At 39.6% G+C, this 72,089-nt stretch overlaps 1 protein-coding gene across 11 annotated transcripts; it reads left to right on the top strand.

Moving 5' to 3' along the window:
• The first annotated feature begins 14,462 nt into the window (after positions 1–14,462).
• LOC148351264 (uncharacterized) lies at positions 14,463–67,653 on the top strand. Of its 11 annotated transcripts, XR_015852903.1 has the most exons (6): positions 14,463–14,560; positions 21,875–22,145; positions 42,384–42,722; positions 58,928–59,276; positions 66,229–66,394; positions 66,505–66,644. XR_015852903.1 is itself a non-coding variant. In XM_088354791.1 (4 exons), exons 2-4 carry the CDS (start codon positions 22,022–22,024, stop codon positions 66,758–66,760), a joined length of 558 nt encoding a protein of 185 aa, XP_088210917.1. In that variant the 5' UTR covers positions 14,463–14,560; positions 21,875–22,021; the 3' UTR covers positions 66,761–67,653. The 11 variants fall into 11 exon arrangements, 7 of the variants coding, with proteins under 7 accessions (XP_088210917.1, XP_088210916.1, XP_088210919.1 ...); XR_015852902.1 differs by lacking the exon at positions 58,928–59,276; XR_015852905.1 differs by lacking the exons at positions 42,384–42,722; positions 58,928–59,276; positions 66,229–66,394; positions 66,505–66,644 and adding exons at positions 23,774–23,873; positions 23,985–24,220.
• The last annotated feature ends 4,436 nt before the right edge of the window (positions 67,654–72,089 follow it).

The raw sequence follows: 72,089 nt of genomic DNA, 5'->3' as shown, positions 1-72,089 counted from the left end.
CAAGCTTGTGATTGACATATTTTTCGGCCAATTTCAGGCATTGTTTTATGGTCCACCACCTGCATTAGCCTGGATTACTAAAAAGGACCCGCATTCTTTACCTTTGAATAACTTAAGCCCAGAGTGACCGATTCAAATGATGGTTGACACATTGGTGATTCAATAAAATTCTGAAAAAATCAATATGAATATGTCCCTATTGTATTTAAATTAGGCCCGGGAATAAGTGTGCATAAGGCCACTAGTGATTCACTTTTACGCACCATCACGTACAAGTGTGCACAATCATTTATTGAAAGAGAATCCTATCGTTTAAAACTCTGTCCAAATTTCTAAAAAAACAAGTTCCAAAGTAAAATACACATTTGCAAAGATCTTATTGTTGAACACTTGTCATCTCCCTATGGCTACTTTTGGAAACACCTTAACCTACCCTTGGAAAAATGTGTAAAATACAATGTTTAGTTTTTCAGATTTGACAAGGTACCAGGTAAGTTTTTAAACTATTGTCTCTCCAGTTTTCCAGCTAAGATGCCCCTGCTACACACATCTGCTGGCATATAATTGCAACAAAAAAAATCGGAATTAAAAACCTTCTATTTCTGTGTGTTCCAACTCATATTATCTAATATTAGAATGTTAAGGGGTTAAGTATGTGTTAACAATGCCCAACTGAGTTCAAAGAGCCCTTATAAAATTGTTTCCACCGCACCTATCTGCTTTTATCCTATTTTGCGCAATGCTGTTCCAAGACACTCAACACATTAGATCAAAGGAGAGTGGGTTGGGGAAGTTGGAGAGTGTCTTTATGCTTGTCATCACTTTTTTTTGTTAGTGTAACCTGAAAATGATAAAATAATAAGCCTGTTTTAAAATCAGTCCAAACGCTAACTCAAACCCCCCAAAAAAGATCAAATTATAGGAAAGTGTTCGGGCACATTTAAGAAACGCACGTACTTGATGGATGAGCTGACTGAGGCTGCTATCACGACTTTAAGCCAGGAGTTGGCATAGGGCAACAAAGTTTCAAATTCCGGACAGCAGCTTTGACACCAGAAGTAACACAGCCAAGCCATCTGGCTTTCCTACATAGAATGCCCAAAGGACAGCCCACTGACTGGATGTGTTTTACCCTTGAAGACCCTGAGTTTTGGTAAGTTTATATGTATTTGAAAATTTACTGCGATTCATTGCAGAGCACTCACTGCTTTTCTGAGAGGCAGGTAACGCTTGATCAGCGTCTTATTTAAATTAAAGTTAACGTCTGAATGCCATTCAGCTGGCTAGCATTAGCTAGCATACTTGCTAAGCCCATTCTAAACAGCAGTAAATAGTTGTTTGTCCTGTAGCTAAATGGGTTAATGTTAGTATCAGACATAAAGTTTCTTGTTAGCTATCTAACCTATGATAATCAGCATAGCTCTGTTTCATCCATCCCCTTCCTCACCTATACTTTCAGGAAGTAGTCAGCTCTGCTCAATCCCAAGTTCTCCACCACAAGCGGAGAGTGCATATATATAGCACATTTGTACCTGCATGGTATGAGGTGGAAAAGAACAACATTGTCGCAGAGCTGAAAGAGGCCGCCATCGCAGCCGATGATTGGACTTCTTTCATTCAGGATCATTATATTACAGTTACCCTACACATAAAAATGGCCATTGTTGAGAGAAAGTGCTCAAAACACAGGCTGTGTATGAGTCACAAACAGGGATAAATGTGGCAAGGAAAATAGCAAACATTCTGCAGGAGTTTGATGTGAGAGGGACGGTAGTCGCAGCGACAGTAGCCATCAAAGAGCTTGCCATCATCAAACTGCCACGTTTTGCACACACTCTGAATCTCGGAGCCCAGAAGCTCATCTAACTGGGCAGCAAGAATCTGGGAAGTGGTTGTGTGGATGAGAAAGCATCACCCGGGGGAGGTCGTCCTCAAGGAGAAGCCAAAACTCCTGAGTAAGAGCACATTTATCATGCATTGTTTAACCCAGTTAGTCACCCCATAATACATTGCTTTAGTTAATGTAAATTAATGTTTAAGGATGGGTACCTTTTTAATATGTATATAGCTAGTTATATGAAGGATGTCTTTTTTTGCCTTTCAGAGCTGCCACAACACATGCTCCTTCTAGATTGTAGGACAAGATGGAACTCTCTTTTCCTAATGATGGAGAGATTCTGTGAGCAGTTTCCTGCCATTCAAGCTGCTGTGATTGATCCACGAATCAGAAGGGCCTTGGAGAGGGACAGGTAAGTATATACACACACACACACACAAACAAACCGAAATATCTAACTAAGAAACAATCTTGTTTTTTCTTGGTTTTAATTTAATTTAATTTAAATATTATATTTGCTTATTTCAATCACAGGCTGGCAATAATGGGAAATGACTACCTACGCGGAGGAGGTGACTTTGTGCATCTGATGCGGAAGCACTACGCATCAACCTTTGCTGTCTCCATTGAGAAGAGTCCATCTTGTGGCCAAAACCTGTCTTCCCCACCATCTTCAACCGGTCCCTGTCACAGGCGACCGTCCCACCTTGCCTCAAAACCTCCACCATCATTCCCATCCCCAAAAAGTCAGCAGTGGAAAGCCTCAACGACTACAGGCCTGTTGCTCTTACGCCTGTGGTCATGAAGTGCTTCGAGAGGTTAGTGTCCCAGCACATCAAAAACTCCCTGCCACTCACACTGGACCCCCACCAGTTTGCCTTCAGGGCAAACCGCTCCACTGACGACGCCATAAACACAGCACTTCACACTGTGCTGAAACACCTGGACCACTGGGGGAGCTACGTCAGAATGCTCTTTCTAGACTTCAGCTCAGCCTTCAACACCATTATCCCGGAGATCCTGGTGGAGAAACTTGCACACCTAGGACTCTCTCCCTCCATCTGCCACTGGATAATGGACTTCCTCTCCAACCGCCCACAGTCCGTGAAACTCGGTACCCACGTCTCTCCCACCCTAACACTGAACACTGGCTCCCCCCAAGGTTGTGCACTGAGCCCCCTGCTTTTCACCCTTTACAGCTCCGACTGCTCACCGACCCACCCCACAAACACTATAATTAAGTTCGCTGACGACACCACCTTGATCGGCCTCATCTCTGAAGGGGACGGGGTGGCATACAGGGATGAGGTGGAGTCACTTTCAACGTGGTGTTCGGAAAACCACCTCATACTGAACACCACAAAAACAAAAGAACTGATTCTGGATTTCAGAAGGAAAGGCAGGAATCCAGAACCACTCATCATAAAAGGATACTGTGTAGAGAGAGTCCACTCCTTCAAATTTCTGGTTGTGCGCATCTCCGACGACCTTTCCTGGTCTGCAAACACCAGAGCGGTGGTAGGGAAGGCCCAGCAGCGACTGCACTTCCTGAGAGTGCTCAGGAAAAATAATCTAAAACAGCAGCTGCAGGTGTCATTTTACAAAGCCACAGTGGAGAGCATTCTAACATACTGCATTACGGTGTGGTATGCTGGGTGCACAGCAGCAGACAGGAAAAAGTTCCAGAGGGTCATCAAAACAGCCCAGAAAATCGTCAGTTGCTCTCTGCCAAGTCTGGAGGACATTGCCTGCTCTCGCTACCTCAGCAGGGCAGAAAACATCATCAAGGACTTTTCTCACCTCGGCCACCACCTCTTCGACCTGCTGCCTTCCGGCAAGCGCTACAGGTCACACAAAGCAAAAACAAACAGACTCAAAGACAGTTTCTTCCCCACAGCCATTACCACCCTAAACAGACACCGCACAAAAAACTGAAAACTCTTGCAAAAAAACCTACCTCACACGAATGTAAAATGGTACTCACGCCTATGTTCTTACGCATGCTGACTGCACTATGTTTGTTTACTGCTCAAAACAGACACTGCACAAAAAAAACTGAAAACTCTTGCCAACACTACCTCATATGTATATAATGGTACTCATGTCTATGTTCTTGCACATGTCGACTGCACTACGTTTACTGCTCACCTTGCACAATGTCTGACCATTTCTTTTTTCTGCACTATGATGACTATGTTTGCACCAATGCATATGCTGACTATTTTTTTGCACTATGATGACTTTTGCACCAAATGCAATATTGCACAACCCTTTTGATACCAACGGTATCACGATAACAACATGCCGACATTTCTTGTGTAAATACCATGTAAATTATAACTATAGCCTTATCCCCCTTGTTTTATAACCTTATCTTCTCTGTTCCTTTATCTTCTGGCTCATACCTCACTGTGAATGTGTAAAACTGGAGTGTCATACAATTTCGTTGTCACAATATGTTAACCCATTTTGCAACAATGACAATAAAGGTATATTCTATTCTATTTAGTCGGTTGCACAATACAGTAATGTATTCAATCACACTTGTTATAATGGCAGAAGAATGTTGGTAAAAAGATTGACAAGAGCACCAAATAGACACCACAAAAAACGTGTCATTTTCCTGCTTTTTATTTTTACTCATTTTTAATTTTCCTTCGTTTTTTCTTTTCTAGCTTTTTACCTTTTTTCTTGCCTTACATATTTTTTTTTTACCTTTTCTTTTTTTATGCCTTTAACCCTTAAACTCTTAATATTTTTTGTTTTTCTCTTTTTCATTTTTGACTAGTTTCTCTTTTTCTGCTTTGTTTTTTCACTTTTCAAGTCATTTTTGGCATAATTATATGCACAATTTGTACTATTTGAATTAAAACAGCCCTGCGACTGGCTGGCAACCAGTCGCAGGGTGTCCCGTGCCCACTGCCCGAAGACAGCTGAGATAGGCTCCAGCGCCCCCGCGACCCTACTGAGGATATGCGGTGCAGATGATGGATGGATGGAATTAAAGCAACAAAAACTATCCTACGAGCCGTTTGAGTGCTCTGTCATAATGTAGAAGTGATCAAAAATAATACTATGTGTTTTTTTTAAGCAAACTACTCTGCCAAAATAAATCAGGCGAGAAAAAAAAACGACTATAACTGTGTGTTCTAACTAGAGTAAACAACGCCCTCTTCTGGAGAGTTTTTAGGGTTTCCGTCTATATATACTTGAAAAAACTGCAGTGACGTACGATTACACAATCGCCATACGATTAGATTTCGGTCTATCGCGTAACCCTACATCAGAGGAAACTTGTTGTTTTTGGATGCATGCACTGTAATTCAGGGCACATTTTCTGGTAAATTAATTCTGCCTTTTCAAGCCCTGATTTTTAAGTGCAGGAAAACTTGTGTGCTGAGAAAATCTGGGCAGTGCGCAATTGTGCACCCTCACAGTTTAGAGGTAACATTGGTGCCATGTCTAATCTCCTTTCTTTGCTGTTGTAAATGACAATTACAATTCTTATTTTATTGTCCCCGTTAAATCCGGTTAATTGTTTTCAGCTGTATGGATTTAATATTGTCATAAATGAAAAACCCAAATCAATCTTTGTGTCATTAAACAACCTCGGGCAGACTTCTTGTTGGTCTGTGTGGAGCTAACAAATGAGCTAAATCAACAAAATACGGAAGTGGAGAAAATTACAGCTATTTTACCGCACGGCGGCCACAGACAGTACACTCTTTGAAGGATTGAGGCTAAAGTATTGCTTTCATTCATCTGTGAACAGCTTATTCTCACCCAACCCATTGCTGCTGACATCAGAGTGGGACACCCGGCACTGATTGCCAATCACAGGGCACAAATAGACTTACAAACATAAACATGCATTCATACCTAGGGACAAGTTGGAGACAGCAATCAATCATTTATGTTTTTAGAGTGCCCATAGGAAACCCATGCAAGACCAGGTAGAACACGCAAACTCCACACAGGGAGGCCAGTAGCTGGAATTCAACCCTGACCTCTGGAACAGGAAGATGGACATGCTGAACATTTTATCTTTAATAGCCCCAGTTGTGGGTAATTTCCATCGTTGTCAGTAGTGTCAGTTCATTCTTCTCTATTTCCTTGCGCTAATAGGGTCTGGTCTCATTAACCACGAAAATCAAGGGATTACAGTAATGCATTTTCTGGGTGCTTACTCTCAGCATTAAACATTAAAGTCAAAACAGTCTGATTTACCAAAAATGTCTGTTCTGTTTCTCGCAGATGTCGGTGAAAGTTGTCTTTCTGGGCAGCAAGAACCAGAGTTGCCTTGGTTTAAAAGGGAGGAGGAGGAGGATTTGAAGCCTTACCACGTTAAAAACGATGAAAAGGAGCCTATTAAAGAGGAAGATGTGAAGCCTATTCAATTTAAAGAGGAGGAACATTTCACAGATTTTGCTGTGACTGGGGCCAGTATACCCACTGAAGATCAATGTCAACATGAAGGGAACATTGAAAATATTTCTCCAGGCAGCTCCCGTCAACACGTGAAAACAGATGATGATGACACATCCGACTCTGCGCACCCTAAAGGCAATGAACAGTTGAAAGGTGATAATACCTGTTCTAAATGTGGGGAAATATTTCAGCTTAAGAGTGATTTGAAATTCCACATGATAGTCCATACTGGCGAAAAACCTTTTGCCTGCTCATTTTGTGGTCAAAGATTCAGCAGGAATGATGCCTTAAAATCGCACGTAAGAACACACACTGGTGAGAAACCTTTTGTGTGCCTTGTTTGCGGCCAAAGATTCAGCAGGAAAGATGCCTTAAAATTACACACAAGAACCCACACCGGTGAAAAGCCTTATGAGTGCTCATTTTGCGGTCAAAGATTCAGCTTGAAAAAAGTTTTAAATATACACACAAGAATCCACACTGGTGAAAAACCTTTTGTGTGCCCGATTTGCAATGAAAGATTCAGCAGGAGGGATGCCTTGAAATTACACACAAGAACCCACACTGGTGAGAAACCTTTTGCGTGCTCAGTTTGTGGTAAAAAATTTAGCCTGAATAAAAACTTAAAAATCCACACAAGAACCCACAATAGTGAGAAACCTTTTGTTTGCACGGTTTGCGGTCAAAGCTTCTGCACGATGAATGTCCTAAAATCACACACAAGAACCCACACTGGTGAGAAACCTTTTGCCTGTTCCATTTGTGGTAAAAAATTCACCAATCGTAACGGCTTAAATTATCACTCAAGAACCCACACAGGTGAGGAACCTTTTGCCTGCTCCATTTGTGGTAAAAAATTCACCCATCGAAATGGCTTAAATTATCACTCAAGAACCCACAGTGGTGAGAAACCTTTTACCTGCTCCATTTGTGGTAAAAAATTCACCCACCGTAATGGCCTTACCTATCACACAAGAACCCACACTGGTGAGAAACCTTTTGTGTGCTCAATTTGTGGTCAAAGATTCAGCTGGAAGAATGCCTTAAAAGAGCACACAAGGATCCACACTGGTGAGAAACCTTTTATGTGCTCATTCTGTGGTAAACAATTCACCCACCGTAATGGCTTAAATTATCACACAAGAACCCACACTGGTGAGAAACCTTATGTGTGCTCAGTTTGCGGTCAAAGATTCATCCAACGTAGTGACTTAAATTCTCACACAAGAACTCACACTAGCTAAATATTTTTGTTTCTATTATTTTTGGTCTTTGTTATAGATTTGTTGTTTGTTACTTCTAGCCATTGCAGTTTTAGTAGGTTCTGATTTTAATACTGTAAAGAGCAGGACATGGTAATTAGTTAACACTGATGTACCACTCTCACTAATGCCTAAGTTATACTTGAACGAACGTGTTTGGGGAAGAGGACGTGCCGGCTGTAAAAGCTAGATGAATAAATACACTTTGTTTTTTAATAACATGCCAAGTTTAAGAGGGTATTGCATGGAATGTGAATAAATAAGTCTAAATTGAACAATTGCCTAATGCAACTATTTTCAATTTGTGCTTTCAGTGGTTCAGTGATGGCGTTATAGCCTGTATATGAGAGAGCTTGGTTTGATCACTGGCCAATGCAGCTAGAACTATTGTATGCCCATTTATCCATCCATCTATTATCTGCACCGCTTAACCTCAGTAGGGTCGCGGTGGTGCTGGAGCCCATCCAAGCTATCTTCGGGCAGTGGGCAGGGGACACCCTGTGAACTGGTTGCCAGCCAATCGCAAGGCACACAGGGACAGACAATTCGCTCACTCATTCACACCTAGGGACCCAGGGACAATTTGGATCGGCCAATTAACCTGCCATGCATGTTTTTTGAATGTGGGGGGAAACCTGAGTGCCCGGAGGAAACCCACGCAAGCACGGGGAGAACATGCAAACTCCACATAGGGGGTTCGATCTCATCACCTCAGAACTGTGCCGTACACGCGCTAACCACTGTCCACCGTGCCACCCCTATGCCCATTTAATCAAATATATTTTCTCTTAAGCTTTTATCCCTTGTTTATCCTGGGTTGTTACATCTTCTTTCCTTTTTTTTTTAAATTGTTCACTTTGTTTTATGAACAACGATGTGGGAAATTCTAATTCTTATCCATTCAATGATTTTTTTATTTAATTTTATTCAAATGATCATTTATAAAGAACAAACTTCTCTCTTTTTGATAAGGGGACAGATGACTGGGAAAAGAACCTAAATTGAATATACCAGTATTCCCCTTTGATACCAACTTTGGAAGTTTTCAGGTCACTTTTTAGAAATAATACACAGATCACTGAGACGGTGTGAGTTGACAAGGCTCAATATTTTGTTGTTCAATGTACCAGAACAATTTTCCTCTACACCCATCCTCTGTACCTTTTAACCCCTTACCAATTTTCATGACTGAGTCACTATCTTATGAATTATTATTTTAAACCCTTCTATTTATTTTTGCAATTTATATTTTTATTTTGCACCTCATAATTATTTATATAAAGTTATTTAAGAGTAAATATGTACTACTGTATTTAATTACCTCTTTATATGTCCTTTTATTCTGTCGTATTTCTGTCTCTACATTGTGTTTTTATCTACAATTAGGAGAAATCATTATATTTGATCAGTACTTGCACGAACCGGTCTAAGTTTTATGATTCTATCGTGTATGGTTGAAAAGTTATTGTCATTATTAGATTATTGCTTTTTTGGCCTCTTCAGGTTGCTTAAATGCGCCCTTTTAGACTACCAGTCACACTTTTCTTAAACCTCTAAAGCTGTGTATTTTTCCTTAGCCCACCATCGTGGTATTAAAGTGTATGTCAGATATTTTGTCTGTGCATTTGTGAAACCATATAGCCTTTTTATGTACTAACATGCCCGGAGTATTCAGTTTAAAACTTCAATAAAAACCACAATCAAACTGCTTAACTCCAGTGTTTTTAACCCATTTCACAACCTGCATTTTAAATAAACAACCCCAGAAAGAAATGTAATTCATTTTCACTACCCTTGAATGAACAGATTTGTGTGATCTTAACGCTATGCAAATGTAAGTATATTATTCGTTTGATCATGCCAAATTGTAAAATTGTCGCTGTCATGTGAAAAAGCTTTTCATAATTTATTTACTTCAAAGGATGAAATTTCACTATTGTTACTCCAAAAAATAATTTGGAGATTTTTGGGGTCTGTGTTTATTTGTACATATGCATTTATTTGTTCTTTAAAAGATTTATTTTAATTGTGATTCAATGCGATTTGGCAATGTATGCACATAGATTTAACTTGTTTTCAAAGCATCATAAATTTGTATGTGGATTTCATTTAAATATATTTTATCACATAATTGTATTGTGAGTTTGTGACTGGACCGTCTTTGAATTGATATTTCCATAATCAATTTATTTTAAACTATATATATATATATATATATATATATATATATATATATATATATATGGCGGCGCCCTCTGTTGGCTGCGGCTGCATCGGCTCGCTACAACGGGTCAGGTGTATCGACATTTCGTTCTGTGTACATTGTTACAAAGAATGACAATACAAAGGAAATTATTATTATTATATATATATATATATATATATATATATATATATATATATATATATATATATATATATATACTGGACTGTCTCAGAAAATTAGAATATTGTGATAAAGTTCTTTATTTTCTGTAATGCAATTAAAAAAACAAAAATGTCATACATTCTGGATTCATTACACATCAACTGAACTATTTCAAGCCTTTTATGATTTGAATATTGCTGATTTTGGCTTACAGCTGAAAAAAACTCAAAAATCCTATCTCAAAATATTAGAATACTTCCTCAGACCAAGTAAAAAAAATAATTTTATAACAGCAAAACTAAATCAAACATTTGAAAATGTCCATTGATGCACTCAGTACTTGGTTGGGAATCCTTTTGCACGGATTACTGCATCAATCCGGCGTGGCATGGAGGCAATCAGCCTGTGGCATTGCTGAGGTGTTATTGATGCCCAGAATGCTTCGATAGCGGCCTTCAGCTCATTTGCATTTGTAGGTCTGGTGTCTTTCATCTTCTTCTTAACTAAACCCCACAAATTCTCGATAGGGTTCAGGTCAGGGGAATTAGCAGGCCAATCAAGGACAGTGACGCCATGGTCAGTGCACCAGTTACTGGTGGTTTTGGCACTGTGGGCAGGTGCCAGATCATGCTGGAAAATGAAATCCTCATCTCCATAGAGCTTTTCAGCAGATGGAAGCATGTAGTGCTCTAAAATCTCTTGGTACACAGTTGCATTTACTCTGGACTTGATGAAACACAGTGGACCAACACCAGCAGCTGACATGGCTCCCCAAACCATTGCTGACTGTGGGAACTTCCCACTGGATTTCAAGCAACTTGGATTTTGCTCCTCTCCAGCCTTTCTCCAGACTCTGGCGCCTTGACTTCCAAATTAAATGCAAAACTTGCTTTCGTCTGAAAAGAGGACTTTGGACCACTCTGCAACTGTCCAGTGCTTCTTCTCCATAGCCCAAGTCAGACGCTTCTTCCGTTGTCTTGAGTTCAGAAGTGGCTTGACCATGGGAATACGGCTATTGTAGCCCATTTCCCGGACATGTCTGTGAACTGTGGCTTTTGATACCTGGACTCCAGCTTCAGCCCACTGTCTTTGAAGCTCCCCCAAATTCTGGAAGCGGCTCTTCTTCACAATTTTGTTAAGGCTGCGGTCATCTCTCTTGGTTGTGCAGCGTTTCCGGCCACATTTTTCCCTTCCAACAGACTTTTTGTGGATATGCTTTAAAACTGCACTCTGTGAACAGCCTGCTCTTTGAGAAATGTCTTTTTGTGTCTTACCCTCCTGATGGAGGGTATCAATGATGGTCCTCTGGACAGCAGTCAGATCAGCAGTGATTTAGTTTACTGAACCAAGCTGAGTGTTTTTAAGGCTCAGGAAATCCTCGCAAGGTGTTTCGAGTTACTTAGATGATTCAGGTGATTAGTTGAATAGCCTACTTGTATACTTTTTCATGATATTCTAATATTTTGAGATAGGATTTTTGAGTTTTCTTAAGCTGTAAGCCAAATTCAGCAATATCAAAATAATAAAAGGCTTGAAATAGTTCAGTTGATGTGTAATGAATCCAGAATGTATGACATTTTTGTTTTTTTAATTGCATTACAGAAAATAAAGAACTTTATCACAATATTCTAATTTTCTGAGACAGTCCAGTATATATATATATATATATATATATATATATATTTATATATATATATATGTATAGATGTAACCGCGGTATACCTGTCTCACCAAAGATCCACTTTCACGCTGGACTGGATGATGAGGTTTTTATTACAGTTGCTGCAAATGAATGAGTCACAACACAACACGTGGTAAGCTTCTCTGCTGGCTTTGATCTTGTGGCAGCTCGTTGTAGACTGCCCAAAACATATCAAAGAGCTTTCTTTTCAGTTTACATAAAATACATTTTAGAATATCAACCATCACAATACATTTCTACATCCATTTTAACAAGATACTTTTAACAAGAGATCGTATAGTGTTTTTTTGACGTTTACAATGAATTCAACATATTTTTCTTTCGTCTGAATTTCAACCAACATCATCCTTTTTATATATATGAGAAAATAGAAATAATAACAATAACGAGTATAAAAACGGGTACAATTTACCTGAAAAACCGGCAAAACTAACATAAAAGGCGACAGAAACAAAACGAAAATAAATCCAAACAGCTTGACAACATCAATCACATTACTGTGCATGTTGAGAGATTTGTCAACTGTGGTTTTAATGTTTAAACTTAACTTTTTGCGGGGCACCAAAAGATCGTGTCTTACCGTTGACAGCTCGTTGTAGACTGCCAAAAAACCCCACCTTCCTGTCTAAAGCCAAACTGAACCTTACCACATACCAGCAGGTGGCACTGTTGGACTTATCATTGCAGGACACTTATACAGAAACTATACAACATATTTCAGCAGGAATTTCAATAAAACAAAAGTTATTATACACCCGTTACATATATATATATATATATATATATATATATATATATATATATATATATATATATATATATATATATATATATAAAATTAGGGCGGCGCAGTGGTTAGCTCGTGTGCAGCACAGTTCTGAGGTCATGAGATCGAACCTCCTGTGTGGAGTTTGCATGTTCTCCCCGTGCTTGTGTGGGTGGGTTTCCTCCAGGCACTCCGGTTTCCTCACACATTCCAAAAACATGCATGTCAGGTTAATTGGCCGGTCCAAATTGTCCTTAGGTGTGAATGAGCGAGCTAATTGTCTGTCTCTGTGTGCCCTGCGACTGGCTTGCAGCCAGTTCAGGTTGTCTCCTGCCCACTGCCCGAAAATGGCTGGGATGGGCTCCAGCAACCCCGTGACCCTACTGAGGATAAGCGGTGAAGATAATGGACGGATGGATGATGGAAAGTCATTTTCAGGAAGCGGCTCTTTAAGCTCGGCTCACTGAAAAGAGCCGTCTCTTAAACCTGTTTTTAGATTGTATTTAATCCATATATTGGTTGGTTGGTTGGATACCCTAACCACAAGGCACTATTTCCTGTGGTGTGTCTGCGGCAAGTACAGCCTGGTGGCGCCCATCCCTCTCCAGGCCAACATATGTTTCCAACTGGACCATATAATATTACCAATTATGATTTTATACACAAAACTACTTAAAAATGAGGAGATTAACAAAAAGAAAAAAAGAGATAAAAAGGCAAAAAAGAAACAAAACAGAAAAGAACAACAAAAAAAGCTTGAAAAAAAAGTAGAAGAAAAAGTCAGGTGTTTTAAGAACCCTTTCGTTAGTACATTTCTGATAATAATGTAACAACCATTGTGTGCACAAAAATTAGTTTAAGAATCATTATTATTATAAGTTATAATAGCATTTATCATTTTAACTGTTCATTTGTTTATCCTTAGCAACTTAAAAAAGTCAAGCGACTCAGAATATCTGAAAAATACACGACTCAACAAAATGTCATTAATAAAAAGTACTTTTAAATGCAAAAACAAAATATTGAACAAACTGTGATATACAAGAATAAACTATTGTTTTTTCAGCAAAAGAAAAAACGTGATTTTAAAACACATTATCCCTGAAAAAGACAGGAAACATAAATTAAGTCATTAAGATCTAGTATCAGTCCTGTAATGGCACACAGACGCCACTGCTCATTGTTGCTAAGATACGGCCAATCTCTGAAGAGCGGGACGACGCTTTATAATCAAAAACAACAGCGACCAGATGGTCAAGGTGCTGTATCTGAGTCAAATCAGGAGACCTCTCCTGCTACTGGTACCCATGGAAACCAGTACTAGCTTTTTTATGTTGGGGGGCAAATCCCTACCCAAAAACACAGAGAGGGATGGTTGCCGGGAGGCTGTACTTGCCCAACACACACCACAGGAAATGGTGCCCTTGAAGACCCAGGTAGTCAAGACATCTGTGTACCAAGCCATGTTTATTTGTATAGCCCTTAATCACAAGAAGTCTCAAAGGGCTGTAGAGACTATTACAGAATATAGACCATTATTATACCATCCCCCGATCTAAAAACCTACATGAGGGCAAGGAAAATCTCAAAAACCCCAGCATGAGGAGAATGAAGAAACCTTAAGAAGGGGCTGCACATGAGGTAATCCATATCGAGTCAGATTGCCGAGAAACATTGCAACAATTTCAAGCAGTTACAAACACTTCACCCCAAATTCCAGCACTTCAAACCTGGAAAACACAAAATTGCAATTTAAGCATTTAAGGATTTAAAGCACATGTATGCCTGTGACCTAAAGCCTTCAAAAACTGACAAAAAGGAGAGGGGAAAAAATAAATTCTATGGCATAGGAGACAGAACATTTTTTTATCCAAAGCACACATCATGGCAAAGACGTTACAGACTTACAAAAAAGATAAATGGAAAAACAATATCAACCTTTTACATACTCACCCTATTTAAAGTCATTAATACGGAATCCGTTGGGAAAAAACGTGTATTGACCAATAACAATGGCAAAAGGCGTTTCGAAGGGTACCGGCTTCTCATTAGTGGAGAGCCGTCCCACGCTGTTTACTTTGAAGAGCCGTGGTACACAGAGCCGTTTGGTTCACGAACGACACATAACTATGAGCGACCAGACTGCCATAGAGAATGCACCGAATGACAATTTGTCTGTTACTTGCATGTAGAACAGGTCAGTAAAGATGTTACACGACTACAACTCGGGTAAAATGACTGTTAAAAAACTGTTGAACGTGGAAATGAAGTTTTGGATATATAAATTGTGAGGTAAACAGTGCTAACTGTAAAATAAAGTAGCTTCGCTTTCCTCCATAGAAAACAGCAACTCAAAATGGCGGTCCTTCGATTATTTCGCGAGGTTTTGTCTAGCTCCTGGGCATTCATTTATTCATTTCGTTTCGTAACTATCGATATATTTGAATTGCTATAAAAATTCAATGTAAGGTTAAAGTCTTATAGTGTTCTGTGACAGGGAATCTATGTGTTCTTAAACGAACGTTTATCCTCATGACTTGAGTTTAAAGGAGTACCCCTACACGCGGTTAGTACGGTTGTTAAGGAGTGTAACTGTTTTCGAATGAGCAGTAGTCAACGTTCCCTTTGATTTTCTTCGCATTTACTCAGAGTTTGTGAGTGTGAGCATTGTTTGGAATAGCTGTGATCAACATCAATCCTGCGAGTTGCAAACAAATCATTCTCATTTATCTATCTATCTATCTATCTATTTATCTATCTGTTTATCTTATCTTATTTTATCTTATCTATCTACTTTGGTCATATCCCTCAAGAGGGGTGACCTACAGCAAGACAGACATACAATAACAAAGAAAATAAAAAGGGAAAACTAGCAAAAAAACACACACAAACATTTTTGGACCATGGCCAACTAAATACCCAAACAAGGTACCTAAGTTGGTCATTATAAAACATGTCCAAAACCTGAGATCAAATCAAGTTACATTCTGCTGGCTTTCTGGCAAGAGCAATTTTTTTAATTTTTATTTGAATGAATAGGTTAATATCATATTGGAAGGTTTGCATAGCCCACAAACGTTTTTTTTTTTCACAACAACTTTTGATTGTGATTTCATTTCGAAACGTATATCGTTGTTACATAAAACTAACATTGAGTGGATTTATTTAGTTGGATACACAATACTGAGCAGTATTACTTCACTTTTTTTTTTCGAGAAAGTACAGCGTTGGCAAAAAGATTGACTTGATTCCCGGCTCCTCCGTTTTATATGTCGAAGTGTCCTTGCGCAGGACACTCAATCCCTCGTGCCCCTTATAAGCAGGTAGTTGTCTTGCATGGCTGACGCTGCTATCGGTATGTGAGTGTGTGTGACTGGGTAAGTGTGAAGCACATTGTAAAGTGCTTTGAAAGGTCTTTATTGACTTGAAAAGTGCTATATAAATGCAGACCATTTACTTTGGATATATTTGCAAATGATTTGATTGTGACAACAATATTCAGCTATTTACTGACAACTGGGTTTACTGGGTAGACTGCTGGAAGTGTGAATTTCCCTACGGGGATGAATACAGTGTCTATCTATCTATCTATTTATCTATTTATTTATTTATTTACAACCCAAGTCAATTCAAGTCTGTTTATTTGTATTGCCCTTAATCAAAAGATGTCTCAAAGGCCTGTACAGTCTATAGAATATTACAGACTATAGACCAGGGGTGGCGAACAAGTTTAACACAAAGAGCTGAAATTTTTAACTGTGAGAGTCGAAGAGCCACACCACGCACTGACCTGCCATGAATGACAGACACACACAAACACACACAATTTAAAACATATTATTTCCCATAACACACTCCTCTCCTTACAATACAACAAGTATTGTTCTTGTGTCGATTTCAAGGAAAGTGTCCACCCTCAATGCGCACAAAAAAAACCTCAACATGAAACAACAGTATATAGAAAATATGATGAGGCAAAGAGCCGCATTAATATTAGCCAAGGGCCGCATGCTCGCCACCCCTGACTATTACACCATCCACTGATCTAAAACCTACATGAAGCAAGGAAAAACTCTAAACCTCAGCATGAAGAAAGCGAGGAAACCTATCTGGAACAATTTTCAACATATTAAGTATTATTTTCTTTTATTGATGTTCACTATGTTTTGTGTACGGTTACCCAATGCTAAATCTATTGCACCCTGGTCATCCTGGAAGGGGGATTACCACCTGTGAGGCCCTTTCTCAAGGTTTCTTTTTTTCTCGTGCTGAGGTTTTGAGTTTTTCCATGCCAGTATTTGGTTTAAGATCAGGGGCTGGTGTAATTGTAATCCTGCGCAGTCTTTTGAGACATCTTATGGTTAAGGATTAAATAAATGTGACTTGATTTAAGAAGGAACCGCACATGAGGTAATCCCCTATCAAGGTAACCGGGCTGCACTGGATGTTGCAAGGACATACAAAAAGCAATACACCGACATTGTCAACATGAAATATAGGCTATTCATAAGCTATATAATATAAGTTGTGTTTTAAGCCTAGATTCAAATAGTGTCACTGAGGGCATATCATTCCACAGTACCGGGGCCCTAAGGGAGAGCGCTCTCAAACCTGCGCATCACTAGTAGACCAGAATTTTCCGAGTGAAGGCTCCGAGCAGGAACATTGGGGGAAATAAAATCTGAAATATATGAGAGAGCAAACCATGCATAATTTTGTGTAACACCAACATAACTTTAATATCACATCTTAAGATGACATAGAGCCAATACAGGTTAGCTAAAATTGGGTAATGTAATCAAACTTTCTTGTCTTTGTTAAAAGTCTCGCTGAGCTCTTGATGCGAGACTTCAAGAGACCGGAGAGTAGTACATTGCTGTAAGCAAGACGGTGAGGTAACTAACGCATAAACTATCATCTCAGCATCAGACTGGCAAAGCAGAGGGCAATTTTTTGCAATGTTGCGAAGATGGAAAAAAAGCTGTTTTTGTGATATCCTTAATGTGTAACCTGAACAACAAATTTGGGTCAAATGTGACACATATATTTTTGACTGAGTTGCTCTGCATGATTTTACATTTGTCAATGTTTGGAGCAGTGTTTGAGAACAAGTCACGGCATTTAGATGGACCAATAATAACCATTTCAGTCTTCAGGGTTGAGGCACAAGAAACTAAGTGGCATCCATCTTTTTATCTGAGTGAGGCAGGCCTCCAAATTTCCACAATTTAGTGGGTCAGATTCCTCGAGCGGAAGATATAGTTGAGTGTCTTCTGCATAGCAAAAGAAACAAATATTGTACCTGTGAATAATTCCACCTAACGGACGCATATAAATGCTAAAAAGAAGGGGACCGAGTTCTGAGTCCATCGGAACGTCACACTCAAAGGCTTAGAGGTCCTTTCACCATACCTAACACAATGCATCCCAAGAGAAGGAGAATATTTTTCATGTTAAGTCACTAATCTGATCAGTCAGGCTCCTGTGACCAGTGTCCATACTGAAGTGTTATTTTTGTAGGATTTCTGTCGAATGATTTTTAAAAAAAGTATTTCCATAGTCGTATTGTTTTAGTATTTCAATAGTATTTTTGTAAGAATACTGTAGCTGTATTTACTCGTATTTCTGTTGTAATATTTCTGTTTTAGTATTTTGGTATCATAGTATTATGGTAGTGGTATTTTTGTCTGTATTTCTGTAGAGGTTTTTTTCCAAGTATTTTTGTAGTGGTATTGTTTTAGTATTTCAGTCGTTTTTTTTAGTATTTACATAGTAGTATTTTTGTTGTATTTATTTAGTATTTTTGTATTATTACTTTATTTGTATTTTTGTAGTGTGTTGGTGGTAGTATTTATGTGGTAGTGTTTTTGTATTAGAGTATAACTGTAGTAGTACGTTGTGTTACGATGACATTTCAGTACAGAAGCTCCCCTACCTACGAACGTTTGAGTTACGAACAACGGTACATACGAACATTTTTTTGGGATGTCGAAAAATTTCCGGACATTACTGTAAGTTAGATTTTGTTTTGTGTGCACCTTTATCCGAGTAGAGGTCAGTGCTGTAGTGCTTCTTTCCGCCGTGTGGCGCTGTGAGAGGTCACCTAGCATCCACCCGAAAAAGAAATCCGGCTTCTACTTCCTGGTTTGTGTGTATACACACTGCACTGTATCTGTAGCAGACGTTTTATTGTTTAATTTCTCCTGCATCCATTCGATATGGTTGGTGTACAGCTTAAAGAAGAGGCGAGCCGTTTCTTTTGAAATCAAAGTGGAATTATGCTGATGCTTGATGCTGTTGAGAAAATGATAGGATCGCTTTTTTTCGTCCACTTTTTACCACATAGGAGGAAGTCGCCTAACTCTTCCAAAAGTACCGTATTTTCCGCACTATAAGGCGCACCGTGTTATAAGGCGCACCTTCAATGAATGATAGATAACAAACATGCTTTCCACAATCTTCATTCACTCCCAAAATGAATAAACGGCTGTTTTATTATTTTCTCTGAGGTAAAGCATTTTCGTGACACATCTTTAACATCTTTGAACAACAGCAAGGCATAACATTTTACTTTTCCTCCATTTAGTCAACACGCAAAAAAACGTCTGATACTGTTATGGTTAATTAAACGTTAGTGCAATTGCAATATAGTGACACTCGTAATGTGCAAAAACAACAAGTGCAAAACAATAACAATAAAGCAATAACATAATAACTAAAATGTAAAACATAAACACACACCAAGTAGGACCACCTCTGAATTATTTAATGTTAAGTTCCCGTGCCAGCGCTGTTGCCTTTATTCGAATAGTTATTGTACTGATACTTCTACTTGCTGCTCTTTGTTCAACAACCCACCGTTCAAGTGTTTCCTCTAACTGTGGCCATCTCGCTTTTATTGCCACGGAAACTTTGTTTAGTCTTCCTTACTTGGCGCAGCTTATCCTCATGCTTCCTCCACTTGTTGCTGCTCTATTTCCGTGTTCTACTGCGTGACTGATCGCCTTGAGTTTAAACTCTGCGTTGTAAGCGTGTCTCTTCTTTATACAAACGCACAAATAAAAGAGAATCGTTGTTTAATATTTCTCAGCATGCACAGCGCACTTCTACACGAAAAATGGAGTCGGTGGCTGCTTCTCTTAGTTGCGAGACCTTGCAATTCAATATTGATCCATATATAAGGCGCATAGTCAGCTTTAAAAAAAAAAAAAAATCAGATTTTATGTGCACCTTATAGTGCAGAAAATACGGTAAGTTAAACTTAACTTTATTTATCTTTTTAGTCGAATCCAGTCATGTTTATTTGTGACACCCTTAATCACAAGTAGTCTCAAAGGGTTTCACAGACCACAGAATGTCAACGCCTAATGTATAGTTTTGTTTTTCAGTACTATGCTTTATCATTCAGCCTGCTTTTTAACGTTTGGATGGAGCATATGATTTTATTAAACGTTTATTTTTAAGTTTCAAAACAATACAGGTTACTTAAACAAGAATTAAACATACCTATATAAACCTTAAATATATGCATTCCATGAAAAATATAGCATTTGAGCAACGTCTCGTTCGTAAGTAGGGCAGCGTCTGTATATGACATTTTGGGGCTGAAAACCTGTTGCACACGTTTTATGTTCTCATTGCCTCAGGTGAAACTTGCTTCTGGACTGACTGACACGGACTGATGTGCATTGTTTGAACATCATTCAAGGATTATTGTCCCAGAAGTGTATGAATTTAAGTTTCTTGTTTTTTAGGAAAAAAAAATTAAATAGCAATCATCAATGGTATTGAATCGCAACACTTGTAGAATTACAATCATCAACAATCGCTATATCAAATCAGCACCTTTGTATCGTCATACAATCGGATCGTGACAAAAACATATCGTCCCACACCTAATCTAGATGTTGACGGCCTCTGTATGTTTATGTAACGGTTTGGGACGGAGACGCTATTGAGCATGCGCGGCTCTCAGCAGGGATTAGATTAATGTAGGGATCCCTCTGTTGAAAAAAACCTGTCTGATGACAATAGTCAGCAGTCAACAATGGAAATAATTTTCGACTATTCCAATTTATTTTCTTTTTTTTGTCAACAACGTAGACTAATTGCTGGAGCCCTATATACATTACAGCGATAGCCATTAAAGCAAAACCATTTAGATTTTATTTTTGAGAGAGCCACACCATATATTTTAGTACAAAATACAGCAAAACTGCCAAACCCGTTCTCCAGACAAAAGCTAATTCTTCAGCGCATTTTATTTCACTGTGACATTAGATTATTTGAGAAAGTCTATGAAATAATAATTATGCCAGAGCCTGTTTCCCATATCAATACAAATACATCACTTAATATTGGATTCCCTCCCGCGGTTACTTTAGAGTGTTGAGGCTCATTTTGACTGTCATTTTTGTCCTAAATAATGATTTCAAGACAAGGTGCAAGCAAAGTTTTTTGGTAATAATGTCAAAATACTGCAATCGAGGATACCAACGTATTTACCTTCAGTGCAGACGGCGCTGGGCAAAGTAGAAGTTGAAACTTTGTGAACGCGCTATGTATAGCTCTGCCGATTCCTACCGCTTTCCCAATCAAATTGCTCTATATTCTTTGCTGGAGCTTCTGGGTTAAACAATTGTTTTGGGTTAAAGCTTGTTCTGATGCTTTTCATCACAAAGTGTCTCAACAATAAAGATAGAATGTTTAATAAGCTTCCATATAAAGGATTATTTAGCAATTTAAAGCCACAACACGGGGTCTGTTGGTGTGACACCTTGACTAAACTAGTGTCCTATATATTCTGGACAAAACCCTATAGCTTTAAGTATTGTCCTTCTTTTATGTATGTGTGACAATTGGCTCTGTATGAAGCAATATATTGAACATTTCACAAGTTCTATTTCATCTCCGAGCCATATGGCTCGCAAGCCATAGGTTCCCGACCTCTGTCCTACAGTATCCTTTTAGGCTGAAATGCAGTTTCACAGTTTATTTCCCTTAACCGCATGGGTCATCGAGGCACCAATAAGGACGCAACTCTGGACAGCTTTCTCCACTGTTGACGGTACCTGGCCTGATTTTGGGTTGTGGCAAAGTTGGCACCAGTCCAATCCTTAATGTTGGCAGCCCAGTTCTTCTTTTCCTCCTCCCCTCTCCTCCTGCCCCATTGTACTGTGCCCTGGAGAGTTATCTTGGTCAGTCCTGATTATCTTTTGACCTGTCCGTACCACTGAAGTTAACGTCTGCACACAGTTGACAACAGTTCTTCGTAGGGTCCAATGTTACCTCTGATTGTGTTGCGCACTGCTTCGTCCGTCACATGGGCTAAGTAGCTGATGCCTAGAAGTTTCCTGTTGCATTTGCATTTCATGGCCAGGATTTTCAACTCCAGTTTTGCTGTCTCTCAAGCGTAGGGGGGGGGGGGTCGTCCCCAAACCCCCAGCTAGGTTTCAGACTTTTTCTCCTCGCGTCAATCACATCCCTGTTATTGTGTTTTTTTTCTTTGCAGGACAGCACCACTTCCGACCGACATTTCATTGTCAACTGGAGTCTGTCCGGACTACCTGGCGTTCTGCTCCAGCAGAGTAGAGTATAAGAGCAAAATATCTGTATTTAACTTAGTGGCAATCAAGCGTGTATTTCGAGTGCATAGACAATGTATTCAATTGGGAAAGGAAAGTTTGAAGAGGAGCTTCAGGTAACGGAGGATGAGACCAAGCTGGAACATCGATGGCCGGGCTTCCAGTTTCCAGTTGTTCCAGTTATGTTGAACAGAGCAGGTGAGGTATTTTAGTTTCAATAACATCCTTCACTTTTTATTTTAGGCTCTTTAAGTCCTCCGCACAATATACGTTTCATATCATTTCCATATTCTTGATGCAGCTGCTAATAAGGGATGGCGAGTGTGATCCTCGAGACAAAATTAAATAATTTGCCCATGTGGCTAACCATATATTTAATCAGGCAGTTAAACAAACTTTTTTTGAACAACGAGTGTTAAAAAAAACAACGGACGTTTTTTAAATTCATCCTACTAAAATCTACATATTAAAGTATTATTTACCACTAGGACAGGGGTCGGGAACCTATGGCTCGGGAGCCATATATGGCTCTTTTGATGACGGCATCTGGCTCTCTGAAAATTTCTGAATGAAACAAATCAATCAATAATTTTACTAATAATGTTACTTTAGCAAAATAAATAATAATAAAGTCAGAAAAAAACATGTCCAAAAAAATAAATAAATACACACATTTTAATTTATATATATTTTCACCTGCAACTTTTCGTTCAGGCACGCAGCTAAGAGCCAATCTGTTCTCCGGTGAGCGGGAGGGTCCGCTACCCGGAAAGTCTCATTTTAATGGATAATTTACAACAATCTGCACAAGTCATTTTGAAGCAAAGAAGTAATATTTCCTCGTTTTTGGTTAGCTTTTTTATGCAGAGTGAACCCTTCTAATCAAGAAGATGACGAAAAGGAAAAAAGATGAAGATTACCGTACGTTTCAGCAGGAATGGACAGAGCAATTTGCCTTTATTGAGAGAGCAGGTTGTGCAGTGTGTCTTATATGCAATGATAACATTTCCTCGATGAAACGGTCAAATATAAAGAGACACTTCGACACACGCCACATTTTCAGCGAAATATCCAGTGGGAGACAAGAGAAAGAAGGCCTGTCCAGAACTACTTTCCACAGTCCAGGCTAGTCAGCAGCAGCTCCGTGTATGGGCCAAACAAGGTGATTTTAACTCTGCTAGCTTTGCTGGTTCTTTAGCAATTGTGAGGAGCGGGAGGCCTTTTACAGATGGCGATTATGCCAAATCATTTATGCCTTATGTGGCCAACGAGCTTTTTGACGACGTAAGGATAAAAATAAAATAATCAAACGGATAAAAGATATGCCTCTTTCAGCAAGAACTGTGCTGTGATGTCGAATCAAGTGGAGATAAAAACAAGTGAATGACATAAATGCAGCGGAGTTTTTTTTCCCTCGCTTTGGATGAATCAACAGATGTCAGTCATTTTTCCCCAGTTCAGTATTATTGCACGCTATGTTGACGGTGACTCGCTGCGTGAGGAAAGTCTTGCCGTTTTGCCACTAAAAGGGACAACGAGAGGAGAGAATTTATTCAAGTCTTTCATGGAGTTTGCAAATGAAAAGAATCTACCAATGGATAAACTTATTTCTGTGTGTACCGATGGTGCTCCGTGCATGGTGGGGAAAAACAGAGGATTTGTAGCGCTGCTTCGTGAGCAGGAGAACAGACCCATCCTCAGCTTCCACTGTATTCTACATCAGGAGGCACTTGCTGTATTGACCATGTTTGGATCTACTTATGCATGCGAACAGTCGTTCTCACACCTAAAACACATCAAAACTGACCTGCGATCACGTTTAAAAGATGGAAGCCTAAACGCCTGCATGAAGCTGAACCTCACCACCTATCAACCGGACTACAAAGCCATCAGCAAAACCATGCAACACCAAAAGTCGCATTAATAGTAAGTCAGAAGTACTTTTCTTATTAATAAATACCTTTAATTTTATTTTGAACAACATGTTATAACAGAGTCTTATTATAATATATATATTGTTGGTCTTCTTCGATTTAGATAAGAAATTGCTGACCTGAGGGCCTCAGACAGCGGTGAACAAGCAGAGCGGGCAAGTAAACATGGACAGATATGAATAAAACCTCAGCCTACAGACCAGTTGATTGTTATAATTATAAATAATTGTTAGTTTTTGTTATTAACTTACAATGTTGTTCAAAATAAATTCTGTCTTATTATACTATAAACTCGTTGATTTTCCTCTTCCATTTAGCTGTTTTTGGTATTAAAATATACATATGGCTCTCCTAGGATTAGATTTTAAAATTTGGGTTTTTTTCGGCTCTTTCAGCAAAAAAGGTTCCCGACCCCTGCACTAGGAAGTGCTAAATAATACAGGTCCCTTTGGTAAATAATACATGTCCCTTTAAGGAAGATTTTCGCAAATTTCTTCTGCCAGGGAAGAATAAAAAAAAAACTCACCCTCTGATTGATTATATGATGCTAATAACACTCGCTGTTTTTTGGTCGTTTGTACATAACCCCCGAGTTGTGGTGGATTTCCATGGTTGTCATTCATGGTACAGTGTGTATGCTTAGACTGGTGCTGCAACTAACAATGATTTTAGTAATTGATGAATCTGACGATTATTTTTTCGATTAATCGATGAATCGGATTTAAATAAAATACATTTATTTCCTTTTCTTTATTCAAATATGGAAATATTGTGAGCAAATAAGAAAAGAGTGCAGAAAACAGAATATCCTACAGTATTAAACAGTTAAAATAAATCTATGGTTGTCAAATAACAAACAAAATACATACAAATGTGTGCTATACACCTTCATGTATATACAGACGCTCCCCCACTTACAAACATTCGAGTTACGAACAAAGGTACATGCGAACATTTTTTTTCAGGATGTCGAAAAATATCCGGACATTATGTAAGTTAGATTTTGTATTGTGTGCACCTTTATCCGAGGATAGTGCTTCTTGCGCGCAGTCATAAATCAGCTAACAAGAAAACACTAACATGAGCAAGCTACCAGAGGGGTTTTTCACACTTAAAAAGGCAAATAACAAGCAAATAATGCATTGGCTTACCCTGCCCCTGAGCTCCTTTCATCGTCGTCGGTGACTTCACGTTTTTTTTTAAGGTGCTGCCTCATCATCGTGGTGCCCCAGTGCCATTAGGGCTTCACCAAATCAAATTGGCATTGCGATGTGACGTACGATAGCGTAACCCCAACCACTGCGTTTTTTTCAAGGATTCATAATTCCACTTTGTTATTTACTTAATGGATTGTTTGGCCAACAAGAATTGTCACACAAAGGGGTTTATTGCTGGCCAATCAGAAGTGGGTATAATGGCTCCAACCAATGAAGGCGTGGCCAAGTTTGCAACACTTTGATAGTCCGGTGTAAGCTGCCAGTCGGCTAAACACAGCGTTCACAAATGGCCACCAAAACGAACGCTACAGCTTGTAGCTTTAACCGGCTTGTTATATTGAAAAGAAATTCAGTAATTAGACTCTGAGGAAAGTCACAAAAGCGAGGGGAAAAGCTGATCACAAGCGGATGTTCCCTGGATATTTATCACGTCCGGGAATTGACTGAGGCGGCGTCAGATAGCTAAGCTAACAGCTAGGCTAACAACTCTTAAGCCACTACTGCCGAACGAGGCTTTTCACAAACCCCATATCCATTACCAATAAAGCAGAGAGGACTTGGAGTTACCACTCGTGCAAAACCGCTACATTTGTGACAAAATGAGTGCTAAAAAGCAAAAGGAAGAATACAAATCACAATAAATAGGATCTCATTATATAGAACATCACAAACGACATGGTGTGCTCGCGTTTGTAGTCCTCACTCGCTTTTGGTTAATATGCGTGGTTTCGTCTCTGTCGCATTGCCTTTCATAATTAGTGTATTTATAGTACTAGGTTAATAAGTTTACATGGGCATAAATTTATCATAGATCTAGCTTCTTGATTTTGCTCTAAAAATGCACCAGATTGATCTGGCTGAATTTAAATTGTACAAAATTTTCCTTTTGGGAAGGGTACGCCCCCCCACTGTCAACCCACAGATCTCACAAAGTTCTATGGGAAATGCTGCACCAACTCACTCATTTATATAAACGTAAGCAGGAGTTATTATAACAATGTAAATTTCGCCTTATTTTATATACTGGTTTGAAATAATTATATAGACATACAAAATTAAAGTTTTAAGCGGGGCATAGGCAAAAAAAAGACTACTTAAGGTCAAACTACTAGGCTGGTCCTACTAATGCTGATAGTATATCCTTTACTGCCCTTTAGCAGCCAGGTGGAGTATTTGGTTTTAATTTATTAAAAAAAAAAAAACGCCATTGCTAGCAATGACCAAGAGAATCACTTAACATTTGATATACCGTATTTTCAGGACTTTAAAGCGCACCAGATAATTGGCGCTCCCCCAAATATAATCTTTATTGTTTATTTTTTTCATAATTAAAGCTCACCGGCGAATGGATTTAAAACTATTGTAAGGGCTAGGGTTGCACAAAATTTACGTATTTATTGATTTGCCAGAAGAAATCACTGATCACAATTGCTTACAATTCCATGGCATTGGATGCAATGAGAATTCAACCCAAGATCATGGCGTGGAGTGTGCCAGATTACTATCCACTAGACAAGTAGGGATACAAGCGTCACATAAAGAATAAAGACATTGTGTTTTACGGTCCAGAAAATACGGCACTCAGACATTTATGGCGGGCCGGATTGATTCATCCTACATATGTTATCTATTTCAACTTACTCATATTTCAACGTTTATATGTTTGACACACTAAATTTACATCTTCCCCTTGAGCCACTATGCCGCCTTTAGCAGCTTCATCGTCTTAACCTTTATAAGATTTAGAGCTGCAACAACAAATTGATCAAATTGATTAAAATTGATGTTTAAAGGCATTGGCAACAAATAAGTTTAGCAAATTGTTGTGTTGCAGGATTTATGCATTACTCAACACGTCACGCAGCCAGTGACGTCACATGCAGTACTAGTCAGCGAACATAACAGAGCGAGGTGGAGTGCAAACTAAGGACCTATTTTTAAAGGCTACGGTAAATTTAACTCATGAAACATGACAGACATGGAGAAAACATTTTGACCGAAGTCTGCAAAAGTGTGGGAGCACTCCACACTTACCAAAAAAAAGTGCGTCACTTGGTCGCTTTGCAAAAGTGATGGAGTAATCTACGAAGATGAAGGGAGCTCAGTCGCAGGGTAATCCACGGCATTATTTACTTTTATTAGTTTGTTATTTGCCTTTTTAAGTGTGGAAAATTAACGGCTGGATGTAAAACATTTAAATCACAGAATAAAATGTAGTTGCCGTCATTTTTTCCCCCACCACATAGCACTTTCAATTTTTTTCCCCCCACTTCGCTCTGCACTTTGGGGAGCTGGAGAGTGGTGTTTTTTGAACTTAGTGGTGCTCACGTAGCACATTTACAGAAGCATGACTGAATATTCTTATCCGTTGCAGCCGTTTTATTTTCGGGGAATTTGATACTATAATACAGGACGTACTAGTCAAATTGTGGTCCTCGATTTCTAGAAGCACTGCGTAAAATGCATCACGTTGTCTAACTAGAAAGTTACTGCTTACTTTCACAAGTTGCAGAAGGTTTCAGGCCGAATCTCTGCCGCTTTCAGTGGATTTGTGTGTGCCATGGCTTAACTCAGAAATAAAGTCATAGATCGAATCCGGGTCATTTTCTCTGAACTCCTCGTCAGGTGACGTCGGATAATTACATTGCCTCGTGTCTCCTACGCTGACGCCAGTGTTTGAAGAAGTAGATGCCCGTGTGTGACACCTACTCACAGTAACTTTCTCTGAATCCACTCCTTCAACTCTTCTTTTCTTACTCGGGCCACCACAAAGCATAATTTGCTCAATGGTGAGCTGCTTTAATGCTGATCAATTGCATTTTGCTATTATCTCTACTCTTCTACCTGACTCCAACTACAAACACCACAACTCCACTCTATTACTCTTCTTCTTAGCCTGTTGGACCAGACCTTTTTTTTTCTCTAGCCAGCGTGAGCATTGCCGTCATCGGGTGACCACAGTTGAGCACTACAGTGCTCCATTGACTTCAATTTCTCTTGCTCTCTCTCTTGCTCTCTTGCTTACATTTTATTTCAGTTAATACAGGGAACAAAAACACACGGAAAGAAATGAGCTGAACAATACAATATTATCAAACATGTTTGAGTAATAAGTGATATCTAAATTAACGTAACATAACTCTGCGACAGTTGGCCTCTACCTACATGAATACTCTTATACATACATACAGCGACCACTACGAAAACATATTTCAACCCCAAGCTCACTGTCATTGTACCCGAGTGAGACCTTGTCTAGAGAAGGGACTGCACAATACACAAAGAGGTAAGTATTAGTTTCAGGAGCGAGCAGCAGCAAGTCAACTGCAGGAGAGAGAGTGGGAAAGGTGAGAGGAGAGAGAGTGGGAAAGGTGAGATGGCACAACATTCATTTGGACAGGTAACTTAAAATTAGTTTTACCTGGTTATATCAGTATTATTTTCCCCCCATTTTATTAACACTCCACTTATTGAAACATGAATATTTTGTTTGTTTGTTTGTTTGTACATGATTCAATTGTTTGTTTGTTTGTACATGATTCAAATTGAATCTTTTCTTCCGGCGCCGTCACGAATGGCAGCCACTCCAGCAGCTCCCGTGTTATTTTCGATTGTTCTCGTTTGTTCTCAGCTCAGGGATGCTGCTGGAAATGTGAATTTCCCTTCGGGGATGAACAAAGTATCTATCTATCTATCTATCTATCTAAAAGACACCATAACAACCGCTCCCGAAAGAAGAAAAGACGCCCGACACACGGTGGCAGCAACTTCCTTCAATTAACTATATTGCAGTGTAGAACGAAGGAACACGTTTGTCTGGTGCCGATCGTTCTCAACCAAAGTATATAATCTTTTAAGGCATTTTTTGTAATCTGTAATTAATTGAAAAAATATATAGTTGAATCCTTTGAAAATTACTTTATTAGTTTTGTTTGTTAAAAGAGTAATGAATTGGTGGGTCATGTATATTTCATTATTGCTATCTTCATTTTTAGTTTTTATTCTCCTATTTTTTTGTACTCTTTTGTACATTATGATTATAATTTCAATGTAACTACCTTTCCATCAGTTACCTTCCTTTAAAACTAATACATTCCTATCTTAAAGGACCATCCTCCCCTGTACTGAAAATGAAAGACCAATTTGGTAACAATAATGAAAATACTAATCAATAAACCTGGTTTCAAGATAATCAACTAATTTAAATTATCAGGAATTATTTTCATATTGTCGTATATGATTACTTGCCCTTGCACCAAAAACAGGTTTTTGCGTTATCTTTTCTTGCATACCTCTGAAAATAAAGGAAGCCCTTCAGGGCGAGGGGCGTGTGAGATGGCCTCACAGGTAGATGAATAAAGCCTGGTCCTTTCCTTTTTTGGCGGTGGGCTTTACGGCGGTTGTTCTCATCCAGACAACAGGGACGGCCAGATCCCCAGGCTCTTGCGGCCTCGACATTCTGGTGTGACCGGACTCCAAGCCCGGAGAACCCAGTCGGCCATCTTTATCCAGGCCCATGCATTTAAACACTTTGGGGGTTTCAAGTCTTTTATATACAACTGGAGAGTCTGGTCACTGGTCCTGTGAATGAATTGTGGTTCTTTTTCGGGGTTGGCAGAGTTGGTGGTTGGAGAAAGGTTAGGGGAAATGTATTTGCCGCAGTGTAGTTCCTCCACAATATCATAGAATGTAATTTGTAAAAGTGCTATCCTGAAGTGCAGGATCATTTACAATTTTAAAATCATAACACGAGTGTTATCAGTGAGCGTGTACGTGTATGTACAGTGAAGAGAATAAATATTTGAACACTTTTCTATTTTGCCATTTCTCCCACTTAGAAATCATGGAGGGGTCTGAAATTTTAATCGTGGGTGCGTGTCCACTGTGAGAGATAAACTAAAAAGGACAATCCAGACATCACAATGCATGATTTACTTAACAATGTATTTGTGTGATATAGCTGCAAATGAGTATTTGAACAGCTGAGAAAATGAAAGCACTCAACCGACACAACATCACACCTCCTAAGGCTCCAGTATTTGAGACCACCCAAACTCCCGAGGTGCCCCCTGCCGAACAACAACGGGGCATGTTCATTCGTTACCGGTTCCAGTAAGTAATATTTGCTAAACACATGAGATGGAAATATGCATATTAGCATTAGCAGTTCACAGACACAGCGGCTTTGACATTTTATATGTATGGTTCATGACTAATTCTGAATAGTGCCAGTAGCTCAGGAGATAAAGTGCTCGTCTTGGGATCAAGCGGTCGCAGGTTCCCGGCTCCTCCATGTTATATGTCGAAGTGTCCTTGGGCAGGATACTGAATCTCTAAGCAGGTAGTTGCCTTGCATGGCTGACTCTGCCATTTGTATGTGAGTGTGTGTGAATGTGTGAAGCACATTGTAAAGCGCTTTGGGAGGTTTTCATTGACTTGAAAAAGCGCTACATAAATGCATATCATTTACATTTAATATTTAGTTGGTGCGTAGCACGGCGGCGCAGTGGTTAGCGCGTGTGCGGCACAGTTCTGAAGTCATGAGATCGAACCTCCTGTGTTGAGTTTGCATGTTCTCCCCGTGCTTGCGTTGGTTTCCTCCGGACACTCTGGTTTCCTCCGACATTCCAAAAACATGCATGTTAGGTTAATTGGCTGGTCCAAATTGTCCTTAGTTGTGAATGAGCGAGCAAATTGTCTGTCCCTGTGTGCCCTGCGACTGGCTGCCAACCAGTTCAGTGTGTCCACTGTCCGAAGATAGCTGGGCCCTTGCGAGCCTACTGAGGATAAGCAGTGCAATTAATAGATGGATGGATTAATATTTGGTACAGTAGACTTTGTCGGTGTTCTCGTTTGCCCGCGTCCCTGCGTCCTAGATGCATCATTTTTGCTGGGGACGCATAGTCTCAAATCAACGTGCGTCCCCAGGACGCAACCTGTTTGCCACAAAATTGTCACTATTACCCGATTACTTTTTTTTAACAAATATTTACTGCACTCCAAACTTTTCGTCAGGCATTTTCGTTTTGGTCTCGTGGTTGGAGTTTTCATCTACACGTTGATCTCGGCCAACGAGATCTCGTTGTCAAGTGAAAGGAAGTCAGTCTTTTTTTAGAGAACCGGCTTTTTTGGCTCAACTCATTAAAAAGAACTGTCTCTCAAACGGCTCACTTGCTTTGATGATTGATATTATGAATTATGTTGTATAAAGAAGTTGAGAAAAAAAAGGAATTATCAAAGGAGAAAATAAAAAAAAGACAGGTTTGTGGTTATCCCTTTAATCGGTATATTACCAACAATAATTTGATGCAGAAATGAATTTATAATTTGATAATTAAAACTGAATGAATACATAGATTTATATTATATATTTGTCGCCGATTTACGATTTCAACCTCGATAACACAAAATTTTGGGGACCCATAGATCTCTGTTTGGACCCATAGATTTTTGAGCATGCGAGTCCCTGGGACCCATCACTTTTCAGAGGTAAAATGAACAGTGCTTTGTTATTACATTCTTATCCTTTATTTCTTGGTGGAAGGGGAATGCTATAAGACACTTGATGCTTCACACCCCCAAAGCCCTGAAGCTAATATTGTGAATATTATAGAGTTTAGCTGCATTGGGTCGCCTTCAGTGTTAGTGACGTTTTTGTTAATGTCTTAATAAACTCAATATATAGACAATGATCACCTTTTTTGTTATAATAAACATTTCTCCATCACCTGCTAGTAATCCCACTTCTGCCACCAATAATGTAGCGGTCGTTTTGTGTTGGTAATGGATTGCTCCTCGTTCATGAAAAAGTACTCAGACACTCTTGGTCTCTTTTGAGAGTGACAACCGTCAGCACCCGTTTATTGTAAACACACCAAACTCTCCAAAACGAAACTCTCGCTCCCCTACACTCTCGCACCAACTTTCGCGACATTCGTCGCTCTACTGACATCATTCATGCGCACCTCACATTCTCCAGCGTGTTTTGCCTCCCAGGCAGTTAAGTTTTGGCATTATAGCGACACCTTTAATAAAAAAAAAGGTGTCCTGTGGTGATGGGGCCCTCTCCTTGTGAGAGGTAAGAGAATTCTCCCACTGTGGTCTGTTGCGTGTCGTAAGAGGCGACTAAAGTGAAGGAAGCCTGGGGATCCTCTCCTCTCTATCTCTATTCCCTAAGAGAGAGCAAAGCAAAGAAAGGGGGGCAGGAGACCGAAAGGTCTCACAAACCCTAGTTATAGGGTCACTAAATGTCAGAGAACGTGGAAGTAAAGCGACTGAGAAGAAAGAGGGGATCGGAAGGATGATGACTGTAAGGAAGGTTGATGTGTTAGCTTTGAGTGAAATTAAGATAAAAGGAAAGGGTGAATTACAGCTTGGAGGTATGTATGGTAGAAAGACTGGAGTTACGGCTAGACACGCTAGAGAAAGCAAAGGAAAAACTGGTGGAGTGGAAAGGGATATCTTCCAGATTAATGTGGGTGAGGTTAAAGTGGGGTGTAGAAGTGCTAAGGGGAGAGAGGAATTCTGGAAGGATTTGTCCGACAAGTGCGAAAGAAGGGTGGAATGTGGTAATACTAGGTGACCTGAATGCTCGAGTAGGTGATGGAATGGTTGAAAATGTGATAGGTAGATATGGGGTACCAGAAAGAAATGAGAGTGGGAAGACATTGATTGAGTTATGTGTGGAAAATTAGTTGGTGATTGGAAATACATTTTTTAAGAAGAAGGACATGAATAAGTATACCTTTGTCAGAGTGGATGGTGGTGAGATGGTGTACAGAGCACTGATTAATTATTTAGTGGTTAGGAAAGGAATGTTAAAGTAGATTTTTGGATGTGCATGTTTACAGAGGTGAAATGAGTGGTATGTCTGATCATTTTTATGTGGAAGGAAAACTGAGAATAGATGGATCGTGGAGGGCTAGCTATAAGAAGAGTATGAGGGAAGAGGTGAAAATGTCAGAGTTGAATAAGGCAGAAAAGGGAAAGCGAGGATAGGGGAAGAGTATGAACGGATTAGTAGAAGAGGAGTGGAGAGTGTGGAAATGGAATGGAAGTGGTTCAAAGAGGCAGTGTTGAGGAGTGCAAAAGATGTGTGTGTAATGAGAAAAGTTGGTCGAAGTATTAGGAAAGGAAGTGAATGGTGGAATGATGGGGTATCAGAGGCTGTGACGGAAAAGAGACTTGCCTTTGAGGAGTGGCTGCAATATAAGAAGAGTGGTGATGCGTATGAAAGGTGAAGAAGAGGTTGGTAAAAGCAACGAAAAGGAAAGCAAATGATGAATGGTGTCGAAAGATAGGAGTGAACTTTGAGGAAAGGAGAAAAGTGTTCTGGAAAGGTGAATGTAGTAATTCGAGAGGAGTCAGTTTGTTATCTGTGCCAGGTACGCTGTATGGAAGAGTCTTGATTAACAGAGTGAGAGGAAGAACGAATGGAGGTGGTGATGGAGGAGCAGAGTGGTTTCAGGAAAGGAAGAGGATGTGTGGATCAGGTGTTCGCAGTACTGGGGCGGCAGTAGCTCAGGAGGTAGAGCGATCGTTTTAGGATTAAGGGATCCCAGTTCGAATCCCGGCTTGTCCGTGTTACATGTCGAAGTGTCCTTGGGTAAGACACTGAACCCCCAATACCCCCAATAAGCAGGTTAGCGCCTTGCATGGCTGCACAGATCACGGCCGCTATTGGGAAATGTGAAGCACAATGTAAAGCGCTTTGGGAAGTCAGTGACTTGAAAAGCGCTATAGAAATGCAGATCATTTCATTTCATTACGACAGGTGTGTGAGAAATATTTTGCAAAAGGTAAGGATGTTTATTTGGCTTTCATGGACTTGGAAAAGGCGTATGACAGAGTTGATTGAGCGGCGTTGTGGCAAGTGATGGTAATGTATGGAGTGGGTGGAAAGTTTTTGGAAGCATTGAAGAGTTTTTATATGAACAGCAGAGCATGTGTAAGAGTAGGGAGTGAGACAAGTGAGTGGTTCCCTGTGTTGACTGGTGTGAGACAGGGGTGTGTAATGTCCCCATGGCTGTTTAATGTGTACATGGATGGCGTGGTGAGACAGGTGAACGCGAGAGTATTTGGCAGAGGTGTAGAGATGATGGATAACAGTGGAACAGTATGGCAGTAAAGTCAGTTATTGTTTGCAGATGACACAGCGCTTGTGGTTGATTCTGAGGAATGAATGAATGAAAACTTTTATTTCGAACATTAAACTAAAAACACGACAAAAACAATGAGTCAACAACAAAATAATGTCACATAACATGTTCGAAAAGGGGTAGTCAGAAGCAGAGGCGTGTTCAGGAGAGTGAGTGATTGCTATCGCTAGCTTCTGAACGGCCAGTGATTATTGAGCGCTCGCGTGCCCGAGTAATCACGGGAGAAAGACCGCTTACTTTGATTTCCAACATGGCGTCGACAGTGCAGAAGATGGAGGATCTCACCCTGACGAGTGCTGTTGGCGATGTAATATATCGTCTTACATTGCCTGGTAATGTTTGTGAACAATGCAAGACAGGTATGACCCTTCCACTGCGTTTAGGATAACCTTAACTGTGTCAATATGCGAACTGTCGCTCATATCAGCCAACTCGCTCAAAGCAAGCTGTAGATTGAAATCCATTGTACTGTCGTCGGCCATTTTGGATCAGTAAGGCAATCACAGTGAGCGATTGCAAAACGTTCAGCAGTGCGCGGCAAGCGATTATCAAGAGACTACATGTCTGATCACTCTCCTGAACACGCCTCTGATTCTTATTTTCCCTACCACTTTATCTTCCCTATTAAATACATTTTACAAATCCTCCTTTCCTTTTGTGTCTAATATAACAAAATCTCGTGGATATAATTATTACATAGGTTAGATATCAATAATTATAATAATTACAATAATCACATATTTTATACACTAATCTTCGTAATACCCTTCCCTCAACGGCATAATGCGCTTAGTTACCAAATGTCACTGCGGCACCAATGATAACAATAAAAATAAACATAATATTTATAATAACAGTTCTGATATAATAATAGCAACAATAACAAGTTAACCATAGTTTTAAACGCAGTATTTCCAATCTCCCTCATATCCCATTTTTTTCATCCCTGTATATCGCCTGTAATGCTTTTTTGTATTTAAATTTGAACACATGGATAGTTGGACATTGTTTGATCTCATCTTGTAAATTATTCCAAAGTTTGACTCCACACACAGAGTGTAACAACCAGGAAAAGTACACACATACTTTTCCTGGTTGTTCTCACCTTTGGGATTTTGAATTTACTACAGCCCCTCAAGTTATATTTTCCCCCTTTCCGAGTGAATAATTTTTGTATGTTTTCTGGCACTACGTTTTTGTTGACCTTAAATAACAGTTGTGAAGTGAAAATTTTTATTAAATCATCCAATTTTAATCATTTGGACTACATGAATAAAATATTGGTATGATCCCGATATCCTACCCTGTGTATGGTTCTTATTGTACGATTTTGAAGGATAAAAAGGGGCTTTAGTGAACTTTTGTAATCATTGCCCCAGACTTGTATATGTTAAATATGGCAGAACTAGAGAACAATATAATAAATACAATGCATTATAATTTAAAAGAAATTTGACTTTGTTAATTTTTGAAATGCTTTTAGATACCTTAGTTTTTTATGTGTCTGATGTGTGTTTTCCAACTTAATTTATTGTCTATTATGACCCCTAAAAACTTTCTAAACAATGTCTATTGCAACACCATCCATTTTTACTTCTAAATCTTGATTTACCTTACGATTACCAAAGAATGTTACTTTGGTTTTATTTAAATTTAAAGATAATTTATTTATATCCATCCATACTTTTAGGTTAATTAGTTCACGATTAATACAGGTTACCAAATCAATATAGTTATCATTTGAATAGAAAATGTTAGTGTCGTCTGCAAATATTACTATTTTGAATAGTTTTGAAACCTACCGTTAATATATAAATTAAATAACTTTGGTCCCAGGATAGAACCCTGTTCACAACAGATGCCCAAGTATTCAGACGACAACTGTCCCATTTTTACATATTGCTTCCTCCCCGTCAAATAACTTTGAATCCATTGCAAAGCCAATCCCCTGATGCCATATCTTTCCAGTTTTTTTAATAGTATATTATGATTAATAGTATCAAATGCTTTTTTTAAGTCAATAAATACCCCGACTGCGTATCTCTTCTTTTCTATTCTATGGGTGATTTCTTATACTCCATCAACAATTGCTTTGTTGCTGATCTGTTTGCTCTAAAACCATATTGACTTTCATTAATCAATTTATGTTTATCTACAAATTGTTCTAGTCTATTATTGTAAAGTCTCTCTAATATTTTGGCGAACTGAGGAAGCCGAGATACCGGTCTATAGTTGGTAAAAATGTGCTTGTTTCCATTTTTGTATCTTGGTATAACTTTTGCTATTTTCATTTGATTTGGAAATTTGCTTGTTAGAAATGATAGATTACAGATGTAGGTCTATGGTTTCACAATGCTATTTATAATTTGCTTAACTAGTACCATATCGATGTCAAAACAATCCACAGACGTTTTGTTTTTACAGTTGTTAACCACGTCTAAGATTTCTGATTCCGTAACCCCAGATAAAAATATGGTCTTGGAGTTCATTTTTATCAGTGACTCAAATTGTTTACTACTGCACTCTGGGATATTTGCAGCGAGCTCTGGTCCAACATTTACAAAATAACTATTGAAATTCTCCACAACTTGATTTAAATTAAAATTTTCACTGTTCTTATCAATAAAATAGTTTGGATATGCATTACTTACATTTTTTCCTTTTATTATACTATTTAATATATCCCAAATACCTTTGATATTACTTTTGTTATGATGTAATAAATTGATATAGTATAATTTCTTGCTCACTCTTAATATTCCTGTTAATTTGTTTTTATACGTTTTATATCGGGATTCGGCTTCCTCAGTTCTTAGTTTAATAAATTTTCTATATAAGGTGTTTTTTTCTTAAAAGCATTATATAAATCCTTAGTTATCCATGGATTGTTTACAGATTTAGATAGATAGATACTTTATTTATTCTTAATATTTGTCTCATTGTGCAATTTTTGTTATACTTGTTGGTGAATATTTCCAAAAATATGTCAAACGCACGATCCACATCATCTGTACCATATATAGCATTCCAGTTTTGTTTAACTAAGTCATCATAGAGTGATATGATAGTCTTTTCAGTTCTAACTCGTTTGTAAACATAATCCTTAGTTGATTCTTGTCTAGTAAGCTTTTCATCATACACTGTAAATACTGGTAGGTGATCAGAAATATCACAAACCAGTAATCCGCTGACGTTTGTGAATTCCATATTATTTGTAAATATATTGTCAATGAGAGTTGCACTGTGTGAAGTGAATCTGCTACGCCTTAATATAGTTGGGTACAAACTCATACTGTACATTATATTAATGTAGTCTTCAATGTTTTTATGTTTGTTTGGATTCATTAGATTGATGTTGAAATCTCCACAAATGAATAGTGTTTTTGTGTGTGTTGAATATGTTTTTTCAGCCCAGTTTGTGAAGGTTTCCAGATTTGAGACCGGTGATCTATATACACAACTGACTATAATATTTTTCCTTTTTTCATTTGTAATTTCTATTGTAATACATTCAAGTAAATCGTCAATGACAAATGACATGTTTTGTATTATTTTCGATTTGAATCTTTTGTGCACATATATAGATACTCCTCCTCCGGTTTGTTCTATTTACATAGTTCAAATTATAGTCGTTTAATTCAAAATTAACACCCCTTTCCTCACTGAACCAAGTTTCAGAAACTGCAATCACACTAAACGGGTTCTCAAAATGCTGGAAGCATTCAGTGATGTCATCAAAATTTGTGTGCATGCTTTTACTGTTAAAGTGTAATATTGAGAATTTCCCTTCAGATTTAACAAAAGTATTATATTCATTTCCAGAATAATATTTGCAATTGTCTGAGCTAGTTGATAGAAATTTGTGGTCAGGATCGAAGTCACCTAATCTTGAATTATTGGAGTCAGTGTGATCAACAATGCTCAGTTCCGGTAGATCATGGCCTAATATATTATGATAGATTTTTTCATTGTGATCTGTAATAAAGGTGTCCATATTGTCAGTCCAGGATGCCATTGTAACACTTCAGGCAAATCTGTCCAGCTCCTGCATTTCTCGGACCCAAAGTATTTTTGCTTCTTCTGGAGTGCCGTTAAACTTTATGTATACTCTACAGTTTGAAGTCCAAGTTCCTTGTATGTTGTTTGTTTTCTTCAAAAATCGAGCCTGTCTTGCAATATCAGTTTTTTTTGCTTAGGTGTTCATTTAAATAAACATTTGTCCCTTTTAGTTTTTTCCTTGCTTAAGGATTTCATGTTTTCGTTTCCTGTTGACAAATCTCACGATGGTTGCTTTAGATCGGTTCTCACCTCTTGTTAATTGATGGCATGCTTCTATGTCCTCAGCATTGATGGATATCCCTTTTTTGCTCATAAAGCAATAACCTGTTGCTCAGCAGAATCTTGATCAGCATCCGTTGCAGTACTTTTATTTGCCACAACCTTGGCATAGGTCCGAGGGTTGATGTCCAGACTGGTGATAATAATGTCATTGATCCTGGTGTACTGTTCCAGATCTGCTACGCGTCCTTCTAGCGCAATAATCCTCTTGTCTTTCTCCATGTTTTCGTTTTTTAGATCTTTGATTTCAGCCATTAAACTCATGAGTGTATCTTGTTGTTTAGTGACTATATCCATTTTGTCCATTAAAAAGCCGAGTGACTTTTTAATTTCCTCAAGTTCTTTATCCCTGCTCGGCATCTTGAAAATTCCACGCTTCTCTTACAGCACGGTCCGCTGATCGCCTCACCCAATCGCCTTCTGACTCTCAGGTTGTTATTTCGCCAGACTTTGGTCGCTTTACAAAGCAGCGCCGCCATGTTTGCAAGCGTCAACAATGGCCAATCCCAGAAAGCAGGACGAATCTGCCTCCTTCCTGCACTGGTTTTCGAAATAAATCCGCCGACTCAACGGCGACGTCGACTCAGTGCTTTATTTCTTTTCAAAACCCACAGACTCCAAAATCGTGGCATTCACGTAACCATCGCACATCATTAGCGGCTACGTTAGCTTCACTCGCGGTGCGGTGCGTTCACGTGCAGTCAGTGATCTCCGATTTCACTTTCCAGGAGGAAACATTGAAAAGGTTGGTCTTGGAGTTTGGAAGAGTATGTGATAGGCGTAAGTTATGTGTGAATTTTGGCAAAGTAAGCTGATGAAGTGTTCACGGATGGAGTGGGCATGGCGTTAGAAATAAGGTTGCATGGACAGGTGTTGGAAGAAGTTGAAATCTTTAGGTACTTGGGTTGTGATGTGGCTGCAGTTGGTGGAATGGAGTGTGAGGTATTGCACAGAGTGAATCAAGGAAGCAAGGTTTTGGGTGCTCTGAGGAGAGTGATGAGCAACAAGAGTATGAGTATGGATGTTATGAGGGGACTGCATGAGAGTGTGATTGTGCTGACTGTGTTGTATGGTGCAGAGACTTGGAGCCTGAATGCAGATTTGAGAAGGAAATTAAATGTTTTTGAGATGAAGTGTTAGGAGTGACAAGATTGGATACATTGAGAAATGAAATTGTGAGGGACAGAACTGAAGTATTAGTGGAATTGAGCAAGCGTGTGGATAAGAGCGTACTCTGTTGGTTTGGACACATGGAGAGGATTGAATGTTTAAGAGGATTACAGAGTGGAAGTAAATGGAAGGAGACCAAGAGGAAGGCCGTGATTGACGGTGTTAGAAGAAGAATTTACTTTTATTGTCATTCTTTGTAACCATGCACACAGAACGAAATGTCGATACAGTTAAACTGTAGCGAGCAGATGCAACTGCAGCCAAACAGGGCGCTGCCATTTTAGACCCAACTGCTGTGTTGGGAGTCATTAGGTGACCAAACCCCCCAATTCCAACCCTTAATGCTGAGCGTCAAGCAGGGAGGCAATGAGTACCAATGTTGTAAGTCTTCGGTATGACTCGGCCGAGGCTTAAACCAGCGACCTCCCAGTCTCAGAGCAGGCGCCCTACCATCTAGGCTACTGAGCTGTTTAGAGTTATGAGTGCACTGCAGGAAAGAGGTTTAAATCTAGTGGAAGCTAGAGCTCTTGTTGGTGATAGGAATGAGTGGAGAGGTGTTGTAAAAGGATAGTGGGATGTTTGGGTGCGTTTTAAGGGATGGGCAGGGCACCTGATGATGCGGCAGGGTAAAGCAGTAAAAGCTGTCGGGCCCTGCTGTTGAACAAAAGAGTGTGTTGTGTCACCCTGACCCGAGTTACATGGCCGCTTTCTTGTGTCCCGTTTCATCTGGAGGGACGAAAGCATGACCAAATTAGGTGCTGAGGTACCTAACTTGTTTGGGTGTTTGGACATTTGGGTTGGCCATGGTCCAAAAATGTTTGTGTGGGGTTTTTGCAATTTTTTCCCCCGTTTTATTTTCTTTGTTATTGTATGTGTTTGTCTTGCTGTTGGTCACCCCTCTTGATGGATATGACCATGGTAGATAGATAGATGGAGTTTGATAAGTTCAAATATGGTACTGCAGCAGGAAGTTAGAAATTAGGAAAACAGAAAGTAGTTGCCAGTTAATGGAGAGGCCAGCTGAACGTAAATGTCCTTTCATCCATTGCCATCCTTCTTTTTTTTGAGCCATAAGCATTGTCTGTAAGTAGAAAATGTTATTTACAAGATATATTTTATTTTTGATAAATATTGATTTTTATGTTATATTATTATTCAGATGTTGTTAGTGAACATTGCTTAGCATACCATGTGCTCATTGTACGATGCTAATAGGGCATCAAAGATACTTGTAATTTATGAACAATATCAATATCTACAATAAGAACAATATCTGTTATTATTTCAGTTTTACACCTTGTCTGATACAAGAGTCTTCATTAATCATGGAGCTTGAGACGCTATAATATAGCGGCTATATCCTGAGTCTCACGTGATTTTTCAGGGAGTTTGGCTGGCTTTCTTGGTTCTGAACACCATTAGGAGGGCAGTGCACAGCGCGCTAAGTACGTTGACATTTTTTATTTTTTAATATCTAGTAGTATCCATTCAATATGATTGGTGTAAAGAGTTGAGAAGAGGCAGGCGGGCTTTTTAAAAAATTTATTTATTCTTTTAAATAAAGGTGAATAAGAAAGCTTGATGCGGTTGAGAAAATGGTCAGAACGCTTTTTTTCGGCCACTTTTTACCACGGAGAAGGACATCTTGAAGCATATCTTCCAAAAGTAAGTTAAACCCAACTTTTATCTTTATGGATCATATTTTTTTTTGTACATAACAATAAAGGTTACTTATACAAGCCTTAAACATACTTATATAAACCTTAAACCTAAAAAATACAGCACTGAAGAAACTCACGAAGAAATTCAACTTGGGTCCTGGACAATCGTTCATAACTTGTTCGCTAGTCGGGCAGCGTCTGTGCTTTTTTGTTTTTGTTTTTGTTTTTACAATGTGCAAAAAAATGCCTCTTTGTTGTTTAAGGGACATTAGCATTTGGAACAAAAAAAAACAAAAGCTAATCTGAAACCCCAATGATTTTAAACATGATGTTAAGCACAAAGAGCAAAAAGTAACCACTAATGCTTTTTTGGGAAATTTGCATTGCAATTCAAACATGTGAGTATGTCAATTAGGACAGCTGCTTGCTGGCATGCATGATGTATTTTCTAATCATTAAGCTTGTCATAGTTTGCTGTTTTCTAACGAGATAAGAAAGTAAAGTATGAGTATCTATTATGACACAAAAAAGAAAATTTAAACTTGATGCTTAATCTTCAACTTATTCACACCATTGTGTGCAAGTTGGGCTTTTTTATGAATCACAGTTAAACACTGCTTAAGAGGGTGGTCACTAAAAGCCTCATCTTAAGCCTACTCTCTGTGCTTATGTTTATGTTAATATTGTTTTCATCAGCTGATCTCATTCGTAAGTAGGGTAGCGTCTGAACTGTATTCATTTTATTAGTACAGTATTTTATTTACTGTGCATTGTAAGTTTCCATGTATGTTTTTAACACTTTTTTCCCCACTCATATGTGCACACACATTTTTATAAGAATAGGGAAGGGGCAGCCCTATGGTGAACATTTTCTAGACCCTTGCTCTCAGCACTAAACATTAAAGTCAAAAGTGTTTGATTGTAAAAAAACATGTTGGTTTTTTTTTGTTTCTTGCAGACGTCTGTGAAAAATATCTTCCACTTGGGCAACAGAAACCAGAGTTGCCTGGCATTAAAAAGGAAGAGGAGGAGGATTTGAAGCCTTATCAAGTTAGGAATGATATGGAGCCTGTTCATGTTAAAGAGGAGGATTTGAAGCCTATTCAAGTTAAAGAGGAGGAACATTTCACAGATTTTCCCGTGACTGGGGCCAGTATTATAACCACCAAAGACCAAGGTCAACATGAAGAGAACAACAAAAATAATTCTCCAGGCAGCTCCCGTCAAGATGTGAAAACAGATTATGTTGATGACACATCCAACTCTGCACACACTGATGGAGACGAGCTGTCAAAAGGTGATAACACATGTTCTCAGTGTGGGAAAACGTTTCGGTACAAGAGTCGTTTGAAAGTGCACATGATAGTCCACACTGGGGAGAAGCCTTTTGCATGCTCCATTTGTGGTAAAAAATTCACTCATAGTACTGGCTTAAAGTATCACACAAGTACCCACACTGGTGAGAAACCTTTTGTGTGCTCATTTTGCGGTCAAAGATTCATACAGCGTTATGACTTAAAAAATCACACAAGAACCCACACTGGAGAGCAACCTTTTGCGTGCTCAGTTTGCAGTCAGCGATTCAGCAGGAAGAATGCCTTAAAACTACACATTCGAAGCCACAGTAGTAACAAGCCTTTTGTGTGCTCAGATTGCGGCAAACTATTCAGTGGGAAGGATGCCTTGAAATTACACACTAGAAGCCACACTGGCAAACAAACTTTTGTCTGCCCAGTTTGCAGTAAAACATTTACCAGTAGTGGGAATTTAAAAATGCACACAAGGACCCACTCTGGTGAGAAACCTTTTGTGTGCTCAGTTTGCGGTCAAAGATTTACTCAGAGTGAGAGCTTGAAAAACCACACAAGAACCCACACTGGTGAGAAACCTTTTAGGTGTTCAGTATGCGATCAAAAATTCAGCAGGAAGTATGCCTTAAAATTGCACTCAATAAGCCACACTGGGGAGAAACCTCATGAGTGCTCATTCTGCAATCAAAGATTTACCAAGTTGATTCAATTAAAATATCACACCAGAAACCATACTGGTGAGAAACCATTTGCGTGCTTACTGTGCGATCAAAGATTCAGCAGAAGTAATGCATTAAAATTACACACAAAAGGCCACACTGGTGAGAAATCTTTCACCTGCTCATATTGCAATAAAATGTTCACTGATCGTAGCCGTTTAGAAAGGCACGCAATAAATCACACTGGTGAGAAACCTTTTGCGTGTGCTGTCTGCGGCCAAAGATTTACTCAGAATGGGAGCTTAAAAATCCATTTAAGAACCCACACTGGTGAGAAACCTTTTCAGTGCTCAGTTTGTGGTCAAAGATTCAGCAGGAGAGATGCTTTAATATCACACAGAATAAGCCACAACGGTGAGAAACCGTTTGTGTGCTCTCTGTGTTGTAAAGCATTCACTGATCGTAGAGGTTTAGAAAGACACACAAGAACACACACTGGTGAAAAACCCTTTCCGTGCTCAGTTTGTGGTCAAAGATTTAGCAGGAAGAATGCATTAAAATCACACACAATGAGTCACACTGGTGAGAAACCTTTTACCTGCCCAGTTTGTGGTCAAAGATTTAGCAGAAAAAATGCCTTAAAGTTACACACTATGAGCCACACTGGTGAGAAAACATTTACCTGCTCAGTCTGCAGAAAAACATTTTCCAATAGTGGTAACCTTAAGAACCACATAAGGACCCACAGTGGTGAGAAGCTATTTGCCTGCTCAAGTTGCGGTAAAAGATTTACACGAAGAGGGGCTTTAAAAACACACACTAGGACCCACACTGGTGAGAAACCTTATGCATGCTCTGTTTGCTGTCAAAAATTCTCAACTCAGGCTAAAGCTCAGAGTCACGAGTGTGCTGGTGAGAATAATATTGATTTCTCTGCCTGATGTCATATTTTACGTTTAACAAATCACAGCTGCTGTTCTGATATTTAAGTGTCACTGCATGTGTATATATATATATATATATATATTTAGTCATGGTTATTGCAACACCTTAATGTTCTTTTAAAATTTGCCTAAAATCCAAATCCAAGACAACCTTAGAAAATTTAATGCTATTCTTGAATCCTTGGGAGAATCTGGACGATATTGGTATATTTTAAAAGTAAGGCTGACATTTTGCCATCAACTAAAATTATCACTGAAAGTGCTCCTAATTTATTGTAATCTGAGTTTGAAAAAACAGAAATAGGTTTTCTCGCCTGAACTTTTTTTCGCAATCAAATGCCTGCAGATTAGTGTAGCATGGGCATTTTTGCTGGAAACAGGTGAGACAATAGCTTGATACCTTACCTGGTGCCTTGTCAAATTTATCACAATCTGAAAATCTAAACATTGTATTTTACAGTTTCAAATGGTAGGTTTAGGCATTTCCCAAAGTGGCTCTTTTGAGACAACCAGTTAACAGCATTGAAGGTTTTGCAACTCTGTATTTAACATTGGCCAATGTTTTAGACATTTGGAAAGGGTTGTAAATGTTTTACTTCACTTTCCAGAAGTCAAACAATGACTTTGTATACTTAACAATGGTTAAAAAAAAAAAATCAATTGTTGCGTTGCGCACTTTGATTTTGGGGTTCAATTTAAATACACAGTCCTGTTCAGAGTATCATTGGCTAACTAATGTTTCAATCATCATTTTAACTACCGTAAATTCTAGACTATAAGCCGCTACTTTTTTCCCTAACTTTCAACCCTGCGGCTTATTCAGTAATGCGGCCAATTTATGTAATTTTTCTAGCGGCCGCTAGCGGCGCTCGAGTGTTGCTACCATTAATTGCCCTGTCAAAGCTATATTATTATTATTATTATTAAAGCTTTGAAAACTCTCTCGGTGTACCGTCTTTCTTTGTAAATATGTGTAACCCATGTATTTGCAACTGTATATTTTGGTAATGTAGTTATTTGTAGATAGATAGATAGATAGATACTTTGTTCATCCCCGAAGGGAAATTCACATTTCCAGCAGCATCCCTGAGCTGAGAACAATCGAGAACATTCGAAAATAACACGGGAGCTGCTGGAGTGGCTGCCATTCGTGACGGCGCCGGAAGAAAAGATTCAATTTGAATCATGTACAAACAAACAAACAATTGAATCATGTACAAACAAACAAACAAACAAAATATTCATGTTTCAATAAGTGGAGTGTTAATAAAATGGGGGGAAAATAATTTCTGATACTGATATAACCAGGTAAAACTAATTTTAAGTTACCTGTCCAAATGAATGTTGTGCCATCTCACCTTTCCCACTCTCTCTCCTGCAGTTGACTTGCTGCTGCTCGCTCCTGAAACTAATACTTACCTCTTTGTGTATTGTGCAGTCCCTTCTCAAGTTTCTTCATATATCACACAGACCTAGTACACATGCACTGAACTGTCTAATTAGTTGCGATTATGATTCAGGGTTGATTATAAAAGTATTATTGAGGTTTTCTTCATCAACATTTTTTCCTTCACAACGATATAATATAGGTCATTCATAAGCAAGAGTATAGAAGTGTGCTTTAAGCCTAGTTTTAAACAGCTCCACTGAGGTTGCAGATCGAATCTCAGTGGGAAGAGCATTCCACAGCCCCGGGGCCCGATTAGAGAACGCTCTCGAACTTGCGGATCTCTTCTTGGCTCTTGGATCACTAGTAGACCAACGTTTTCAGGGCGAAGGCTCCTGACACATAATGGCTGGTATAAAAAAAATCGAAGACCTGACGGCAGATCATTGTGAAAAGTAGATTCCTTGCTTTTTTTTTTTCAAGTTAAAAGTAAAAAAAAAAAAAAAAAAAAAAAAAAAAAAAAAAAACACTAAGTACACAGTGGACCCCTCTAATGGCCACAAATAAAAATCACATTAAAACATTTAAAATGTAACAATGGGTTTGGTTTGTGCAAATTACAATCTGTGCAATGCAAATAAAGACATCATGCCACAATCTTCACAGAATATGTCCAAACCTGACCTTAAACCAAGTGCCGTATGCACTATAGCGAGAGACATCTGTCTTTTGATTATTTGCATGTGGCACAGAGTGAACTTGAACCACCACTTGAAAGCAGAGCAAAGTACGCACTTATAAAACAGGTGGCCAAATGAACATTGGCTAAGTCTTGAATTCTTCTATAAAACTAAGTGGATATCATAAGTGTGACCAGAACATGACATTTTAAAAAAAATATTCATACGCTCCCCTACTTACGACCATACGAAAATTTTATTTCGGGATGGCGAAAAATATCCGGACATTGCTCTAAGTTAGATTTTGTATTGTGTGCACCTTTTTCTGAGTACAGGACATTACTGTCGTGCTTCTTTCCGTCGCTACCGGCGTGTGGCGCTGTGATAGGTCACCCAGCATTCACCCCGAAGAAGAAGAAATCCGGCTTCCACTTCCTAGTTGGTGTGTAAACATATATATATACCACAGCCATATCCCACTAGTGGGAGGTGGCTAGAGTCATTTCTGACTCTTTTTGAGAGATTGATTCAGAGGAGGGGATTCCCAGCCCCCTCGCTCAACCCAACTGAGGTGTTGGGAGTCATTAGGTGACCAAACCCCCCAATTCCAACCCCTAATGCTGAACGCCAAGCAGGATGGCAACGGGTACCAATGTTTAAGTCTTAGGTATGACTCGGCCGAGGCTTGAACCACAACGTCCCAGTCTCGGGGCGGGCGCCATACCCCCAAAGCCACCGAGCTACTGTACTGAATAGACACTTATTCTGATATGTTTTGCACGGGTGAACGAAAAATGAGGGGCGGAACAAATGCGGGGTGCCGAGTTTAAGTGGGGACCGCTAAAGGTGAGGAACAGACAAGGAAAGAAGAGGGGGTAAAAGTGGGTTAAAGAAAAAGGAGTTGCGTGAGTAAATGTGTTCATCTGATATATTTTTCCCACCTTACCTTTGGAAATATACATTTTTTTCCTTGGATTACTTTCAACGGGACCTGGACTCTGCAGGTCTGCATTAAACCTTAAGTACCGGTATCATTTTCCGTTCATTTTGCCGGCTGTGATTTTTGGACTGGGGACTTTAATAAGAGGACATTTAGTTTCAATCGCGGGACTTGAAGTCGGGTTTGGGTTAATTTTGTGTTTGTGTTACATGTTTAAATGTGGGCGCATGCGGCTTATATACAGGTGCGGCTTGTGTACATACAAAATCGGTTTTCCTCTTAAAATGTGGTGGGTGCGGCTTATAATCAGGTGCGCTCTATAGTCCGGAATTTACGGTAGTTACTACTGGCTGAAGATATTCGGAGCTGATTTTTGTTTTATCAAACAAACCTTTGTTGGCTAATGTGGGCTGTGAGAAAAAAAAGCCTTCAATTGGCCGAAGAATATGTAACTCAAAAGTTCAGAGGCTAACAGGCTATATAAAATGATTTTACTAGTCAATGTATTTTTAAACGAAAATTATGTGGTGAAATGAGATGATAACAACAAGAACGTCCCAAAGAGGCACAAATGCTTTTAGGCAGATTATTTTTTTATCTGTCTGCATTATTGTGTGTTTTGGAACAACAAATATTTTACACAGTCGGTCCTGGATGGAATTACTTTATGCTTGCAGATCATCAACTCATCAGCTGATTTCCCAGGGGAGTTATTAGTTCAGTGTTCTCGTTTGCTGGGGACGCATAGTATCAAATCAACGCAACTTTTTTGACACAAAATTGTCATATTACATTTTTTTTAAACAAAGATTTACCGCACTCCAAACTTTTCGCCAGGCAGATCCGGCAGATGTTGTTTTGGTCTCGCGGTTCGAGTTTTCATCTACATGCTGATCTCGAGTTGTGTAGTGAAAAGTCCGTCTCTTTTTAGAGAACCAGCTTTTTCAGATTCAGGTATACTTTATTGTCATTCTTGTACACGTGTATACGGAACGAAATGTCCATACATCTGACCCGTACAGTTTCTCATTCTCTCAAACGGCTCACTTGCTTTGATGCAGTACATTACGAATGATGATGTTGTATAATGAAGTTAAGAAAAAAAGAAGTATAAAAGGAGAAAATGAAAAAAAGACTGGTTTGTGATTATCCCTTTAATCAGTATATTACCAACAATAATTTGATGCAGAAAATGAATTAATAATTTGATGATTAAAACTGAATGAATATGTAGATTTTAGTATATTATTTGTCACCGATTTTCTATTTCAACCTCGATAACACTAAATTTTGGGGACCCATCTATCTCTGTTGGGACCCATAGATTTTTGAGCACACGAGTCCGGGACCCATCATTTTTCAGAGGTAAAATGAACACTGTTAGTTACCTATCACACCTTCGTTTGGGTAACTTGTTTCTGTGATGAGTACATTTTGAAATGGTCACCATATTTTGAATCGTGAGAGTTTAAACTTTTCAATGATATGTGACATATTTCTGTGACTTGTGAAATCTTAGACACGTATCTGTTCTCAACAGTCCGTTGAGAGTAAAGCCTTGTTTCATGAGCTTATTATTTCAATGATTTATGTCTCCTTTACCTATTCTTTAGAAATGAATGCTCCTCAAGATTATTCATATATTAAAGTGTAATTATTTACTACTTGATATGATCTCTAGACTTCTTAATGGATCCATTCATTCCATTGGTATTCAGGCTCTACATTGTTTACATGGTGTTTGAAGTTTTGGAGAAGTCCTTGAATGTTATCAGTACTTGCTAGACCCAGTCTAGACTGAGTGGTGTTGTAAAGTATGGATGTTTGCATGTTGCATGTTTTTCATAGCCTGTCTTCCTGGTATAAAACAGATTGCCAGCGATTTTGTGGATGCATTTACAAAGCTATACTACTTTGTTCTCGTCTCACATTTCCAGCATATTCTGTTTAAAACTTCATTGAAAGCCTCTAGGCGGCGCGGCAGCTGTGGTTAGTGCGTCCGCGGCGCAGTTCTGAGGTCATGGGATCAAATCCAGCTACCAGCATTCCTGTGCGGAGTTTGCACGTTCTCCCTGTCCCTGCGTGGGTTTCCCCCGGGTACTCCGGTTTCCTCCCACATTCCAAAAACGTGTGTCAGGTTAATTGGCCGGTCCAAATTGTCCCTAGATGTGAATGAACGAGTGAGTTGTCTGTCTTTGTGTGCCCTGTGACTGCCTGGCAACTGGTTCAGGGTGTCTCCAGCCCACTGCCCGAAGATAACTGGGATGGTCTTTAGCACCCTTGCGAACCGAACTCTGTAAAGCTGTGCAGATAATGGATGGATGAAAGCCTCTACGGAATTTCTCAACTCCAGCCTTTTATCCATCTCTTGACCTGGATTTTAAATGAGCGTGCATAGAAAAAAAAGTAACTCCCTACACAACCCCGAATGAACAGATTTGTGTCATCTTGATGCTCTGATATGTATATACTTTTGAAGCCAATTTTTCGTCTGATTGTGCTATTTTTGCAATTTGTCATGGGAAAAAAAATATTCCTCAAAAATTTTGAGGTATGTGTACATATGAAAATGTGCTTTCATTTGTTCTTTACAGGATTTATTTTAAATCAGAAGGTGATTCAACTGGATTTTGCAATATATACAGTTAGATTTAAGCTGTTAGCAAATTATCATAAATTTATATGTGGATTTCATTTTATTTTTTCTTATCACGTATTTGTATTGTGAGTTAGTGACTGGACCTTTTTTTTTAATATTGTTTTGTCGATTGAATCGATGATGTCCCTACTCGATTTATTTTAAACCAAATGTGATTTAATCTTGTTAAATAACTTATTTAAATATTAATTGCTACTGAAATATAAAAGTATTATGTTGATTTGAGGTTTTCTTCTTTTTAACAAATCAATATATTTCCTGGCATTTACAGGCCCACTTTTCCCCCCAAACGTATCTACTTTCGCAGACCACAATGGATTCTTACATTTTTTTTGTGGTGGTGGTGTCATCCTTCTGAGACAAGAATACCATGAGACATTGGTATACAGTTCCCACAGACATGATTTAAGTTTTTCCCTGACTACTGAATTCAAGAGCATCAAGTTTGGCCATTTCATGGGAATTAATGAATGCTAGGGGAAAGCATGCCATCAGTGTTAAAAAAATAGTAGATCAACATCTTCCAGGTCATGGACAAAGTCGTGAAGCTCGTATATCTATTTCTGATATTTGTTAACACATCATCCAGGGAATTGAAGTTAACATATTGTTTTCAGTTGTTTGTAAATTAGAACAATCAACATGCTGTCAAAAGAAGCTGCTTTTTCAAATGTAAAAACTCAATACAGCACTTCCTTGCTATAACACGGTTCACCATTCAACTGTTTCGCCACTTTGTGGAATTTCATCGTGGATTCTGGTCCTTATCTCAAATGGCTAAACACTTCTAATAAGAGTAGGTATTTGTAAAATAAATAAATGTTTACAGATGCAGTAATTGTATTTGTTGCTTGGGCCTGAACAATTTTTGGTTTCAATGTGCAACAAACTATATAATTGTGTAATAATTGTTAATAAAAAGTAAAAGAGGTCTACTTTGCGGATTTTGCCTTTTTTTTTTCTTTTTTGCTTAACCCCTGGAATAAGCAAGTTTTTTTTTAATGTATTTTTTTTTTAATTCAGGCACAACACACACAAATAACAGCATCAATTATTAATTAACAAAAGAAAACAGGCTAATTAGGAGTAGACCAAAGCCGAAGCTTTGAAGTGTCTACCCCACTTTTTTGTCTTTGCGGGGTAAACATTCTATATCGAAACAAACTACAGATGCTGCCCTACTTACGAATGAGGTTCCTAAGTTGAATCTGTTCTTAAGTTGCTTCAGTGCTGTATCCTGTATGGAATGTATGTTTAAGGCTTGTATAAGTAACCTGTATTGTTTTAAAACTGAAAAATAAACGTTTAATAAAACAATCTCTTAATGTTACAATGCAGGCTGAATGATAAAGCATAGTACTGAGAAACCTACACATTAGGTGTTGACATTCTGTGGTCTGTGAAGCCCTTTGAGACTCCTTGTGATTAAGGGTGTCACAAACTTTACTATATAGATGAAGATAAATAAAGTCAAGTTTAACTTACTTCTGAAAGAGGTAGGCGACTTCCTCCTCCGTGGTAAAAAGTGGACGAAAAAAAGCGATCCAACCCAATTCCTGATTCCCAAACGCATCAAGCTTTCTTATTGCAGTTTAATTTCAAAAGAAACTGCTCACCGCTTCTCGAATGGATGCACGAGATATTAAACAATAAAAACGTCAAAGTTCTTAACGTGCTAGAGATACAGTGCAGTGTGTGTACACACAAACCAGGAAGTAGAAGCTGCATTTCTTCTTCGGTGGATGCTGGGTGACCTCTCACAGTGCCACGCGGCAGAAAGAAGCACTACAGCACTGTCCTATACTCAGATAAAGGTGCACACAATACAAAATCTAACTTACAGTAATGTCCGGATATTTTTCGAAAAAATGGTCATATGTACCGTTGTTTGTTACTCGAATGTTTGTATGTAGGGGACCGTCTGTATATACTTGAAGGCATATAGCACACATTTGTATGTGTGTTTTTTTTTTTTTTTGTTATTTGACAACCACAGATTCTTTTTATTCTTTAATATTGTAGAATATTCTGTTTTCTGCACTATTTTCTTATTTGCCCACAAAACTTCCATATTTGAATAAAGAAAAGGAAATAAATGTAATTTATTTAAATCCCATTCATCAATTAATCGAAAAAGAAATAATAGTCAGATTCATCAATTACTAAAATCATTGTTTGTTGCAGCCCCAGTCTAATAATAATAATAATAATAATAATTTCCTTGTATTGTCATTCTGTGTAACAATGTACACAGAACGAAATGTCGATTGCACCTTGACCCGTTGTAGCGAGCCGATGCAGCCGCAGCCAACAGAGGGCGCCGCCGACCACTTTTTAAGTCTTAGGAATGACTCGGCCGGGGCGCGTACCACCGACCTCCCAGTCTCAAAGCGGGCGCCTTACCATCTAGGCTACTGAGCTGGTATAATCATACACACTCTACCTTGAATGACAGCCATTGAAACCCACCACAACTCGGGGGTTATGTACAAACAACCAAAAAACAACGAGTGTTATTCGCATCATTTAAACAGAGGGTGATTGTTTTTGTTTTTTTATTCTTCCCTGGCAGAAGAAATTTGCGAAACTCTTGCTTGAAGGGACATGTATTATTTAGCACTTCCTAGTGTTAAAAATATACTATAATAATATATTGTTTCAAAAAAACTTTAACTGCCTGAATAAATAAACGTATGGTTAGCCACATGGGCATATTACAGGTACTCTTTTTTTGTCTCAAAGATCACCCCCGCCATCTCTTATTGGCAGCTGCATCAAGAATATGGAAATGATATGAAACACATTGTGTGCGGTAAACTTAAGGAGCCTAAAATGAAAAGTCAAGGATGTTATTGAAACTAAAATAACTGACCTGCTCTGTTCAACACAACTGGAACCACTGGAAGCTGTAAACAACGCCCGGCCATCGATGTTCCTGCTTGGTCTAATCCTCTTTTACCTGAAGCTCCTCTTTGAACTTTGCTTTCCCACTTGAACTCATTGTCTCTGCACTCAAAGTACATGCTTTATTGCCACTAAGTTAAATCCAGATATTTTGCTTCTACTCTGCTGGAGCAGAACAGCAGGTAGTCCGGACAGACACGAGTGGACAATGGAATGTCGGTCGGGAGCGGTGCTGTTCTGCAAAGAATAAAACGCAATAATTAAGCAGACTGATGACCAGAAATCTGATCAATTGCCTGGACAAAGCATCAAGCCAGTATAGGATGGAAAACAGAAAAAACAAGTATTGACCACAAAAATCCCCATAAACCACAGAGAGCTAGAACCTGTCAACAAATCTAAAAATATTGGAGCCGTCATATCAGAAAAGGAATCAGAACCAGAAACCATGACCGGGATAGCTCAAACCTGAGTCGCACTTGCCAGACATAAACCCATGTAGAGGGACCAAAACATAATTGAAATCAAAGATCAGAGTCATGCTGGTTACTTCAATTTTTTCTCTACGCATGAGAGACAGCAGAAAACAACAAATGCAAGACGAAGTAGTTTTGGTTATATGTTCGCCATTGCATTCCCGAAAAGTGAGATAAAACCAGGTAAAAGTCCTTATAGTAGTTAGGAAGGGATGCATTTCTCATTGTGCCTCATTCGCAATTTGGTGAACACTTGAGCAAAGATGGTCTCGAAACGACTGGAGTCTGGAGTGGGGAAAAGAAAATGCAAGAAGAAATGAGATTAACCTCGTGCGTCGCTTGCTGGTAGACAATGTAAAAACAAAAGCTTGTTATTGTACCGTATTTTTACACCCATTTGGTGCATTGTTTTAAAGGGCGCACTCTCATTGGTTCAAATTCTTTTTCTTTTGTCGGCTCGTATGATGCACTGGCCTACTGGATGCAACTGCTCTGGCGCACTAGCCTATTAGACGCGAGTCTCACGTGGCCGCCTTTTATACCAAAACAAGTGTGCCTATTAAAAAAAAAAAATATAATAATAGTCAACGGGAACAGTTTGATTGTGGTGTAATCAAATATTAATCACAAAGCAAAACACCAAAATACAACAAATTTGTTAAAAAAAAAAAAAAGCCCAAACATTTTGTAATCACATTTTTTTAAACATAGCCCTCAAGCTCAGATAGTGGATGGTAGTGTTTGGCAGATAGTGAAAATTATCACTAGGAGGCGTGCTTTTACTGTCAGTGTCCGACTGTGAGTGAAAGTTTTGGATCGATAGGGTGAGTACAAATTAATTTGTTGTCTATGTAAAATACAATTTTAAGAGCACTAAATTATTAACACAAATCACATACAAAGCATGTTAACACAATATTTTACGAAGACAACAAATTAAAACATCCTCACCTTATTAATCCAAAATAAACAAAAGAAAATTACTTGTTTAATTATTGTGTTTGTTTACAGTCAAGTCAACTCAAGTCATGTTTATTTGTATAGCCCTTAATCACAAAGACTCTCAAAGGGCTGCACAGATCAAAGACTATTGCAAACTACAGACTATTATGTTGGCTGCGGCTGCATCGGCTCGCTACAACGGGTCAGGTGTATCGACATTTCGTTCTGTGTACATTGTTACAAAGAATGACAATACAAAGGAAATTATTATTATTATTATTATGACACCATCTCCTCATCTAAAACCTACATGAGGGCAAATAATATATGTATAATGCAAATAGTCCTACTTATTCTGCCCCTTCAAATTCACTTGCGATTGCTTTTAAGTCACTGATACATTTGGTTTTGATCAAATAGTTGATGTGCCCACTCATAAAGATGGGAACACTCTAGATCAGGGGTGGCGAACACGCGGCTCTAGAGCCAATCAGAATGCGGCTCTGCCTCATCATATTTTCTATATACTGTGGCTCTTTGCCTCGTTTCATGTTTAGTTTATTCCCCCCTCTTAAAAAACCATAGAATCCATCAGAGTTAATAAAAATAATAAATACAATTTTGAAATTAATTTGGCAGATTTGTTGTTTTTATGCTGCTCCGGACACATAACTGACTGTCAATCATCTGCGTAGGTTACCTCTAATGCCGAGAAATTAAATAAACTTTTCATGAGTGTGCAGATTGTTACCCTCAGGGTCAAAATGGTAAAATGTAAAGCGAAAAGGAAATAGTGTTATGTTATGTGTGTTATAATAATACGTTTTTAATTGTGTGTGTTTGTGTGTGTCTGTCTGTCATGGCAGGTCAGTGCGTGGTGTGGTTCATTGACTCTCACAGTTAAAAATGTCATCTCTTTGTGTCAAATGTGTTCGCCACCCCTGCTCTTGATCTTGTTCTGACCCGGGGAGTAGTAGCCTCAAATGTTACAGTGTTACTGTATCCTAATGCCATCTCTGATCACTATTTTGTTAAGTGTGAGGTGCTGTTTAATGTTTACTGTGATAAGGAAAATTTAGGCTTTAGTAGTTGCAATATCTGCCCTGCAGCTGAATTAGCTTTAAAAAAACTATTACCTACGGTAACTGCGGCCTTCCCTTTGTACACTGGGTCTGTTGACTCACTTACTAACAACTTCAATACTGCTTTGGTTAATGTTCTTGATTCTGTGGCTCCCCTAAGGCATACATTTCGACATAAGAAGCATACACTTTGGTTTACTGAGAAACCAGGTAACTCAAACATGAAACTTGAACGAAAATGGCGAACTATGAAATGAAATGTTCTGATTTATATAGCGCTTTTCAAGTCAATGACTTCCCAAAGCGCTTTACAGTGTGTTTCACATTTCCCAATAGCGGCCTTGTATTGCAGCCATGTAAGACGCTAACCTGCTTATTGGGGGTATTAGGGGTTCAGTGTCTTACCCAAAGACACTTTGACATGTAACACAGTCCCTTGATCCCAAGACGAGCGCTCTACCTCCTGAGCTACTGCCGCCCCCAGCATTGTTTTTCTCTAAGATTGTTGTTAAACATAAAAATAATTGGAATTTTTTGTTAGACACAATGGCGAAATTTACCAGACAACAACTTAACCCAAATAGTTCTACTTATTCTGCTAATGACTTTATGTAATTTTTTAATAAAAAGATTAAACTCATCAGGAATCAAATCTTAAATGAACGCTCTGCAACCTCGTCCTACCTCAAAGATGCGGGGGGGTATGGTAAGGACCGTTCGGCGGTTGTTCAGAAACATTCTCCAGTTTCAATGATTTGTCCCTTGATAGTCTTACACAGATGGTCAGTAGGGCCAAACAAACTACCGTTTTTTCCGCACTATAAGGCGCACCGGGTTATAGGGCGCACCCCGAAAAAATAGTTTTTGGTCCAATTTTTTACATAGATAAGACGCACCGGATTATAAGGCGCTACAATGGGAACGTGGACAAAACAGTCAGATAGTTAAGTCCAACTTATTACCCCCTTAACATTCCCAAAGCTTGCAAAGACGCAAATACGTGTCGAGAACACGTGCGGATGCGGTGTCCGTACGATGTCACTCAAATGCATCGTTCCATCATTCGGAAGGTTAAAGTCTTGGGATTCAAGAAATGCCAACCATTCCTGAGTTTCTATTTTCTTTTCCGCTCACAACTTTACTGTGCATATGACAATAAACACTTGGAATTGAGTTTAATTTAAAAATAGACACTCCATTCCATCCATTATCTGCACCGCTTATCACAGAAACATCGAGTTCAGTCTGAAACAAGATAAGATACAGGGACAATATAAAACCCGAAGTAGCTCACCGAAGTCGTTGTGTTCATAATAATGTGCAGCCAATGTCCTCTTATATCCATGAGGGTAGTAAATCCAGGAGAATAAAATAATTTCAAATACAGAATAGAAAAAAATGCTTTCTCTATGCCGTCAGCCACGTGCCATAAACATTCATCTTTTTTGGCCAATTGCAGGCTTTGTGTTGCCGTTTAAGCCAATGCCAGCCTGTAAATGATAAAAAGGATCCGCCTCTTGACCTCCGAATAACTTTAGCCAATAGTGATCAATTCAAATGATGATTGACACATTGGTTAGCCAATGAAACGCAGGTAAATAAATCCCAGCATACACCGTTGTTTTGGCCAATTGCAGGCTTTGTGTTGCCGTTTAAGCCAATGCCAGCCTGTAAATGATAAAAAGGATCCGCCCCTTGACCTCCGAATAACTTTAGCCATTAGTGATCAATTCAAATGATGATTGACACATTGGTTAGCCAATGAAACGCCGGTAAATAAATCCAAGCATACACCGCGTACTACTTGGCGTTCGGGGGAAAATCGAGTCGGCGGCTGCAAGTTAGTTGGAAAACTTTGCAATTTTAAAATTGATCCATAAATAAGGTGCACTGTATTATAAGGCGCATGGTCAGCTTTTGAAAAAAAAAGGCTTTTAGGTGCGCCTTATAGTGCGGAAAATACGGTACTTGCCTGCTTGATCAGTTTCCAGCTTCACTGGTGAAGGATCTGTTTGGAATCTTAGAACCATCAGTTTTAAATATTATTAATATACCGCTATTAATCAATATATCGGGTATTGTTCCTGTAGCCTTCAGGTCTGCCGTCATTAAACCCACGCTTAAGTGACTTAACCTTGACCCAGAAAGCCTAGTTATAATTATAGGCCAGTGTCAAATCTGCCATTTTTTGCAAAATTACTTGAAAAGGTTTGTTACACAGCAGCTGAATGACTTCGTGTCAGAAAATAACCTCTATGAAACTGTCCAGTCAGCATTTAGAGCAAATCACTCTACTGAGACAGCTGTGGCTTAAGTAACCAATAATCTCCTTTTAGCAATAGATTCCGGTGCCTCATCAATGTTACTGCGGCTGGATCTCAGTGCTACCTTTGATACTGTCGACCACAACATATTAGTTGTTCGTCTGGAATGCATTCGTATCTCAGGAACTGTGCTCTCGTGGTTTAGGTCCTACCTGTCAGACAGGATGCAATGTGTTAATTATGGCAATCTGACCTCTAAACACTCTAATGTCCCCTGTGGCGTTCCACAGGGCTCTGTACTTGGCCCCCTTCTTTTTAGTATTTAGATGCTTCCCCTTGGTGACATTATCCGCAAGTATATTAGTTTCCATTGCTATGCAGATGACACTCAACTGTAGTGCCACTGAGACAACTGGACAGTTCAGTTGTAGAAATCTGGAGGCTTGCTTTACTGAGATTCAAAGATGGATGTCACTTAATTTTTTGCGCCTTAACCCAGAAAAAACTGAAATGTTGATTATTGGTCCAGCTCAGTGTCGTGAGTTGTTTTCAAACACTGCCCTGAACCTAGACAAATGTAATGTCACCCATAGTGATTCGGTCAAAAATCTAGGTGTTATATTTTATCCTAATCTGTCGTTTCAGTCACACGTGAAAAATATTACTAAAATAGCTTTCTACCAGCTCCGTAATATTGCGAAGATTCGTTTGATGCTGTCCCAATCAGATGCAGAGGTTTTAGTTCATGCGTTTATTACTTTTTGGCTTGATTACTGTAATGTATTGCTTTCTGGTCTCCCAATGTCTCGCATCAAAAGTTTGCAGCTGGTTCAGAATGCGAGTGCGAGACAAAAAAGTTTGAGCATATTACTCCTGTATTGGACAATTTACACTGGCTCCCAGCCCACTTAAGATGTGACTTTAAGGTTCTCTTATTAACATACAAATGTTTGCATGGACTTGCACCCTCTTATTTATCTGATTTGATTTCCCCCTATGTTCCTATGTTCGGAAAATGCCGGTGTACTTGTGACTCCGAGAGCCAAGAAGTCTGCAGGCTCAAGAGCGTTCTCCATCCGGGCCCCGGTGCTATCGAATGCTCTGCCTCTGGAGATAAGATCTGAAACCTCAATGGAAGTTTCAAAATCTAGACTTAAGACCCTTTTCTTTTCAAAAGTGTATGATTGATGCCCACCTCATATTTTGTATTGTCCTGTCTTTTTCCGACTGCCTGCCTGGTGGTGATACGAGGAAGAAAGACGATTTGAGATGAGTCAGCAGACCAGCGTCTGACCTGAAGCATGCAATGCCTGCATTGTCCAGCTGGCAGAGATGTGAAGCCGTCATGGACTTTCTGGACTAGTTTACAGGCTGAGGGCATCGTTGCTGTCATACACTTTCCGGACAATTTTCAACATGTTACCTAGTGTTCTCTTTTATTGATGTTTACTATTGTTTGTGTACTGTAACTCAATGCTAAATCTATTCCACCCTGGTCATCCTGGAAGCGGGATTACCACTTGTGAGGCCCCTTCTCAAGGTTTCTTTTTTCCTCACGCTGAGGTTTTGAGTTTTTCCTTGCCCGCATGTTGGTTTAAGATCAGGTAATGGTGTAATTGTAATCCTGTGCAGTCCTTTTGAGACATTTTTGTGATTAAGGGCTATATAAATAAATGTGACTTGACTTGACTTGACATATTATCAACATAAAATATAGGTTATTCATATGCTATAGAGTAGAAGTGTGTTTTAAGCTTAGATTTAAAAATTTCCACTGAGGTTGCAGATCGAATCTCAGGGGGAAGAGCATTCCGCAGCACCGGGGCCCGGATGGAGAACGCTCTTGAACCTGCGGATCTCTTCTTGGCTCTTGGGATCACTAGTAGACCAGCGTTTTCAGAGCGAAGGCTCCGGACCGGAACATAAGAGGAAATTAAATCTGAAAGACATGAGGGAGCAAGTCCATGCATGATTTTGTATAATACCAACAGAACCTTAAAATCAAATCTTAAGCTAACAGGGAGCCAATGCAAGTTAGCTAAAATCGGGGTAATGTGATCAAACTTTCTTGTCTTAGTTAAAAGCCTCGCTGCAGCATTTTGTACCAGCTGAAGGCTCTTGATTTTGGACTTTGGGAGACCGGAGAGTAGTGCAAGACGGGAAGTAACAAAGGCGTGAATTATAATCTCTGCATCTGACTGAGACAGCATAGGACATTTGTTTAGCAAGTTTAACAATGTTGCAAAGATGGAAGAAAGCTATTCTAGTAATATTCTTCATGTGTGTTTGAAGGGACAGATTGGGGTCAAATATGACACCTACATTTTTGACTGAGTCACTCTGGGTGATATTACATTTGTCAATGTTCAGAGCAGTTTTTGAGAACAAGTCACAGCATTTAGATGGACCTAAAACTAACATTACGGTATTTTCAGAGTTAAGGCACAAGAAGTTGAGTGGCATCCATTCTTTTATCTCAGTGAGGCAGGTCTCCAAATTTCCACAGTATAGAGTGGCAGATTCCTCCATCGGAAGATATAGTTGAGTGTCATCTACGTAGCAATGGAAACTGATATTATACTTGTGAATAATATCACCTAATGGAAACATGTAAATGCTGAAAAGAAGGGGGCCAAGTACTGAACCCTGCGAAACACCACAGATAACCCTAAAGGGCTCAGATGTCATTTCACCATATTTAACACAGTGCGTCCTATTGAGAGGTAGGATCTGAACCATAAGACGATGGTTCCTTAGGGGCCGGTCACACAGACATTTGCGGCTGAATCACGGCCAGAAATTTCTGCCTTCGAGGCGGACGCCATTGGACGCATTAAGATCGGCATTCAGACGAGATACAGCGGTGCTCAACACGCAGTCGGAAATTCGCGCGCAGGTGGCAGCGCGAAATTATTTAGCGCTGCTCAGATCTTCAGAGCGCGGGCACACAGTCTTTCACGAGCGAACTGAGGCTGAACCACGGCCAGAAATTTCTGGCCGTGAGGCAGATGCTGTCGAGCGCTGTTGGACGTTTTGAGACCGCCATATAGACGAGATAGAGCAGTGCTTTACTCGCGGTCGGAAATTTTCACGTGGTTGGCCGCGTTCAAAACTTTTCAGCTGCTCAAAAGTTTGAGCACGTGTTAAACCGCGTGCTTACACATGGGTAGGACGGGTAATTTCAGCAGGTAATCGTGGGTGGAGCATGGTAATAGCATGTTCTGCGCCTGTATCGCGGTGTTATTACGTGAAATTAGCGTGTTACGCGTGTGACAGTCAAACGCCTTTCTCCGCGTATAAACAGCGCGAATGCCGAGCACACGTCATTTGTGCTCGTGACGTCAAGGGGGTGAACATGGATCCCCGTCAGCGTAGTTTCTCTTCATTTCGAATAAATCTTTCGGTGCATTCGCAGCAAAACTCTAATTCTGGGACCTTAGCTTAGCCTTTTGGTTGAGAGTAAGAGTCTCGGCTCCTGAGATTTGTAGCGTATTATGAACTGATCGATAATGGGTAATGAATAAAGAAGATAGAACAATCACCCTAAAACGGGACACAAGAAAGTGGCCATGTCACTCGGGTCAGGGTGACACAACGCACTCTTTCATTCAATAGCACTGGTTTACCCTTGACGCATCACACAGGTGCACAGCCCATCCCTTAGAACGCGTTCTAACATCCCACTATCCTTTTACAACAAATAACAGCGGACTTAAAAGCCGCTGGAACTACACCTGGGTGTGGTGTCGTGTAATACACTCCCCTTCCTGCGGTGTCGCTATATACCAATGTGCAGCCCTGTACTTGTGCTTAAGAACTACCGAGGAAGAAGTTAAGTAAACACTCTATGAATGTACAGTCCGTGCCTGTCTCTGAATCCTACTACAACCCTACTACATACACAACATATTGGTGACGAGGATGACTTGGATCGGAATCTCACAACCTCCTGCTTTGCCTGAAACCCTGGGTGAGCCTACGATGTTGTACAAAACGTGGATTCAGATGTTCGAAAATTACCTGCTAGCATTGACTGCTAACGAAATGCCGGACAAACGAAAACGCGCACTACTGCTGCACTGTTTAGGCACAGAAGGGCAGAGAATTTTTCTTTCCCTTCCCGACACTGGCACTTCTTACAAATCTGCCTGTGATGCGCTAGAAACTTTCTTTGTACCGAAGATGAATGCCGTTGCTGAGCGTAGCAAGTTCCGTCAGCATGCTCAGAGACCGGGCGAGACCACTGCTCAGTTCATTGCCGCATTGAGGGAATTAATTGCGAACTGTGACTTTGGCACGTTTGCTGATGATATGAATAGGGATCAATTCATTGAGAAGACGTCCTCTTCGAGGATCAGAGAACGCTTGCTGTTGGAAACGGACTTAAAACTTGACAAAGCGATCGCTATTGCTACACAAATTGAATCTGCTATGTCAGAGCTAATGCTATTATTCCTGTGCACGTGCCCGACGTTCCTGTGAAGCTCATGCAACAAAGAGATGAAAGGAATCAGAGCAGTACGCATACACAGCGCTCGAGAGATAAAAGTAATCAACACAAAACCTGCTACTGTTGTGGCTCCAACTCTTATCTAGCAAATGACCCCAAATGCCCTGCTAAAAATGCAACCAATGTGAAAAAATTGGACATTTTAGTAAAGTGTGCCGCAGCGCAATTCCTACTCGATCAGTGAGAGAAGTTACTGTCCCAGACCTTACTGTGTGTCATGTAGCCCCTACAGCTGCAGTCCCAAAGCGCCTTACGTGTACAGTTGCTCTCCATGCGAATGATGAACAGTCAATTACTACTGACCTGCTTGTGGACACTGGTTCAGCAGTCTCAATTCTGCCAGAGAGAATTTACAGACAATCATTCATGCACGTGCCTCTCTCAAAGCCTATTGTACGCCTGGTGACCTACATGAAGAAGCCAATTCCAGTGTTGGGCTGTCTTCAACTTACTGCTACATAGTGCAACCAGAGTGCACATACTGACTTCTACATAGTTCCTGACGGTACTCCACTACTGGGAATGGACCTGTTCACTGCACTTCGCCTCCACATACAAGATGGGCAGATTACAACACCTGCTGCATCAGAGATGAGTCACTCTGTCAACACTACAAATGCTTTAGGCGTTGCTACAGGTTTTATACACAAAGTTAAAGTGCGTGCTGATGTCCCTCCAGAACAGCAAAAGCTACACAGACTTCAATATGCCGTGCGTGACAAGGTGTCGGAGGAGCTGACGAAACTGGAAACTGATGGCATCTTGGAGATGGTGGCTGCTGTGTCTCCTGATTTTGCTGCAGTCACTGCTGATGAGCCCTCCAGTGCGTGTGAGGAATGTCCAGTGCTACAGAAGGTGCGACACTACATGCAGAAGTGATGGCCTCGTACTGCAAAAGGCCTTGACCCCCTCATCGTGCCATACTTCCGTGTGCAAAATGAGCTTGCCTTGCAGAACAGTGTCATTGTGCGTGGCACTCATCGTGTTGTGATACCACAACAGCTACAGGAAAAAATTATCCAACTTGCTCATGCTACACACCAAGGGATCATCCGCACAAAACAAAGACTGAGAGACTTGTACTGGTGGCCTGGAATGGATTCTCACGTTGAGCTCGCCATCAAATCATGCACCACCTGCTTGCAGCATGACAAAACCGCAACCACACGTACTGCCCCATTACAGCCTGTGCCTACCCCAACTGCTGCCTGGGAAAAGGTTGCTGTGGACATTGTTGGTCCTATTCACTCTGCGCCTGCTGATTGCCGCTTCGCCATCACCCTCATTGACTATTACAGCCGATGGCCTGAGATTGCCTTCTGCTCAAATGTTACTTCTGCCTCTGTTATGACTTTTCTTTCCATTGTGTTTAGCAGAGAAGGTAATCCACAGGAAATTGTTACTGACAATGGCCCTCAGTTCGTGTCGACCGAGTTTGAAGAATTCCTTAGTGACAGGAACATCACACACCGTCGCAGCTCTGTGTACTACCCACAGGCCAACGGTGAAATTGAGCGTTTCAACAGAGTTTTCAAGGACTGTCTGCAAACAGCCAACATCGAAGGTAAACCACTGAAAGCCTTCTTCACTGAGTTTTTACAGACTTACAGAGCCACACCACATGCCGTGACTTCAGTATCCCCCTCTGAACTGTTGCATGGTAGACCACTGAATACAAAGCTTCACATCACAGGTCTTCACTCCATGCGTCCCACTGCTGACAAAGGCAACATGCTACAAAACATACAAAACAAACAACGGAAGTCAAAACGATACACCGACAAACGTCGCGGTGCAAAAACACCCAGCTTCTAGATTGGCTCTGCGGTTCGCATCCGCACCTGGAATCATTGCCAAAGGACACTCAAAGTTCACCAAGCCACTGACAGTGGTAGCCCAAAAGGGTCCAGCCACTTATCCGCTGTCTGATGGAAAGGTGTGGAATGCTTTCCACCTTGCCCATTCTTCCACCTGTGCTGCTGCTTCAGCGCCACAGCCTGCTGATGCTGATGCTTGCCTCTTGCCAAGCGACCAAGGTGCTGAGCCACCTGAACCTGAAACTGTGTCCTCACCACATCCCTCTCCGAGTGCACCGAGAATACGACATGCTCCCGCATGGCTTCAAGATTACGTGACTTAAAAAAAAAAGATACAGAAAAGATGTGGTGATGTTTTGAAAAAAAAAAGACATGATGAATGTTCATTGTTTAAAAAAATGTCATGTTTGTTTATGATGTGATCCTCATACAGTCTGCTTACATTTACAAGGTTCACAAACTTTTTGCTTACCGATATTGACAGTATAGTTCCTTACATTATTGCTTACCTTTGATAAATATTTACCTCTAATCTGGTAATGAATATTGAAATGTATGTTTTCTATAAGCTCATACTTACCGAAGAGTTATTGCGTATTTCAGATTAATGCTACGGTTTGTGTCCTATTCTAACAAAAAGGGAATATGTGGTGTCGTGTAATACACTCCCCTTCCTGCGGTGTCGCTATATACCAATGTGCAGCCTTGTACTTGTGCTTGAGAACTACCGAGGAAGAAGTTAAGTTAAACACTCTATGAATGTACCGTCCCTGCCTGTCTCTGAATCCTACTACAACCCTACTACATACACAACACTGGGGAAAGTGATATGTTTATAATATTTAAAACTGAAGGTCCAAGGACCCCAAAAAGACCTTTAATCAGCGAACCCGGAAGCGGGTCAAACAGGCAAGTAGTCGGTTTGGCCGTATTCACCACCTGTTTAAGATTATCGAGTGACAGATCACTAAATCGGGAAAAATTCCCTGGACAGCCATGTCTCGCATTTATAGATTTCCGCCCTTTTATGTGTGATGTATTAACACTGTCTTTGTATTTTTTTCCTGTATGCGTAGAAACTTCTTTTTAAACAAGACCATAAAGTCATGGGCTGAATGGGAAGAACCATCTGGGATAATCTGTTGCCTCGTTAGCGAAGCCGCAAACACCTTTGAAAAATAGGCTGATTTTGCAGAGGCTAGTGCTGCTTTATACTTTAAAAAGGTGGCACACCAGTGTTATGTAAATAAACAAATTGCTCTGAGAAAATCAAATTTTGTGGGTGTGTTGGGGTAGTGGGACTTGAACCATGAGTCATTTTTGCTTAGGGCACCTAAATGGCTAGCAACGGCCCAGAACACCTGGGTTGACTGGATGTTTCGGGGTCTCACAACAGACATCCTCGCCCAGAGGACCTAGTTGTGGTTGATCAAGTACCGGCTTGTGTCTTAAGCAACGTGTCGCTGATGTTCCTGATGGCTTGCCTCTTGTGCAGTCGGGTTACTTCCAGCATCTTGAGTGCCCCGATAAGAGACTGACCGGCAAATAATCTGCGCCCCTCCTCTATGTGATTGCACCAGCTTTGAAATTCGCCTGCCAGTTTCTCAGCTCCATTTCTTTCAAAAGTCACCTCCATCCTAACTCCCCATGGAACGGTCAATTCCAGCAAGGACCAATTGCCTTGTTGTTTCTAACACAAGGATTATGTCAGGCCTGAAGATGGTTGCCACCATGTTCTCTGGGAATTTGAGCTGTTTCTTTAGCTTGACTTTCAATTGCCAGTGCACCTACTTCACTACGGTGCTGTTGTTTTTTCTCCCCAGCTCTGACAAAGGCAATGGGCTGCTGTGCTGACTCTTGGTGTTTGCTAGTGGAAATCCCTGTGCTGATGGCTTCAGCAATCACTTGCAGCACTTGGTCACAACGGCATCGATAGCGTCCCTCTCCCAGTGCTCGGGTTTTTGCCTTAGCGAGCCGACCCCTTGGCAGAGTGGGCACATTGGGTTCTCAGCCAGGCCCCAGCAGTTAAGGTTGGATTGACTTGGTAAGACGTAGTAGACCGAATGGATGAGGAACTTCATCCGGTGTTTCTCAGATTGCCATAGTTCTGGTCACACCCCCTGCTGTCTCATTTTTTCTACTAAACTACTGTGGCACACCTTCTCCACTCCTGCCCGAATCTTTTTCTGGATAAGCAGCCGCTTTTCCTTCCCCTATGCCTTGTTGTAGGAAGGTCTTGGGATACTCCCAATTCCTGCTTGTCCGCGTGCCACTTCTCCCACCAGCTTACTGTGCTGCAGGCGAGACTCAGCCTGGTCAACTGTCTGTAGAGCGCACCACTTTCTGCCAGTATTCACCTGTATGTCCGCCAAGGAGACTCTGTTGACATCTACAGGTACATTTAATATTTTGTATTTGTTTGTCTATAAATACACCATTTGATCAAATGAGGTGTTTTTTGGCATGAAATATCCATCCATTAACTGCATCAATTGTCCTCATTAGGGTCGCAGAGGTGCTGAAGCCCATCCCAGCTAGCTTCGGGCAGTGGGACACCCTGAACTGGTCGCCAACCAGTCGCAGGGCACACGGACAGAACACTCACTTGCTCATTTACACCTATTTGGACCAACTAATTAACCTGACATGCATGTGTTTGGAACGAGGGAGGAAACCTGAGTGCCCAGAGGAAACCCACGCAAGCACCGGGAGAACATGCAACCTCCGCACAGGAAGGCTGGTAGCTGGATTGGATTCCTGACCTCAGAACTGTGTTGCGGACCTGCTAACCATTCAGCCGCCATCATGATATATATTGATAAATAAAAAGAATACTTGCTTTTATTTTTTTAAATTATTTATAGAAAAATGCACCCAACTTGTTGAGAACACTGGTGAGAAGAGTGGCACTAAATCAACACATTTTTATTAACAGTACATTTTATTATTTACCATTTTATACATATTTTATTTTGAACATTGGGCGAGCCAGGCTCAGAAGCCTGGGGAGCTGCACATGGCCTGCGGGCCGTAGTTTGCCACTTTTTTACATTATATTGTTATTGTGTGTGGTGGAATAAAGAACTTTAGCAAGTGTTGTACCGAAAAAAAAAACAATAGAAATAAGGCTTTTGAACATAAACCTGGCATCTAGTTTATGTTTATTTAACTTTTTTATTTCATTTGATGACTAGATTTTGCAAAAGTACTTTAGGGGGTGTTTTTTCTTACTGCTTGTGTAAATCTGTTATTTTCCTTCTTACAAACATCCTACTACCACAGCTGTAAATATGTTTAAAAAATAAAGATATTCACTTTAAATGTGTTATAATTCAAATTCAGGCATATTACAGATTAAATGTCGTATAGTTTTTTTTTGCCTTTTTGTAGTGTTAGGATTTATTTCATGTACTATGTGGTGGAAGAGAAAATACCCACAATGCACAGGAAAAAAATGTACGTTCCCTTTTCCCACAATACATTGCGGTTGTGTTTCGGGATATATTGAAGCGAAACGGCTATTTTAGCTCGGCTCACTAAAAAAAAGAGCCGGCTCTTTTACCTCCCAAACGGCAGTTCTGATTTTTTAAGTTTTTTTGCTGCCAATTATTCTGTGACTTTATGCAAGAAATGATTAATAATCAATGAAATAAAGCAAAAAAAAAAAAAAAAAAAAAAAAACAATTAAAAAAGAAGAAAAATGGAATAAGAAGAAAAAAGACTATCAGTATATCACTGATAATAATGTTTCAGCATAATCAAAATGAGTTAATAATAAAAAAATATATAAATTCTACTAAATGATACAGACTCGGCCCTACTTACGAACGGGATTCTGGCCGATCGTTCGTAAGTTGAATTTGTTCGTAAGTTGCTTCAGTGCTATATTTTGTATGTTTAAGGTTTATATAAGTATGTTTAAGGCTTTTATAAGTAACCTGTATTGTTTTGTTCAAAAACATAAACATTTCATAAAATAAAATTCATTAAGATGAATAAAACGATGGCCGAAAAAAATGGCTCGCCTCTTCCTTACACTTTACAACAACCATATTGAATGGATGTACGCGATATCAAACGATTAAAGTGTCAAAGTACTTAGCGTGCTAGAGATACAGTACACGTATTGTTTACTCACGAACTAAGAAGTAGAAGCTGGATTTCTTATCTAGGGTGGATGCTGGGTGACCTCTTACAGCGCCACAACATGCTGGGAGCGGCGGAAAGAAGAACTGGTAATGTCCTGTACTCGGATAAAGGTGCACATAATACAAAAAAAATCTAACTTACAGCATGCCCAGATATTTTTTGACATCCCGAAAATAATATTTGTATCTACCGTTTTATGTAAGTCGAATGGTCGTAAGCAGGGGAACATCTGTAATAACATTAAAAAAAAACTTGAACCTTTTTATTATAAACAACTTAAAATAAACGACACAAAATCCATGAAAAAACTGCATACGGGAATCGGAGAGGAGACGGACTCGCTAACACGAGGTGGTGTATACCTGGACACAAAGAAAAAGATTTCCATCTGCCGCAGGGATGTCGAACTTTTGGACTGGCGTGTGACGTCATCCACTCCGCTACAAGCACCCCTAGGGCATCATGTTTATCTGTTAATAAACAACGGGGTAGACTGCTGGAAGTGTGAATTTCCCTACGGGGATGAATAAAGTATCTATCTATCTATCTGTCTATCTATCATAATGTCAAGATAAAAAAGCGTCTAAAATGGTACCGGCTCCTGACTGGATAGGCAGCTGGCTACTGTCTTCCACATTCAAGAGCCGGCTTATAAAGCCGTTTCGTTCGGGAACGACACATCACTACAGACCGCTTCTGGCCTGCAATTGAAAATACAATGAATGACTCTTCTTACTTTCCTGTGGAAACAGGTGAGTAAATTGTTAAACGACCCCAACTCAAGTATAAGGACTTTTAAAACCCCATCAAATGTATAGATTAAGTTTTGGATAGCGAAATAGTGAGATGCGTAAAGGTAGCACCGCTTTCATTTTAGCTCAGCAACACAATATGGCGGTCGGACGACAATTTCACTACGTTTTGTACAGCTCCTGTGCGTTTATTTTATTTTTGTTTCGTTACTGACAGTATGTTTGAATTGCTATTGAAACCATATGTAGGTTTTAATGTAATGTGAGTCAATGTATTTTGAGCGAATCTTTATGCTTAATGCTGATTTTAACGTAATTGGTAAGACTAGACTTGTGCGATGTTACTTGAACAAAAATTTAAACTTGCTGTTCAATATATAAATCAATGTTTTCTTTATTATTGAGTTTTTACCACAAAGAAGCACTAAATATACATACCATTCTTTTAAGACTGATTCTCTATTTCCTTGTCCTCTTAAGAAGACAAAAACCTCACCCCCCCACTTAAATTATATGATGCCGACAACGCTCGCTGGTTTTCGGTCGTTTGTAAATTTCTTGTTTCATAACCCAACCTCCTAATTTGTGGTTGATTTCTATCGTTGTCATTAAAGGGATAGTGTGTATGACTCAAACACTAGAAGTCGCTGCATTTTGAAGTGCGACAATAGAGTGCTTCGAGGTCCCAAGATTACCCACAATGCATTGCTGGCGGCCATTTTGGAAGTCCACAAAGCTTTTCACTTCATTGTTATTGTTCAGCGGACCAGTTAGATGCTACATTGTAATGCCGAATATGTGCGTTATTGTTGGCTGTTGTAGCCGAGGGGGAAAGGGTGTGAAGGGCTTCTTTAGACTTCCGAAGTGTGTTTACAATCAGGGGATTGAAGCTCAGGAGAAAAGTGAACGGCGAAGACGAATGTGGCTGGCAGCTATCAACCGGTCGAATCTGCCAAAGCTTGACTGTGTTCGTGTTTGTTCTGACCACTTTCTGACAGGTAAATTGAATTATTTATGATGTAGAAATAAATTTTAAAAAGGTTATGGGACATGTGTACTTCATGACAACAGCTCGACGACCCCAAACTACTTTTATAACATATATGTGAGGTATTTCGCCGAAAACGACATTTAAAAACCGAACAAAACTCTGTTTCTTATTCGTACACTATTTTGGTGGAGAAATTCAACGCGGTTTCAGGGAAAGAGAGTCTCCTTTCCTCAGTCAACTCGCGTCAATAGAGGATTTAAAGCCCCCGAAAGCTAAGCTAACTTAGCCACCGGTGCGCCGTTCGGAGAAGCGTTGCCTTTTCCGGGTTGTTCAACATAGAACAAAAGGGAAGCAACATGAGAACAACATTCCCCTAAACCTGCAACACAGTTGCAATGGGCACACAGAATCGATGATGACTTGTCAACAATGATCCATGGTTGTAAACTTGGCAAACTCTGAGAATGTAGAACTTTCCCTTTCACAATCTTGTTTTCATCACCTTCGCTTGTGTGCACAGACACATCCCGAACCCAACCAGACACAAATCTGTCGTAGGCTTCCATACTTTTGTAATTTTGAAAATCCTTCAGTTCACAAAAGGGACTTGGGTGGAAAATAAGATAGTTAACAAGTTCGATGTAAGTCACACACGGCAACAAATCGGGATCAGACTTCCAGTCCTTGTTTTTAATTTTGTAGGGATCCAATTTTCCAATAAAATGCAACTTCGCAGCGTACCGCTCGCGTGCTTGCTTGTCTAAACTCTCCACGTAGTTTTCCATAGTGTTGATGGACAAAATCCGTACACAAACGAAGCTAGTTGAGTAAATAAATAGACAAACTGAGTAAATATTTGCTCCTCCCGCTATCACCGCTTGTAATCGACAGACTTCCAAGATGGCGGCACGAAGCCGTGTTACTATTTTTAGCACAAAGCGCGGAGCCCTCTATAAACAAGTGTTTAAAAGCAAAAGAAAGAACACTAACTACAGAGCGTCAAAGTGACAAAGGTGTTCCTATTTTCTTTTCATTTTTTTCGCCCCGACTTTTGCAAGGTTTTATGATTTTGGGGTGCCTGTAGCAGTAGGATGGGGGACAATTGTGTCCGCTTCCTCTAGATGTGGCTCATTTTATGCAAAATAATTGAAATTTGTCAACCTACGAGTATTTTACAAATGCAAGTTCATGCTATAAATGTTTTTTTGCTCATTATTTGAACCCTTAATGTTGACGGCGGGCCGTCGGAACACTGATAAACAAATTCTTGTCTGTCCAATGTAACAGGAATAGGTAATTCCACATATCATTGGAAAGCCTTAACTCTTGGGATTCAAGATCTGATGACCATTTCAAAATGTACTCCTCACAGAAACAGTCTAAAACAAAATATCCCCAAACTATAATGCCACTGTAACTTACCAATTACGTTCCCTGGCTGTCAACAAATTTGTCGAATGTCCACAAAAAAAGGATTTATTTTTTTTTTTTTTTTTTTTTTTTACATCCGGGACAATCCAGAGAATCCAACCATGTAAAATATTCACTCTAAAACACAACTATGCTGACAGATGAAAAAAAATCCCTCTACAACATCTGCTAGTAGTAATGTTCTGCTCAAACTCCCCTTTAAAAAACAGACTAGTAAATGATTCCCAATATGGTTAGCCTCTGACCTTGTGATTGACACAATTGTGCGCCCATAAAATGTTCATGATTCATTTTTACACACAATGATTATGCTCAAGTGTTCACAATCATTGATTTGACTTGTCGAATTAAAAGTCAAAAATTTAAAATTCTCTCAAAATGTCTTAAAAAATTGCCAATTTAAAATACACAGTTGCTAAGATTAAGGAACTAGAAGAAGAACATAAAAAACACCAAATGAATCCAGATTACAGGTATTAAAAACAACCAGAAGCAAATTAGATGAACTTTTGACAAATAAAGCAGAACGGGCTCTGCGCTTTGTGAACCAGAGATACTATGAAATGGGCAATAGAGCCAGTCGACTGCTAGCCTTCCAACTTAAAAAGGCCCTAACAGATAGGATGTTTTATCTCTAAACAATGTTTAGTAAAACCCAAAGGTATAACAGAAGCATTTGCAGATTATTATAAAGAATAATACAAGGACGCAGAAAATGACTTAGATAACTACACGACACAAAACTTTTTAGGAAAACTACATTTACC

Source organism: Urocampus carinirostris, chromosome 15 (assembly GCF_059441175.1).
Source record: "Urocampus carinirostris isolate Australia breed hairy pipefish chromosome 15, RoL_Ucar_1.0, whole genome shotgun sequence".
NCBI lineage: Eukaryota > Metazoa > Chordata > Actinopteri > Syngnathiformes > Syngnathidae > Urocampus > Urocampus carinirostris.
Note: the sequence above shows the minus strand (reverse complement) of the source record. Positions and strands in the feature narration are given on the sequence as shown.

Coding starts and splice junctions, on each gene's coding strand:
- LOC148351264 (XM_088354787.1), top strand. CDS start 22,022: ATGTATTCAATTGGGAAAGGAAAGTTTGAAGAGGAGCTTCAGGTAACG. Junction 22,146..42,383: donor AGTTATGTTGAACAGAGCAG/GTGAGGTATTTT, acceptor TGTTTCTTGCAG/ACGTCTGTGAAAAATATCTT.